The sequence below is a fragment of the Colias eurytheme genome, chromosome 17, assembly GCF_061535395.1.
Source record: "Colias eurytheme isolate Ceu_HAF_F1 chromosome 17, ilColEury1 Martin Lab GWU primary, whole genome shotgun sequence".
Lineage (NCBI taxonomy): Eukaryota > Metazoa > Arthropoda > Insecta > Lepidoptera > Pieridae > Colias > Colias eurytheme.
Genome location: NC_142996.1, coordinates 2,663,870 through 2,724,817, shown reverse-complemented (window position 1 = coordinate 2,724,817; position 60,948 = coordinate 2,663,870). Strand labels below are relative to the sequence as shown.

General features: G+C 34.1%; 1 protein-coding gene across 2 annotated transcripts; it reads right to left on the bottom strand.

Annotated features, from left to right (window-relative positions):
• Positions 1-1,251: 1,251 nt before the first annotated feature.
• On the bottom strand, positions 1,252-29,210 carry LOC149901063 (protein jim lovell-like). 2 transcript variants are annotated; one of them, XM_090111645.1, is made up of 3 exons: positions 28,293-29,210; positions 5,879-6,034; positions 1,252-4,682 (listed from the first exon to the last, which is right to left on the bottom strand). In XM_090111645.1, exons 1-3 carry the CDS (start codon positions 29,011-29,013, stop codon positions 4,018-4,020), a joined length of 1,542 nt encoding a protein of 513 aa, XP_089967771.1. In that variant the 5' UTR covers positions 29,014-29,210; the 3' UTR covers positions 1,252-4,017. The 2 variants fall into 2 exon arrangements, with proteins under 2 accessions (XP_089967771.1, XP_089967772.1); XM_090111646.1 differs by having other exon boundaries at positions 5,906-6,034.
• Positions 29,211-60,948: the final 31,738 nt, after the last annotated feature.

The following is a 60,948-nucleotide window of genomic DNA, read 5'->3' as shown; positions in this document are numbered from 1 at the left end:
CATTAGTTTGTCGGATATTTATCTCCACTGAGAAAAATAGCAAATATGAATTCTGATAATAACCAACGACGCAGTTTACAGAATGACCAACGACCATTCACTGTAAACTTTAGTATACGTAGGTACTTACTCTTGTTTCTTTCTTAGATATTAATATAATCTACAGTTAATTAAAAAGCATAGGCCGTTTTTCATATAAATTGTTTTCAAGTTATTGCGTGTCCGCTATCATCTGAAATTTTCATCGCCTATTTCACTCTAATCGTGTTTTTTTTTATTGACAAAAATAGTCCAAAATTTTGGGGAGGTTTGACCAGTATGTTAATGGGTCTAATAGCCCATGTGAAACATTTTGATGTATTTATTTATTAGTTTAACCGACAGGTAAGGTCTAAATAAAATATCTAGAAGTGAAATTTGCTATTAGTCTGTTCCAAATTATATCCAATTTGGTTTAGTGGTTTAGGCGTGAAAGTATCAGAAACACAGATCAGAAACGATTACTTTTGCATTTGTAATAGATATTAAAATTCTTAGGCACAGTATACACTATTATAAATTCTTCAGCTATATTATGGTATATATATGTACTATATAATCACGTTTGATCAGCACCCATGTATGAATGTTCATAATAGATTCATCGGCAATTCGAATGAAATTCGATCTCATCTATACCTACTAATTTTATAAAGCTGAAGAGTTTGTTTGTTTGAACGCGCTAATCTTGGGAACTACTGGTCCGATTTGAAAAATTCTTTCGGTGTTAGATAGCTCATTTATCGAGGAAGGCTATAGGGTAGGTATATATAATCACGCTACGCCCAACAGGAGTGGAGCCACGGGGGTGAAACAGCGCGGAGCAACTAATGTAGTGTAGTGTAACATATCAGTTATATAATAATATGCAAGTGCTTTAATATCCTACCTATCTCATATTTCCAAAGAAATCTCTGATTCTGTATTCTGTATTCTGATGTGTTACAACTTATAAGAAGGTATGTATATCTTATTGATTAAATTCATATATTTGCACAAATTAAAATTTACCAAAAAGTCGTAGGATAGATATAAGTAGTAGATACGATACAGATTTCTACAAATTGTAATTTGCTATAGGTAATTATGTGAACAAGTACATAGTTGGGCACAGACTATAGAGCAATTGCAATTGCAATCTTCTAACAGCATATCATGGCCTTTGTTTATTGTCGTCGTCGGGAGAAAGGCTTCCAAATAAAACATCGCAACGGTATTTCACAATTTTATTTTTACACTTTACGTCGGTGACCGTAAACGAATTTCACTACATCGCTCCATCATTTCAATTTAAATTACACGATAGAATGGTACTAGAACATAAATATTTTTTTCGTATTATTTTAAGATCAAATAGATAATCTTTTTTACATTCTAATGTAACGATATTATTTTAATTTAATTTGTAATTAATATTAGGCAAAATACAACAAAAATTAATTACATAACTTATATTTAATTATACTCTTTATCGGAGAGAACAATTAATTATTCTAGAAGCTAAAATCATCTCAATTACAATTTATAAATACTCATAACAAAATTGAAGGAACTAAATATTTTGAATTCTACTAAAATTAACACGATCACATATAATATCAACTTAAAAAATAATAAAATTCTTACAATATGTAGTATCTATTAAAATGTACGTTCATTTAATTTGGCTCCTGAAAATCGTATAGGTTATAAAATGGTGCAGATTATAAAAACTACGGAAAATTGAAATAAAACTGCAAATTTAACATTGTTAAGGAAAACAGGGAGTAACGCAGTAACAGTCATAAAAATATAAAGCTATTAGCATAATAGTATGATGGAATGTGACGTTGCCCTACACAACACAATGAGATTCAAGATTCACACTACATTATTATAATTCCTACCGCCGCCGCACGTAACAAATAACAAACTTAATTAAAACGTCTCAATTAAAACTTTAACAAAATCACTCTAATACTGCTGAATTTGTACGAATTATGTAAATCTAAAATATAACATGATCACGAGTCACAACACAAAGTAAACAAGTAAAGCAGGAATGGAAATATTGCATTCTCAAGTCCAGAAATAGCGGTGTAATTTTTGGCACATGTATTCGATACGCTATAGATAATACAGCGAATATATGAAGCCTTCAAACATAAAGACATGTCTGTAACATATTGAAAGTCCATAGAATAGCGCTTGAAAATTTTTACTAGAGATTATTGCTACCAAACGAAATGAATTCAGCTTCGCCTTCGACATGATGTGCACCACCGTTTAGTTTTTAACATAATTTTGTCTATATATTTAACTGCGTTGAATCTTAATATTGAATTAATTTAAGCGTAAAAGGAAGGTAAAGAGAAAAAGCAAGTTCATAAAACTATAAGTACATATTCAATTATTCAACTCGTTAATATATAAAATCCCTGTAATGATATATTGTTTAATGACGCGACTGTATACTATGTGATCACTGCGGCTGATTCTGTGATTAAGTGAAATATACAGACATACAAAATAGAGTCATTAATAGTGTTCAGTCTTCTGTTAAGAGATTTGCAGTTTCGAATCGACATCTAATTTCATTAGTTTAGTTTAAAATGATGTTAAATTAAATACAGTAGATACGAATAAAATACACGGGTAATTCTTTCAACATAACCGATCGTATGTTTAGGTAAATATGACGTGATACTCCACGGTACATCTAATACGAAATCATTGTATACAATTATCTAAAGCCAGAAAGGTTTGAACCTTTATTCTAAACTTTCATTATTCACTAAAATCTCGAAAGCTCCTTTTTATTTGAACATTGAGTGCAGATACATTATTTGTCTAGACCAGGCGCGCACTGTCGTGTTATTATTGATAATCGAGTCTTTGTTTTTTTAATCTGTAATCATAAAGTCGCTGACGTCACGATGCAATCAGGACCACCCGAATAGTCGCGGGCACATCTCAGCTTCGGAATCACGATTTCCGCATCGGAGCGCGTTCAAAGCGCGGTACATTTACATGACATCGCCGTACGTCGCCGACATCGCATTACTGCAGGCCCCGGGTATTACCGGGTAACTCGTCATGACATAACCTATCATTTGTGGGACTTTGAACGATTCAGAAGGGATCGTGGTAAACAGAAATGTGTGACTAGTGCGTCGCAGCCTCCCAACGAGCCCGTCACTAGACGCCTCACGCAGTTAGTTCACTGTATTCTTTCACTAACTCTACGACAATTACAAATGAACTACTTTTACCGTTTTAGACACGACGTCTCCTTATTTAATGGTTAATTTAATTTCAATATCCCATTAATTTATCGATAACTATTTACATTTAAAATTGTTTATCGAATAATAACTATTATTACGAAATATTTTACAAACTTTGGTGAAAATGTAGGAGTCGACTCGCACATTTAACGTAATATCTACATTGGGATAACACAATTTACAGGCAAGATACGTTCGAAAATAGACTTTACAGTAAAAATCATAATCTAAGTGATATGAAGTATTATCTAAAAATAATTACAGTGGAATGTTAGAATGGAATGTCAACAATAAAAGACACGGTAACGACCGCCGATAACAATCACAACGCCTTTCACACTTATTGCACACCTCGAATCAATAAATTATCGCTATCACTTATACGCGATTTAAATACATTTACAATATTAACACATCTTTAAATATAAATTTAACTAATTTTAATTCGGGCATCGAGGGATGCCCGGCGAGATCTCGACCTCTGATCGAGTGAAACTGAAATTCTAAAAGTATATCAGGGTCCACTGGGGCTCCATTATCGAATTTGAACTTTGCAATCTCTAAAATATACAAAGATAATTTCAGTTTCACTGTACATATAGATTTTCTAATTTCCACGAAATTGTCGACCTACGTACTGTCGAAAGGAAAGACACACAAGATGGAAGGTAGAAAGGATAGGTACTGGGAGGATGGCGCTAGGGGGAAGCGCCTAGTCCTGCCCGTTGTGGTGCAGCAGCGCGCGCGCGTCGGGCGGGTGCGGCGGGTGGGGGGTGTGGGGGGGGTGCGGCGCGCGGTACGAGTCGCCCTCCTCGTCCGCGGAGTTCTCCTTGGAGCGGTCGCTCTTGCAGTCCTCCTCCTTGGCCGCGCCCGACAGCGCGTCCAGCGCCATCGGCATCGCCTGGTACAGCTCGCGCGCCTTGTCGCTGGGCGGCAGCAGGTGCAGCATGTTGAGCGGCATCGGGAAGCCCGGCGGGAACTCCGGGTAGAAGCCCTGCTGGAACGGGTTGAACATCGGGTTCGACGAGATGTCCGGCTCCGAGCTCGCCGGCCGCTGGCCCGCGTTCTGGTGCTGCTCCTCCTTGTCGTGGTGTTTGCTCGACGGGTGGTTGTTGTTGTTGTTGCCCGAGTTCAAGTTGAGCACCTCGAGCGGCCCGCCTATGCAGTCTTTCCTCAGCTGCTCGAGCTTCAGACTTTTGCCGTACTTGCCTCGCACGTACATGAGTAGCGAGTTGTACGGGATGCCGAATATCCTTGACGCTTGGCTAGTTGTCATCTTCTTGTTCCACACGTGTTGGAGGGCTTCCGTAAGCTCCGCGTTGGTCCACGAGCGAGGTGGCCCGCCCCGCGGCGCGCTGTGTTGCCCCTTTGGTCGCCCTGCCAAAAAATGTTCTTATTAATAGACGTCAAAATTTTCGTGATCAAATTTAGTAAGTTTGCTAATTAGGTTGCGGAGTTTTGCAGTTATGATTTACGGGTGGAAAAATGCAGACGGTGCTGGGCGGTATTGGCGCACGACATGTGCCGTGTGCCTCCGCGACAGCATTGCCTCGCTAATGCAGCACAACTATCTAATAACCGTGTTTCGGTGGAGCCATAACCCTATGTTGGCAGCCGACACACGACCGAAATGAGCGGGTTGCGGCGACACGCCGGATTCGTCATTAATTCGATGCGAGCACGCGACTATTAAGGCGGTTCTGTCAGAAAGAAAAGCGGACGTGCATACGCCGGCGACGTCGCCTCGACCTTACGGGTTTATAATTTTGACGGATCACGTTCAATGCTGATCAGATAATTCGAAAGCCGTGATATTTTATTGCGGGAATTAGTTTTTCTTAATAGTCTCGGGGTCACGCGAGTTCATAACGGGGAATTAAAAGACGATTTGCATTCGAAATAGGAGCTTGTTAGCATTTTATGGGGAGCATCGCATGCATGTCTCGAGCGATGGCGCTAATCGATCGCCGCGCATTGTGTGTGCAGTTGACAGTGGACCATTGTGAGCATACGTTAGACTCGGCGTCTGTTCCCCTATGTCTATGAGATACGATATCAGATCGTCTTAATAAACATTCACTGGGAAACAATGGTCGTTTAACATTATGCGCGATGCGATTGCGAGACTGCGAGATGTGTGATGGGACACGGTTGCAGCCCGTATGCTATTATTAGTTCTGATGCATAGTAACTATTGTATGATCGGGCTTCGGTTTCGCAACGTCGTTTACATATTGCATGTATAACGAGTTGAAGTTGTGAATATCTATCAAATAATCGCTTTTCTAGTAACGTGCACTTTATAACTGGATTTTAATGCGGGACTTAGTTTTCTATCATGTTTATGAATAACAAATTGTGGCCAACCCTAAGTAGGTATTTCTTAAAGCTTTCGTTAAATTCGAATTTCTTAGGACAATTGCTTAACTGTTATTGATCGCGTTAAAACGTTTCGGGTTGTCATTTATAAATCTTTGACGAGTCTTCAGACAAGATGTACTGAGATATTATCACAAAAAATCTCTGTCTGTACGTAATCTGCTTCAGGTTGGCCATTATAAAAAGGGACTTACTATGAGTAGGATATAAGTGTAACCCACATTTCTTCTTGACGTTGGTGAAAAGCTGCGCGTCGAGCGGCGGCGGCCGGTGCTCCACGTCCATGAGGGGGTACATCTTGTGGTCCATGCCCGGGGGGAATAGACCCAGGGGGGAGTCCATGCCGAACACTGGAACAAGGGAAATGTTGTTGAGTAAACTTGCTATTTTACATGAGATGAGCGTGTAAACAGTTATTTGTTATTGTTATATACCTATTATAAACGAAATTATGAAATTTTAACTTGAAACTTATGGCTTTTATCTACTATAAAATATAATAATCCCTGCTTATTGGAGTAAATAACTTACAGTAATTTTTGAAATATCCTAAGTTTTACGTTTAAGTGTAAATTCTTTTCCTGATTATTTATTTACTTTTGCAATTTTATTATTGAGTGATAAAACTTAAAAAAGGTACATCACATCGTAAACGAGTATTGCCTGTTAGGGACCTATCTATATAAAATACGTTACTCTCTTATAAATCCCCTGTTCATATTAGCATTTAATAATTCGAAAACGCTAGGAGCCGATTTTTTTCATACAATTTTAAACAGTGGTTATTGAACTCGCCTTACTAATTTAACGGTCAACAAAATCACGGGCGGTCTCTATTCCGCACAAATAATCTACTTCGTCAATTGCGTTCATGTAATTAACAGACAGTACTAATAGGTTAACTTGGTATTTCTAGCTAGCACTTGTCATCGCAAATAAATCGTAGGCGGTAACTGATTGCTCGCAGATTTATTGTGTAGTATTTAAATAATCAAACTATATTGTTATAATTGTACTAACAATTTGCAAAACTCAAATATAAATTTGCTAGAACAATAAATTGTGTAAGCAATGAAATAGTTCGTATTATAGTTCCGCTACTCTCCGCTAGATGGCGCCAGTGGTTCGAAGCGAAAGAAAGTTTCATTCGACGCCGATTATTTCGCGATTACTAGTTTAGTGAAAATACACTTTAAATTGTTTCTTAATATAATTCCTCGCTAAATATGCTAAACAAATATTCCATATAATTTACACCGTAAATGGAGTTTAATTAAAATTTTATTACTCTACGCGTATAAACTTAATATAGTCATAAGAAAACATAATATACAACAATTTACGACGCAAGGCCATTACGACGCAAGTGCACGGAATATGTAAAACTTTCAGACAGATAAATAAGAGCGAGCTAAAATAATTCGAGGCGGTACATTCGAATGCGACAAATCGATAGCTTAATACTTCTTGTTCTGTATCCGATGTACTTGTCTCGGATTCAGATATTCGAGCTCAACGCTTTCACGACTATTCATTTTATACTGCGAAGTAATTATTTTACCGGAACGTCCCTTCGCTGCAGATACAGCGACGGTGGAAAATACAATGTTTTAGCAAATATTATGCCTGTACGGATATCTTAATAATGCACAAGTACGATTTCTGTTGGCAATAGTGTGTTTATGTTGAGTATTGAGTAATATTGCCCGATCATATAAATTTGCTGAGATATTTGAGTCTACAATGTGTCGTAGCTAAAACATTACGATACAGTTATTGCGACTATCACTATAACTGGGAACTTTTCTTAATAATGTTATTTAAAAATGTTTTTATCATTTAAAGTGGTAAGTGTAAAGTGTTCATGAAAGATCGTTACCAATAAAATCAATTCTATGTAATTTTATATTGCATTCATTCATGGATTAATGCCAATTTAGTCGAACCCAGTCTTGTTAAGTACAAACATCCCTATTCTATGCGCTAATGCTTAGCTCATGTAAAGTTTTTATTGCATACAGTATAAACGATAGAAGAATTCAAATCACATTTTCTATCACGGCACTTTCTACAGCCATAACATATAACGGCTTCCTTTATAGCTCGTAAATCCTTCACTATTCTATATTATTAACTAGTTAAGCGTATACCCGCGGTTAAGTTTTAACTGTAGCGTGCAATTAATGCGTATGTCGTCTGGTAATGTTAGTCATTCGTGTTTCCTGCCCCCGAGTAAATATGGGGTATGGGACGGATTATACAACTAGGATTATACAACATATGGGAGTGTGTGCTCTGTTCCGTGTTCACTTTTGTTTGAAAAAATTTGCTCAATAATTTTCCAAACAGGATTTTTCCAATCTTAGCACATTTTGATATGTACTTCATTGATAGATAATGAGGAAGTGTGTTTTTTATTGTTAAGGGAGTGAATAGATAAGCTTGATATCATATAATTTTGACGTATTTGACTTTGAAATTTTGTAGTACTTCTTGTTAAAATATGTGTCTACAACAGCCAATAAGTATGTAGACAAAACTGCTAGAAAAATACCAATAATTTTGAATTAATGAAAATAACTACACAGCATGCATTTATTAAGGGATAAAAATAGTTTTCGTAGCATGCCCGTTCATAAATTTACATGTCTATATTTAGTTCAATTTTTATCGAGTTCTAACTTCTAAGTTTATAATTCCATTCTCGATTGTATTGAATAAAGTTTTTCAGTTTTCTGCAGTTATAAACTTTAATAATAAATAAAATACATTTGGATATTGTATTATAAAAGTTAAGATCTCAATTTTAGCAAATAAATGTATTCGTTTTCGATATTTCGTTGTCTTTTCCTTATCCCTAAATATATCAACATGTGTGCTTATTTGGAAATATTTATGTTACATATGATTTCCCTACAATATTGTTTAATTAATTATAATTCGCTGAAATGTAATCCATTGACATGATGCGTCATTAAGTTTGTAACAGACGCGAGTGAGACATAATTTATTAATAGTATAGCATCTTATTGTATTTGATTTTGCGCAACTATTATTAGTGCTACCATTATTATTTAGGTTTACATTCTTCGAGAATTCGGTTATAATCATTATTATGGCAATTAATATCTACTAGGTTTCCGACCGCGGCTACGCCCGTGTTTGCAAAGAACAACCCGCATAGTTCCCGTTCCCGTAGGATTTCCGGGAAAAAAATTAAAAAATATCATTGTAATCGGTTCAGTAGTATTTTCGTGAAAGAATAACAAACATACATACATACACATACATCCATCCTCACAAACTTTTGCATTTATAATATTAGTTAAGTAGGATTGTGATACTTAATTGCATACCCGCAAAATTGAATCGAAACGCGGTAATTTATATACAGGTCAATTCAGATCTGTTATACATATTAGATATGTATAGAAACCTTCATTTTGGTATCAAATTTTCATATTTATTTACCACAAAAACGTTAATTTTTGTGTCACGATCACACGTTACCAATAAATCAATACAATTTGAAAGTAACCGTAGGATATAGGTAATGGACAATTAATTTGATGCATAATAAATGCAGTTCCGTTGTATTTTATTGCGGAATGCGCGGGAGTCGTTAAATCGTGTCAATCGTTAGCGCGCCATATTTGCATAATTACCAGCTTCGGACCAACACCGATCGGTGGAAATTGGATTGTGTATGATTGGAAGCCAATACTTATGGTTTATAAGCTTTTGGGTAACGGAGGGAGCTTTTTTGTTGCCATGGAAACGAAATTCGTGTCGATTATAGATAGACATGTAGAATAGTAGGAAGTAAGTACTGAATCTACTAATCTTATGCTTAGTGTAAGATTTGCAATTAGTAGGGATAAGGTGATACTTGTTGTTCAAGAAATTAACAACGTTTCAGATTTAAATAAGGAGCATGATTTAGTAAAACCACATTTTTGTACTTCTTTGCAGATAAAAAATTATGTTCGTTTGAAAAAAAAATGAGTTTTATGTGTGATTAAATAGTAAGAAATCTGTGTCTACATTATTTTCTAACATTTCTTTGTAATACATTTTTAACGAGTTCAATTTGTATGAGAACAGCCGTAGAACTTGCGGTCAATTAGATCGGCTCGTACTTGACGCTTTCTAATTCTAGCCATCGATACTTGAAACTAGTCGACCATAAACAATGATTTACGAAACATGGCGGCGATCGAAACATTTTAAAAACTTATCTTTTTCACAAATTTTGCAAGTATTTTTTCAATGTTATTAACTAGGTATTTCTTGGTAACATCAAAGAACGTTCCATTTATTGAAATCGTGACGAATTATGTCTAAAATTGTCGTTTTGTTAAATGGTTGCTGATGCATGATACTAACATAGTACTTTTGTAATGCTGACACTATTGTATTTGAAACAATAATTGTATCTAGATTTCGCTTTTACGTATGCAATTATGATAAAAAATCGTAAAGATTTAATATTCGTTTCAATTATTTCCCTCGATCAAACGAGTGATAACAAGACTGGCAACACATCACTTTTACAACATGCATAAACGTCACTCGAAATTGGAGTAGTAAAACAAAGTTTACGATCGATCGCCGCCGCCCCATATGCACAACGAGATCGAAAGCGGAGCAAGTTCGCAACTCAACCCTTTCGCGCCCACAACTTGTCAAACACCCTGGTTCATTCAGACAAAAGTTTGGAGCGGGCGCTCTCTGTCACACACTGAGTCACGCGTGTGTTGTTGTGAACATGCGTACCCCGCACGCCGAGGCCGGAGGAAAGCGAAAGTAGCGGGAGCGCGTAAAGGGGTGCACGGAAGCGGGTGCGATGCGTTCCGGCGCGTTCCCGCCGGGCGCTGTACGGTGACGTGTACACTGTACACTGTACGCGTATACAGACTCATTCATTCCACACACGGGCGGCGCGCGGGCGGTGTGACGTATCGAGGTTGTGTGGGAGTTGCCGCGTGTTGTCTATGGTCAGGCCGCGCGTGCTCGTTTATTTTGCAACGAGATTTACAACTATAACTGTAAATTAACTTTATCGAGCGGAGCCGAATCTAGGTCGTATGGAATCAGCATTAATTATCGCTTTAATCTCGGTGCCGATGTCGACTCCGTACAATAGATCACATGATAGATATCGCACGCCAAGGACGCGAAAGTACCTAATAATGGGTAGAATATGCCGTCAACTGGGTTAGTCTATTGTTTTAAGTGTACGTCGATGTGGGGAGTGATTAAGAGTAGGTTCTAGGCCGAAGACGCGCCTATCCTTGCATTGTTCACGTCGCGAGGATCGCGTGTCGTGCGGAGACCTCCTTACATAAATGATGAAGGGTTGATATACGCGGAGGAAACTCGTCGCTGCACCTTGAGACACGCTCGTTAGTGATTAATAAAAATTAATTGCTCTTATTGTAGGCTTCTGTTAGGGTAAAAGCCGGATAGTTGCGCCAGTGGGATACTTGCCGCAGTTTCGAATACACTATGTTACGGACATTAGTGGCAATAACGCTTTACTATAGTTTTAAGTACCCCTCCCGCAGACCTCAGTGCCACGTCAATCGTTTGTGTAGACGCACGCGTTTCATCTGTGCGAGCGAAATTGTTCCGCGGTGAAACTTCGATAGGCGTTGAAACTATATTGGTAAGTCATTTGTATTGAATATTTTTGTTACTAATTGTGATTTCAATATAGTTTATGTTTCTTTGCGTGCATTAGACTTTAAATTATACTGTTAATTACATTTTATTGCAAAATATTGTTGATTTATTTCGCAAATAAAAAGGGCAAGTATCCGTATCAAAAAGGATAGTCGCCTTAGAAACTTGTGCGGATAGTTGCTCTCGGGGCAACTATCCGCAACTACAAATTCTTTCACTAGCAAATATTAATATTATTGCGTTTTTATTGGTAATAAGGCATCTCCGTGCCGGTACAATATTCATTTCGCTAATTTTTATTTAACTTCCAGGAAAATACCCTGCCTGATTTTGAAAATGAAAAAATACTAGTGACTCATACACTAAAACTCGGAGACGCAGGATTTCCTCCTGAAAGAAATACAATTCGTCAGCTAGCTTACCAGTTTGCCGAAAATTTGGGGTTAAAGCAAAACGGCTGGGCCACAATGGTTAAAAAGCTTTCTGGAAAGAAATCCCGAAATATTTTTGAGGCAAGCTGAGGGTTTATCAATTGAAAGAGCGAGGGGTCTCAACAAGAAGACGTTGCAAAATTTTTTGATCTACTTAATTATTACCTACTGTCTTAACTGAGAATGAATTGCTGGTTAAACCAGATGGAATATTTAATATGGATGAAACTGTATTGCATGCGATGTGGAAAGATGAAATCCCTCTCTTCTGATGATTAATGCCAAAGTTGATTGCCATATTCTTCTTCTATCTTTAAGATAAATTATCAATACTTTTACTAATATGTGATAATAACTAATTTAGAGGCTATTTTTGTTATATTGTTATAGTTTTATAGCAAAAAAATGTATAATGTTGATTAGTTCTTAATTAAAAAGCAAAACAAATAATAAAGACTGATTAAGTGAATTGATATAAATTTGTTTTTATTTAAAAAAAATATTGTGAGGCATCTATCCCCTCACGAGGCAAGTATCCTCTGAAGTATTATTTACGATAGGCAACTATCCGCTAGATTAGGCAACTATCCTTTATTTGAGAGGTCAAATAAAACAGGATTTACTCAAAACCTTTAATAATTATGTTTAATAAAATAGGCTAATATGATGGTTTAAAGACCTATCTTTTGATATACATGTTTCATTATTCTTATTAAGTACATAATTTTTCATAATATAGCTTTTTTGAAAAGTGGTGCAACTATCCGGCTTTTACCCTATACCATTCGTTCAGGGTGAACATTACTTATTATAGTCTAATTGTTATGTAAGTTCTTAATAATTGTGCAATTAAGCATCTAAGTACCTGTTAGTTAGTTAAGTATTAATTGAACTTTAACCACCAATCTTAAAATATATAATGTACCTTTCAACTATTATTTATTCTATTAACATGATAATAAAGTATAATCGATGATATTAAATATGCCAATTATTTGGTTAAAATAACTTGACGACCGCTCACTTGATCGCGATATGTCATAAAAATCGACTCGCTGATCCTTAACAGAATATATAAATAGGTACTTATTAATATCTTCGATTGCAGTACAATAAAACCGAATGCAGTTTTAATTATATCAGTTATACCTTTCTTTTTGGGTGCAATCAATGTATGAGAAACTGGACCAGTTCGTTTATTACCTACTTACGTAGAGATAATTTCTTTATTAATAACAATACAAGGTTTTTGAATTAACCTCTAAATAGATGGTTAGGGTTATCATATTATTATGGCACTTAATAAGCGGCAATAATAACTCAATTCGCTTTGAAGTTGCAATAAATTATTTTTAAATATTTACGATACGTAGGTACGTCTTTGCAACGTTGATTATTCAGTTTATAATCAGGTTTAGTTTTAATTTATGATCTGATTGTGATGCAATGTAAAATAAGTTATAAATTATTGCAAATTTAGTTGACAACGTTAATTTATGATCGTCTGTTTACATTGGCGTAAGAGGCATATTTTTATATTGTTATAGGTACGTTCGTTAGTAATATTAATTAATTTATTTATAAGGTTTATATTAAAGCGTTTTGGCAACCCTGACATGAACATGTCATATATGTACTTAAAAATAACACTTGTTCTGACCCTGGGAGACGTTATACATTTAATTCGGACCAATCTCAATTGGAATGGGATTCAGGCGGAGGTTATGTGGGAAAAGCATTGTTCTTGCGCGAAAACTGTTAAATCAATGTTAATACAATCATTGTTCACTTAACGAATGGTTTTTAGATCAGTTTTTTTTTATTGTACCTACAATTCATGTTTTCAAATGTACGCGATTTCAATGAGATTTTTTTATGACTAACATTTGCGAATTGGCACGCACAAGAATGTTTTTTTTTTTATCTGCGTAAGTAAAAAAAAGTAAGTAGAATACCAGCATAACCATTTAAATAAATCGATTTGTTGCTTTGTACAAACAAATCGCAAGCATCGGTCATTCATCCGACTCACGGCACTACGTATTGTTATTCATCCTCTGACATGTTACAATTCCACTAAATTAAATTAACAGATATTTTTTACTAGCATACTCTGGCCCAATCCCGTTACGTATGTAATCATGTAGGCGCCAAAACGGTTGCGGCGAGAATCGATTTGTATTCCAATACGAATAAATAAAAATCGATTCAGCGATTACGTGTAGTTGCTTTCTCCGAGTAAACAAAATGCATTTCGATGTGTGAAATTAGACGGTGGACCGTGCATTGTGATGAAAAATTAAAGTCTTTTTAGTAAATTGCAAAAACTCGATTCGGCATAGCGGAAACGTGTTGAATAGATTTTGACATTTTATACTTATTGTTAGTACGAGTAGTGCGACCGTGGCGAAATTTCATGTAACGAGTATTAAAATGAATTAATAATTTTAAATAGACTTCACTGTTGCACTTTTGGTATTAAAATTTAGGGCGCGAGTAGATTGAGGAAACCGTCGAATATTGTATTCATTGAAAAAATAAATGATAACGTAAATAAGTCTGCATTATTGCAATTTGCTTCAAAGCCGCTGACATTTGACAACATGATTAAAATAATCTTGCGAGCGATTTTATAATTACACAAAAATACTTAAGATTCAAATCAATTAGGCTCACTCGAAGATAAATCGGTTACCGTTACATTAGTCCATTTCCACAGGCTATTTAATTAATGATTGCATCATTACCATGTGTAATAACGTAACGCATGTACACGTATTATTCTTATCTTACATTATGCAATTATAACTGATGAATTGAAAGCAGACCTAATTACAGCTGCGCCTTTGTTATGACAAATATGTAATTATTGTGTCGTTGTACATTTCGAAAACACGATCAATACGCTTGTAGAATACTGTTGTAAGAAACTCATGTGTTGAGTTTTTTTTTTATATAAGTCGGGCTAAGGCATTGTATCATAGTGTTGTCATGTGGAAATTCTTAAACAGTTTTTTTGACAATAATAAAACACAAGTCATTACTAGCCGCCTAGGTATTAAATTCATAGTCATCCTACTAGAATATTGAAATGTCTTCTGAGAACCTCGCTTGTGTACAGTGTGAATACATTGATATTGGATCACAAAAAATATATTACAGATTGATACGAAATTGCTGTTTACGTGTGTGGTTCACCACAGAACCGATTTCTTCCCTGACTCATACAGAATAATGTGATTCATACGTGCTTCTATCTGTCATTTGTAATTATACTCGGAAGGTAATGTCATTTGCCTAATTCTTGGTAGTGCTTTGAACTGTAGCATCTTTAATGACGTGTAATCCATTTCGTTATTAGGTCTGTGGTAATATTGCACTAACGTTCTGCCGCCATTTGTGACATTACACACGATTTGAAAAGAGAACTAATTAAATTGCGTTCTAAATTTAAAAATTCTCTGCTTTTCTAACTAATATAATAAAAAAATACTATATAACTTTAAATTTGATTTTAAATTAACAATAATGGAAGATAAGATTTCGAGCTTGAAGAAAGGGAAACAAAGCCAAATATAACTAATAAGTCGCGCAACAGAATGACGAAGTTAAACCATACATGGGCTGAAATGTGGTCAAAGATACATTTCCGAAGTCGTGGTTTTGTTCACTTTGACGTCCACAACTTTTGCAATAGCCACATTCTAATCTGATTTCAATGTTTGGGTGCTTTTTGTTGGCATAAAAACTTTTGTTTTCTCCGCTTAAGCTCGGTAAACTATGAGTTGTTTATGAATATTTTCGCTTCCATAATTCTGTTTGTAAAACGTAATAAGAAAGCTGGTGAATGAGAATAAAATAAACCCAACCTGGGTTCAACAATTAAGGATGAAAAAATGTTGTTTTGAATCTCGAATAAAATATAGAAAAACAAGCCCTGAATTTTATAGTTAGCGTATGGCCAAAACGTATTTAGATATCATAGAAAAAAATTAAAATATATTTTATCAACTTTTTTTTATAAATACAGAGCTATTGCGTGAAAACTGAAAACGTCTTCTAAATAATGATTGCAATGATCGTTCGTGACATAAATACAGGTATGATCATTAAAGTAAGCTTCGCATACGATGATAAGGCATTGAATGAACTAGTGGGCGATGTTGAGGAAAAGTTGTAGCACAATAAATTAATTTAACCTATCGTACGCTCGTTAATGTATTCGATAAGCTATAATGAACATATAATATACAGAGTATTATTGCCCAAGAAGGCTATTTAAAAGATATTAATCATTGACAATGTTCATTTCTAACGTCTTGTTATGCCTTTCATTTCTTATAATCTATTTATATTTTATACTCATAATATTGTTGCTTTAATTGATACTAAATAAATACGCATTTGAAATGAGACTTATTTAGTTATTAATAATAAAAACGGTCATGTAAATAAATTCAAATAAACTGTTTTCGAGAAGTTTAGCCGCATTGAAAGATTGTTGTTCTTATAAAGAAATGAGGATTACCTCCTTTTATGAATGTAATGAAAAGGTTTTTTCCTTTTGAAAGTAAACAACTTTAGTTGTTCAATGAAATCTTATACTATGTAGAAAAGGACCTAAGTTTTATTATAGTTTCAACTCGATGAATAAGATAAAAGCTAACTCATAATATGCTTATTCATGATGTAATATAGTATCCTAAATGGTGAACACTATTAACATACGTATTGACTATTGTGAAGTGTTTGAATGTCTATTTCAAAAAAGTTGAAAGCTTAAGTCTGAAAAATCTCCGTTCTCTATTCGTAAGGATATTAAAGAGGACGTACAAGTAGTGAGTCAGCTAAATGCGGGCTGCAATGGAGAGATTTTGTCAAAATTTCAATCGTTCCGTTCATTCGAAGATCAAGTGAACAAAATCAAAAAGATTCGCTCACAATGCTCGCTCGACGATTTCATGTGTCAATGGCGGCGTTTTTTCGGTGGCATTTTAGAGATTTAATTGCTTTTCGGAGGCAATTCGACGAATTCCCATGGCCGACGTGAATCGCCCAGCACACGCTGCATGACATGTAGTTTTTAGACGTTCTTTTTTATCGCTGGGAGATCGCGTTCGTGTCGGTCAGCGGTTCAGTTCACTCGTGAGCTTATTTCGTTCCATTCATTCGAATTTAACGGGTTGAATCGATTTCGGAATATGACGATACACGGCTACCGGTATCGCAACGCCATCGCCAGTGAAAGGGAACCGTTGGGAGGAATGGATTATGGATATTAATTATATCGCTCGCTCACAGCGGGGACGGCATCAATCTCGAACTGTGTCGGCACCTCTTTATCGCTTACAAAAAATCGTTTTTTCACATGCTCACGGCAGACAATGGGCGCATCTCACTTGTTATTAAATTCGTATAAAATTAAATCTAATGTGTGATTTGAGTTCCGGTTGCGTGATGGGAATATGGGCCTGAGATCTAAACAAATAAGTATGTAATTTACAATTGTACATTTGCATAAGGAGGTCGGTTTACTTTCGTTTGGAAACACTAAATTAAGAGCTGTTGAATTACAATAGTTACTCGGTAATAAATAGCGTTATACTTGTGTTGAAATTTGGTATAACAAGTATTCCTAACAGAAGTACCTCTATACAAAAGTCTCCATTATTTTTTCTTCCTTTCTATTGACTTTTTATTGAAGCCAATGTGATCTTCACCTTCTTTAGGCAGTGGTTTTTTATCATAAGGGCCAAGCGTCACCTATTTATCATTCAATTTAAGTTATTATGCAGATTGCAACAAAATCTATATTAACTACCGATGAAATAATAGTCAAGTCATACAGAATTCAACGCGTGCTACGTTCAAAGAATATAATCTTCTAAATAACATGTGAAGAAACTTCAATATTATTGACACTCCGTCATCGTAAACCATCATATAATTTACGATAGCATTAACTCAAAAGCCAAGACACATCATCCAATTAGCTCCGTACATTTGTCAGTTTTACCTGCATATGGATGGATGGACAATAATTTAAATATAATTCATGGCTCATTTTCACGTACTGTGGGTACAATGCCTAAGCGTTGTATAATGTTGGACAATAGCTGTGATTTGCGTAATTGACAGAGATATGAACATCTTCACGATTTGGCTAATGGCTATAAAGTTTGGTGACAAATTGCCGTGTTCGTGTGATTTGTATTTCTTATTATTCCCCGTTAGGTTTGACGATTAGCTTCTTGTATAGCTGGTATTGTTTACTTGGCTTTAATAGGTCTTGCATTTCTCTTTGTATCGCTTGTTCTTATTTCGTCTTTATTCTCAATGCTTGTGCACTTTCAAGTGCCTAATTAGTGTTATAACAGCTTTCAGAAGAGTGAGTATAAGGCATGGTTAAACATTTTCTTCGTGACTTTGATGCGTTCCATTTTCTTTGTAGCAACATAAAATAAAAGTAATTTATTATAGGTACGTAGATATTTTACCTATATCAAGTAGGTACCTAATAATACATATCCTTGAGTATTCAAGTACCTGAAACTCACAAAGATAACCATAAAAGCGAAACGTTTAGAAATATTCAACTCATTCTAAATATAGCTTACCTTTCACGAAAACAAGTAAAGCGACCGATAGAAATGTTCACATAAATTATTATAACACTACCGTAAAACGAAACGCCCACAAACTTATGTGGAACCAATTTGAGCTAAATAAGATTTCGATATTAAATTTTTTTTTAACATATTTCTTTTTTTTATTTATCGGATCAGGCGTCGCACTGTAGTTTCAACATTGATAGATGAATGATCACTAATTATGATGAAATTTGGAGATAAATGAAGTTGTAACTTAAAGTGTCAAAATATTGCAATTTCATATCTCAATTTCAAGTATTAAAAAATATACGCAAAAAAATTACACCTAAGTACTCCAAATTCACAATTGTAAAATTTGAAGGGTATAATAAGTTTCGTAACTTTTTTGAGTATTATAATCTATTTTTATATTTGGGTCATTGTCAAATTTTGCGCAGGTAAACGTAACTGCAGATTTCAAAAATGTGAAAAAGAAAATATTTTAAAATTGAACTTTTCTTTATGCCTGTGCCTGTTAAAACAACTGAAGTAGGGTTAATTTAAGTTGGCCGCGATGTTTAGTTAATATTTTAAGATTTATTTCAGATTTAGTGCGTCAGGGTGGTGAAAAAATACAACTCTGTTATCATTATACTTTACCTTTTTTCATAAAATTAAATAAGCCAGTCGCACATATTTTGGCTTTTATATTAATTACAGTCTTATATCTTATAATCACCATTAGAAGTACAAGCTTTTTTTTAAGTTTTACAGTAATTCATTTAAAGTTTTAGTCAACTCTGTTACTTTATGAATAATAACAAACCTTAAATTCTACACAACTCCATGAAATATCTATAAATTAACAGCTAATTACAACATATAACCGCTTCATTAACTGGCAAATTAACCTATTGTAATATAGCAGTATTATATTGAATAGCTTTTCCTAAATTTCGTAAATATGTTCTTTAATCTTCGGGACACGAAAGTAACAGAGTTGTAACACAGTAACTTAGTTGTTCTTTTTGTACTATAAGTGAATAAATTGCATACTCTTCATATTCTTTATGTTTCCACGTTCAAAAAGATTGATTTTGGTTTTTAAAACATTTTTCTTACATGTGGGCTGATTTTTTTCATATGAAACTTTGATCCACAGCAAGACATTCTTTTATAATTTGTATTTCCTGCCTAGAGAATTTAACGGCCTTCTTGTCAAATATTTTATCAATAGCATACTTTTCCTTCCGATTCTTAACTTTTTCATGGCGTTTTTTAATAGCATTTACTGGATTTACTGGATTGCCGTCCGTATTTTTAGACTTTTTTCGTTTTTCTCTGTTGCATTGTTTTTAATACGTCTCGTATCTCTTGTTAACTGTTTGTAATTGTTACTTAAATTTCATATAATCTGTAAATAACTGCGATATGTTTCTCTTAACTTGCTTGCTGCTCAGCTAGCGTGAGAAGCATTTTAAGGGCGTTAATAACGGCAGAATATCCTGTAACAATATTTTCAAGGTTACATTTAATTATATATGATTTATTTACATATAACAACTCAAAATTACTTTAGGAAACCGATTATTAAGAAAAAAAAAATATTACAAATACAAAATTTCAAACAAAAGTTAAAGAATACATGCTTACTCAACTCTGTTACCATGAGCTAAGTAACAGAATGATGATAACAGAGTTGTAAATTTTACATTCTAAAAGACATAAATCATAGAATAATGCATTTAGTTATTTTTTTATATCAAATTGAGCATAATTACCCCTTAAACAACAAATTGAACGTAAAATAATAGAAAAAAAACGGTTTTACTTACGTTAATAGGGAGGTAACAATGTTGATGCGGAATAAAAACACGCGGCACGTTCAACGCCATGCGGTCGACTGAAATTCAGTGTACCCCTCCCCCCGACCTAACGAACGACCACAATGGCTGCAGAAACCTTGCTCAAGCTAATAGAAAGTCGAAAACAGCGACACCTCTATTTTGAGTAATTATTTATATAGTAACATAGTAGAGCACACGATTCTAAACACTACGTGGGACAAAGTTAAAAATATTTTTATAAAAAAAATTTTAGCACTGATCGGTTTTAAAATCTACTCTTAGAAATATTTACAATATTCTGTTTATAGTAATATTTTAATTGATGTGGGTTGGTATATTGGAAATTGTAGTTATTTTATATTTTCTGTAACGAAGTGCTACTTGGGACAGGTCAAATTTGTATGGAAAACCCTTCTGTTACCAGAAAAAACCACAATGTTACTTTAAAAAATAAAATAAAAAATGAAAAATAGGCCTTTATTTTATTAATATATTATTAGTAATGCGATTAAGTTTGTATTTGCTGTAAGTTTTGAGTGACAGTTAACTTTTTAATGGTATAGAAGTAAAAAAGTTTTGAGGGACAAGTTTACCTGCGCAAAATTTGACAATGACCCATTTATGGAGGAAATAAGGAATTAAATATGCGGATAATTCAATGAACGTATGCTTTACTAAGTACTTACAAGAACTATAATAAGTTTAAGTGTATTTAATTAACTTTAACATATTAAACTTGCGTATACTTAAGATACCGTTTAGTTTTTATGGTCCACGTTAACATACTTCAAAGTTAATCATGAACATTTAAAATTTTAAATCTAGACTTTACTATCATTATTTCTAGATATCTACATAAATACCTAATAGTTTTTACCTATTACGTATATATTACTATTTTTGTCAATATTTACAATACATGCGCTGTTATTTTAACGGGGGGGGGGGGGGGGTAAAAAATTTATAAATTTTGTATATGGGTGGTTTGGTGGATAAATAAAATAATATTTCATTTTTATTGTATTGTATGTTATGTTGTTATTACAATTAAACGTTTATAGTTTATACATATAAATAAAATAATCGTATTTCATTGGTTGTCAAAGAATCGAACCCAGGACCTATAAGTACTTATCATTGCGATGGTAAACAAGTATAATTATAATGTCCCTTTATGTAATTAACACACGCGCAGGCGCCTACAAAAACTATAATAGTTATGTCACAATGGACTTACATGGATAATTAAATTGTAGTGACACCACTCGTTCTGATTATGATGTACTTTCATTGGTATAATTTATTTTGTTTCATTTATGAATGAATGAATGAATGAAAAATACTTTATTGTACACCTTATAGAATACATTTTACAAACTTAAAAATATAATATAGCAATGTACAGTAGGCGGCCTTATCGCTGGCAGCGATCTCTACCAGGCAACCCAGAAAAGATGAGGAAAATAGATGAGTCAATAACATGGTGGTGCAAAATAAATAAAAGTGCCAGAATGATATTTTATTATATATATACTATACTATACCTACATATATGCAGCTTACATTATCATATACATACACAAATAATAATATTATATATACACATATTAGATAATATATAAGAATACATACTTAAATATATACAAGCATACACACATACATACATATTATATACATACATACATATTTTATAAGCACATATTATAAATAAATCGACAGAGTTAATACCTAGCCTGTGACAGAGTTAAATAATAGTTTTTAACTTTCTTTTTGAAAATAAAAATCGATTGAGCTCGTTTTATTTCTTCGGGTAAAGAATTCCATGTATGTTATTTTGCAAAAGTTAATAATTTTGAATTAATGAATTGTAATTATTAATACATATTTTTAGTTATGATAACGTAGGTATCTGAATCCAACCGCACTACTTCATTACATACATGGAAATATAATTGATTTTTTTCTAATTTTTACAAATCTACTTCCGATACACACACGTAAAGTACCTAATAAAATTAAAAATAACCCAAAATATTGGCAACCTGTGAAAGAATCTATAATAAAACCAAAGATCGTGATCTCTTAGCACTTTGGACGTATGGTTACCCCATCCATACATGTGTACAGCGTTTACATGTTTGCTAGAACATGCAAACGTAATAAAATAGCGTGGTTTTATTCCCTTCCTACGCATGTAACGAGACGGGCGAGAATTATTATAATTGACGCGTTTATGTTCAAGTTTTAGATTTTAATGGTTTACGTAGGAATACTGTGCGGTTAATAGAAATTACTTTTGTAATAGATGATCATGTGTTACAGTAGATTCCAGATTCGATCATAGGTGGAAGATTATATGACTAGTTCGGAAAGAAGGCTTATCATTCAATCGAGAATATTAATTAGAGGAAGTAAGGAAAAGGAGGAGAGAGATTTTTATTATATTTATACAGGAAATTATATTATATTAAATGTTATTATGTTTACTCTTTTTAATTTATAAAATACGGTTATGATTAATGTATCATTATTTGTGTATTCTTGACTTAATTGAATAAATAGACAATGATTCAAAATGGGTCAATTAATTATTGTATTTTAATATTGTATAAATTATCCAGCATAAGTATGTTCGAGATTACTTATACCATTTTCCCTTACACGTTTAGTTTATAACTATCATCAATTCTAACACCTGTTTAGCGATAAATCCATTACGGCGTAATTTACATACAGACAGACAGATTTAATGTGCTGGACATTGTCCGTGTATGGGCATAATTTGTGCGCGACATTATTGGGGCAAGGGGCAGTTTGTAGAGGCAAGTGGGTCAGGAACAGTGGCGATTGAATGTAAATGTGCTGTGGTTAGTGTCATGATGTAGGGTGACCTTGGATTCAGGTTTTATGGGATTATTTTTTTGTTTATTTATTTAGAAGTTTTGTTTTGATTTATTTATTTATTTTAGAATTTCCGACAAAGGATACAGATTACATATGTTACATCTTATGTCAGAACATGATCTTCTGGACCTTTAAATATAGGAAATTACAGCGTTCAAAATGTTAATTACAATTACAATTCGTCAATTAATTAAAAATATTAGTTAAAAAAAATAAAGTTAATAATTGATGATATGTATTTTGTTTTCGATTAGTTTAAAGTTTAAACCGTTGGTCCGCACCGATTTTTTTTTTGTTTAGTGGAGACCGTTGGTTAGCTCCGATGATTTAAGAAACGAATAAGTCTTCGATGCCTTCAGCTTACTGTTTAATAAATAAAGATGTACCTATATACTCTTTTATACTTTGGCAATATAAAGATTGGTTATATCTTCAATGATTCACATACAATATTGCATACTACAATATTGTCTTCAAATAATTATCTTACTAGCCTAACCTCAACCCAATAAAAGTCATATACATAATAATGTCAATATTCATAAACCTATTCAAAAGCATGTGTTCGAGTCACCCTTGCGTGCGCGCAGCTCTTCGTGCCAATGTTATTTTTTACCCCGCAAGGCTGTGTGCCCGTTCTGAAGACCTTGCGTGCCCCATTGAATCTATGCTAACAATTATAGGTTTCTAGTAAACATCAATATGGTATAATGAAGGTTTTTTAATCTGTGGCAATGATTATCAATAATCGAGATGGTTACAAAAACGTGTGTTTAACAAAGTTTTCTGTTGGATATTGTGCTCTGTTAGATCTGCTATTTTTTTTCGAAATTACACTATATTATGGGATTCTTAAATGCTACGTAACCTAAGCATGAATGGTGTTCAATTCCCATTAAATCTATGATACCAATTATAGGTGCCTATTTATCACTATGGTATTATGGAGGCTTTTTTTTGTTTAAAAACATACACTTGTTGTCCAAAACACATGCTTTTTGTTTTGGACAATTAGTGCGTTAATTCAGATTTGTTAAAATTGGATGAAACAATAAAATATTCAGGTCTATCTTCAATATATATAACAATATGCTAATTAAAAAAATAGAGTGTGAGAATTTGAGTAAACAATTTTATATTTAGTCCACGATCGATTCTAATTAAATCTAATACGAGGACTTATAGATTCTAGCTAAAAGTCTTTTACGTATTATTTTTTTAATCTACTGTGATTTTGTCTCAACAATTAGTGTAATAACATTGGATACATTGACAAGAGGATGTAAAATTAGGTTGAATTTACGCTAACATAGAATTCTAGCTAAACATAAAATATGGTATTATGAAGATTTTTAATCTGTGGCACGTATAGTTGATCCATATGATTTGAAAAGAATCTAATAAGTTCTTATTAGAGGATAAACAACTGCGCCTATTAATTTTTGCAAAAATTATATTTAGAAATTCTAAATGGTTGATTCTCATTAAACATACGCTTAGGTGTTTTCTAGTGAAATAGCGGATTATAAGACGAGATACACATATCGTGAAAAGTGCGTCTTCATTTAATTTGAATGACATGACAATGAAAGAATCAGTTACTTTGCCATACGGCTTCATTTAAATCTTTTCTGTTTGAGCCCATCAAACCATTTATATTTTAATAGTTGTAGCTTTTTAAAGTGAAACTTTTATTACATCGTCTCAAACTTTTTGGTCTGTGTAGCGCATGTCGCGTGACGGTCGAACCGTACGATAATTATCGTACAAATACGATAATTTTGTGCCTAAGTTTCACTTTTACCGTGGTTTCATAAAACCAGACAACATTTTTTAATAATGAAATTATGTTAGTTGTTTATTTTAGGTAAATAATGAGAAGCTCAGATTATTTATATTTGGTGTACTTTTGGTCCTTCAAAGAATAAAACGCTTGTTTAGTTTTATAATATTTCATAGTCTACACTTTCTTTCTTTATATCCTCCTCAATCATACAATAAAAATTGAATCAAAGGATTGAGCTAACTACTCATCATCTGTCATCATTTAAATCTGTCTAGCCCCGGAACCACAGTGTCTAGGACCGATCGGGCCCATTGGGGCTCAATGGGTTGAAAAACAACATGGAAAAATCTGTATTGTGCCAATTTATAGTGTTTAACCACACACGAAGAGCAAACTGCAATTATGAGCCCTGCTGACAATAGAACATTTACGATTTAATGCCAGTAATGTTTGCCATTTATACCATCGTAAATAATAATGAAAAAACGAGCGGGAAAATCAAATTTCGTATTACAAGTGGGCACAATCAGGAAGCCGCGCGGACGCTGTGATTGCAGTAGTCAACTCAACCCCTCATTACATTTACGCCACCATTAAACATAATCAACCTCTCATCACACACGATGGAGAAAACAATAAAACGTTATAAAAATTACGTCCATCAACGGCATAAATGCGCATGCATAGCCTTTGTTTTTAGAACTGGCAACTGTATAACGATTAGTTGTAAAAATAGAACAGCGGTGGAGCTTATTTTGACATAGCTTTGCATGCATTGTTATGTTTATTTCAAGTTTAAGGTTTTTAAAAATGAAATTTGGGCGAACGTTATGATTTATTTAATTCTGAAAAATTACTTCTCATTGCATAGATATTTAATTATTTATTTATGAAATATTTTTAGAATAAGGCTATTGTATTTTCTTTAGTAGGAATTTCTTGGATTGAATTCTTAAGCATCACAAGTTTAAAGTTTAGCGTTGGAAAACTAATAGAATCCTAGTAATAAATCGCAATGTCGAATATACAAAACGCATTTTTTACGCATTTCGTGCGAATGAAAAATAAGAAAAACCTACAACCTTCCGTGATAGCATCAATTTAAAAAAAAGCTAACACACCCGCCAAATGTAAACAGCCAGAAAGTTGGCAGTTTAAGTTTTCGAATTTAGAATGAAATTGACAAGTGCGGAAACGTTCGGAAATTCCCCTCGTGTTTGGTTTCCCTACGCGTAGTGTGCGTGCAACCCTTCATTACAAGCTACGACTATTATGACGCAATCAAGCACTCAACACATACGAGAAATTGGGGAAATAATAAAATGGAATTACGTTCAAACTTTTGTATGAATGTGAGGTATATTTATAATGTCTTTTGAATTGTGACAGATATAAATTGAATATAATATGGATAATGAAAGCCGAATTTAAAATATATTTTTCGAATTACATGGATACCATTTTAAAATCTAATATTTTGTTAATCAACATACAAATAGATATTATCCATACTAATGTTATAAATGCGAAAGTAACTCTGTCTGTCTGTCCGTTACTCAATCACGCCTAAACTACTGAACCAATTTGCATGAAATTTTGTACGGAGATATTTTGATACCCGAAAAAGGACATAGGCTACTTTTTATTGCGAAATATGTACCACGGGCGAAGCCGGGGCAGACCTCTAGTTCATAATAAAATCAATCTACAGTTTCTCTTATACCAATATAGACTTCAAATATTAAATTAAATTAACTCCTAACAAACAGTTAACACATTGAAAACGCAATGCACTCCAAGAACTTGGCGGCTAACGAGGTATGAAATTTACACCGACATACGTTCAGAAACGCATGCACCGTGTAAAAATGTTATATCGATATTTAACCTGACGTTAGCGCCTGATTTACAAGCATCACCTCGTAGTTTCACATAAATTACTCTTTCGTTAATTTTATGTTTGTGGCTTTTATGGTTTTTTGTGCACATTTTATTTGACATTTGACGACTGACAATTGATGGTGGAATTCGGCTGAATAGAGAAAGACCTTTGCCTAATTCCTTTTTATGCAATCGTACTGCGTTCACCGCAATGTTTATAATAAAAAATAATCATAATAATCCCATAAAACAAAAACAAAGCATGCCATCAAAAATAACACTGTAATTAAAAAAAAAATATCGCTTTACAATAATCAAGACAATAATATGTGTCAATTTAAATGCCACAGCTTATGAACGAATTATGTCACTCAACAAGATATATTTTTCCACGCAGATCAGTGGAATAGTGAATGTTTGCGACATATGAAGGCTAGGTTAAACCTCCTTGCAGATAAGACATCGACACATGAATGGGTGATCTTAATTTATCTGTGAAAGGTTCCGGTTAACACTCGATATCGAACTAATCGAATCATTAAGCCTACATGTGATTTAATAAATCGATAAACTTATCGATATCAGAACCATTAAGTTCTCATAGCTAATCAATTTATATTAAGTCATCGTTATTACCTAGAAGATATAATTTATGAGGTGTGACTGCCAAAATAATAGCCACATTGAACAATAACATTAGAATGTTTCAAAATTAAGCAGAACTATATTTTTCTGATTAGAATCTAATTGCCTTCAAATCTAGAGTATAAAAGTTAAAGGTGACATATCAATTTGGCAAGATGCAATTTATAATATTATAGCATTGAACGTAAAGAAATGAAATTCGACAATGAGCCAACAAGGCCAGTTTTTATAATTATTTTGTTTATTATTTAAGCAATTGTTCATCCACAACGGCATTGTTGTCACGACCTCCGTTTTTTTAAACTACCTACAAATACCTACGTCGATGACAAATTATTTCAACGATTGTCATAATATTTATAAAATTTTAACATTTTACTTCTAAATTGATTTCTCGAATTTTAAGATCAACATTTTCGTCAACGTGCCATCAGAAAGTTTAAGGCTTAATATTGTTGGTATCACTAGAAAGAGTAAAATCAAACAAACAATTGTGTGTTAGATTGTTTGTTGCGTAAACAATTTTCCTTCTAGTGGAGTTGCTTGTTATTATACCATGGACCTCGGGTTTCACAAACAACCTATTAGATAGTCCGCTTCTTATCACTTAATTAATCACAAATATGCAGGCTATGCAGCCATTCCCTTTCCATCTTATAATTATTTTACTAGCAAAATATTACTCAGAACAAAATTACTGATATCCATAATCCAAATTAGTTAAATGCGTTCTATATAATTTGTTAATATTAAGACACCCATTAATATTAATCCTAAAATAAAAAAATCACCCTGGAATTATTATTATCTACTATTTTACGAACTATTTAAGTACTTACTGTGCGGTGGCGTTAGTGAAAGTGCTGAAACTGCGGGTGGTGGTACAGGCGGGAACATGTCCTGATGTGGTGGAAACATTCTGGGCGGTGGTGGTGCCTCTGTTTCTTGCTCTTCTGGTTCTTGCTTATGTGGTGACCTCCCTCGCGACAGACGTACTGCTTTCAATCCACTCGGCGATCGTCGCATTGACAAGTTCTCTGGTGTATCGGATTCTCCTGAACGACGTCGTGGTCTCGCTTGTTTCCTGCGTGGCTGCGGGCTGTGCGGACTCGCTGGCGGCGATGCAGCCGTGGGCCCGGTGGGAGGACTTCCTACGGGAGACCTCTCAGCCTCCACCATTTCTGGCGTCTCTTGGTCGGCCAAACCTCGCACTTGCAACGACTCTCCCGCACGTATCACAGTTCCGAGCTGCTCCTGCGCCACAGAAACTTCGCCACGATACATAAAATCCACCACAGCTTGCACTTCCCATCCTTGAAAATCTTTGAGCACGATCACCGGGTGCTTGCACGGGTTTTCGCTGAATATCCGACGGAACAGCGGGCTACAGGCACCGAGTAGAACTTTATGCGCGCGTACGCGACGTTCGGAGCACACTAGAGTCACATCGACGAGAGTCTCCGCGTGAAGCAGCGCTTCGAAGGAGCGAAGCAGGTGCGCTTGGTGGTTGTTCCAGCGCAGGCTGTAGTGCTCCTCACCAGCCGTCGGTTTGTCGTCCATCTCGCGTGCCGGTGTGGACGCGTGTGTGATGTCTCGGCTTATCGTGCCGGCGGGCGCAAGCGCGGTTTCGCGCCGCCCTCCGCCCGTTGCACAACCCTTTCGCTCAGATAGTGTTCCCGGCTGGCGGCGTTCGCATTACACAAACGTCAAAGCAAGCACTGCACAGCACTAGAGAGTTGACGCGGACGTGCGGCGCGGTCGGCTCGCGGGCGCGGAATGAACTAGCGGCCGGGACGAGCGCGTGGTACGAAGACGTCGGGCGAATGGTGCGGACTGCGGAGCGCTGGCGAGCCGGGCTTGGCGCTAGCAGGGGCCGCCTTCGGCCCCGCCCTGCGCACACACGAGCCCCCGGCCCCCGCCTGCCACCCGCGCGCGCCACACACCACACATATGTCACACAAATACCTACATACGTGACGCCTACTCCACATTATGTATTTTTCAGAATACCTACCGTTTCGCGGAAGCTTGGAGATAACGTATATAACGTACGGTACGTTAACATGAATAGATACATATTATAACCACGGATATAGATACTAAAGATGATATTCAACTATGCAAAAGAGCGCGTTGTTAGATATTTGAAGAATACTATGAAACATCTGGATAAACGTTAGCCGTAGAACGATAATCTCTTAAGTCTATAAAATGAGTTCATTGAATGGCCAAGAGCAATAAAATATTCCGGGAAAGAATATTGGCCAGACTTGGACGGTGGCGCTAATCCCTTGAATGTGTGGTTAGTTGATGCGATACGAAGTAGAAAGTTTATTATCCAACGATATTATCTTTATTTATGTTTATATTTTTAAGTGTAAGTCTTCTTACATACGAATATCTTTTGTTTTATACATAACAAAGTTTTTAAATATGTACTTATATTTATGAGGATGAAATTTTTTATGATTTAGATATACAGGTAGTAATATTTTTATTAGTCTAAAACTTTGATCAAGCAAAAAATATAAATCATGGTACCTAGGTAGGTATTGTAAAGGGTGAAAGTGAAAGTGAAAATATGACTTATACCTAACAATTAGTAAAGAGGACAACTTACAATATTGACCAAACTAAGAAATTAGATATGAAATTGGTTCCTAGTCACTTTTCTAATAATAATTATAACAGTAGATAGTTTGGGCAATTATAACAAAAACAAAACAGGACTAGAAAAGGGGACAAAAATTAAGAGCAATTAGATTGACGTGTCGATGAAATACGCAAAAACAATTGAATCTAGACGTCTAAATTATATACTAGAACAAGATCCGCTAAAATTCTAAAAAATGGATAAATAATTTTAGTTAAGCAATCCATAAGAAAGAAAAATATCCTTTTATTTAGTTGTGTACCTACATAAAATTGAACTATGGTAAATAAGGCTTAGACGTTCTTTCTATAGTTCTCTATGAGCCATCTAGAAAATTGTATATCTTAATCAAGATTTAGTCTGATGACTGATCAGCTTTCTTACTAAATGCTTGACTCTTGAGAATACGTTCGAGTTCATCTCTTGAGGTTTAGAGGAATTAGTGTGTCTGTCTAATCAATTTTATCATTAGCCTGTGCTTAGTTAGATTTGGATTAGATTTCCAACACCAGGCTGAAACTTTTTCACTCCTCTTAACAGTTACCAGAGAATATATCCATAGCCATTATGAGTAGGTATATCTATCTCCCCACATTATTAAATCTAATATAAGACATAGAACGTTCTTAGAGATAAAAATATATCTTCGGAAGTTGGTACAAATACAGTAATTCACTTATTAAGGTTTTAATGTTTCCTATAATAAGTTAAGTGTTTTAGGGATTACTGGATTAAGAATGATTTAGGTACGTGTGGATATAAGTAGTAATTAGTACCTATACTAAAAACACCCATATTCTTTAAGCTTAGCAGTGGCTGTGAATATTCTTGCGTTGAAATAACTTTTGTTTCCTTAATTTATCCAACGTTATAAAACCTTAGATTAATAATATTCTACTAGCTACTAGCTTCTACCTACCCGTTGGTTGGACAGGTTGATCAACGTTATTGAAACACCTATTTCATAAATCATACGCCAAAATATGCTCTCTTGAAATAATTATTTGAATACCTAGATTTAATAGACTAGACTCTAGTCACTAGAGACTAGATAGACTTCTAGAAATGTATAGAAGAAAATTTTGAATTCCATCATTAGATACTTCTTCTTGAATTGAATGTCTATACAAACATCGACCTATCAGATTCTGCAACTTTGTTCATTTAGCCTGTGGAGTGTGGTGCCTATTCTAATTTTCCTGCGTAATTTGCTATTTTTTACATCGCTAGGTACCTTGTTCCTTATTATAGGTCACATCGGGTAAAGTGTAAGCCTTCTTTGACAAAAGTTAATCGAAAAATAAAATTAGAGCGTTCAACTAAACAAAAAAGCATGAACTTTATAGGTACATATCTACTTTCTATCAATAATGTGAAGATTTGAAATTCAACCTTCAGAACATTTTCGAAACGTTTCTACCATCTCGGAGTCTTTCACTCTTAGGAACTTTTACTATTCTTCCCGGATCTATTCGAGATATAGTTAATTGAATTAAATCTGTACCAATTCTGACTGACCAATTGACTTGGTTGGTAGTGGACCTGCCTTCCAAGCCAGAGGTCGTGGGTTCGATTCCCACCCAGGGCAAATATGTGTGTGATGAACATAGATGTTTGCTCTGTGTCTGGGTGTGAATTATCTATAGGTATAAGTATTTATTTAAAAATTATATATTATATTATGTATGTTTATCAGCCATCTGGTCTCCATAACACAAGCGAAAGCTTAGTATGGGATCAGATCTTGCCGTGTGTGAAAATTGTCCAGAAATATTTATTATTAGATATTATTTAATTAAGATAGTTACGAACCAATGCAAAAAACAACCAATTTAAATCACTTTAAGTACAAAGCATTCATTGCATCTGTCCATCACAAAAAATGACCTATAATCATGTAATTACTCTCTATTATCCCAAAATATCACCAAATTACAAACATTAAGTGAGAAATTAATTCGTGCGAACAAGCCCATGCCATATCATATATAGTTAATATTAATTGGTGAATCGCGTGGACTTTATTTGTAGCCAAATGGGCATTTAGTTGCCATAAGTGGGCTATGCGTGTGGACCTGCTTAAAGTGTGCTTTGAACGTATATTAGTGCTGGCAATACGTGGTTCTTGAATTTCTTTGTCGTTATGTTAATCGGTGACTCGAGTTGGTTTAAATTTATGATGAATATGGGTATTTCTTCGTACCTATGTATTTGCTTATATTTATGGGAATGCTTATAGGTGCTGGTAATTAAGGAATATTATTTACTGATACTGATTAGTGGTCATTTTGTCTAGAGTTATCTGCTATCGGGCTTATTATGTCCTATGTCTTCTTTGGAAGACTATCTGGATGCAGAATGTTATTAATTTGTGGTGAATACATCATCCATACATAATATTTGGATAAAATTGCCTATACTTAGGTATGTTATTCCAGGATTTAATCTTGATTAAAAACTTTACAAATATATTAGAGATTTGATTAATTAGGGTCCTGAGATATTCCTGTTTCATTAAATAACTAGTGAGATTGTTGCTTAAGAAGAGTAGATACCTACATGTAAGATTCGAAATTTTCCTTCGTTAGTAATAAAACCGAAAAGACGGAAAATATTTCTTTTGTGACTGGTAAGCTGTGAACGTGACCTAATTTATGAATAAGCATACTCGGTTGCCTTATAATAATAACGGAAAACATAATACAACGCGTTTTCAATGTAGGTATACCTACGTGGAAGGGTATAAAATAAGCCAGTGTAAAAATTAATAAAGATTTTTTTATGATATAAGTGAGGTTTATTGCAGCTTTATAAACTGAATGCACATCTCGATTTAGAAGTTCACACAATTGATACTAATAATTTGAACCTTTACAATATCCAAATGTAATTCGTTTACGATCACATATCCGCTAACTAAACACGGCGCTAACCAAAACAAAAACATGGCAGCCAATAAAAAATAAATCAAACCCTTAGAATCAAACCGAATTCGAAATTCTAAACTTTAAATTCCACGCGTGGCTAATACATCAGGCAGAATTACCCTTACGTGTGTACCATTAGCCATTAATGTGTGAGCCGCCGATACGATCTGACCTCCGCAGACCGCGTGGAACAACGCTTTCCGAGTTTTCGGTAATAACGCATTTCAACTTGATTTATACCTTCGAATATGTTTATTTGCGTGGTGTATTTTGTACTGGATTTAAGTCTGTAATTTATTTACGCACTTAATTGTGAACAATTCTTTTTGTCGCTTTCGCTAGGGCGATATTTTCCTTTAAGCTCCGACACGTGTTTTAGATTTTTATTGCTCAGCCTTGTTTTCCTTTTTGCTTATCCCTCGACGGACTAGTTATAATTTTGTTTGTGTTATTCGTCTACACCTGTATTTTATATATTTTTGTTTATAGCATTATTGGTATCGAATAGAATTTAATTAAGTTTAAAATTATTAATTATAAATTTAAGTGTTGAGTTTATAGATTTAGATTTTAATTTATATCCAACTAAAGCAACAGTTACCCCTAAAACTAAAAAAATACCAACAAAAATAAATTCTATCCTACACTGGATAATATATTCCGTCGCAGCTAGTGTAAAAATGCATTATTTTTCAGTTATATTCGTGTCCTGACGTGCGAGGGCGTTGGAGCAGAGGACATGAATACTCTCCACCTAGACGCAGCACTTTTCTTGACTTGTGAACTCGCAGAGCAAGATGAAATAGAGACTCTTTTTATTTATGTTTTGATTCCCAATTGAAGAGATATCCATAATCCTATGATAATTTTCTAAATTCTATGGATCAAAAGTAATGTACGATAGGTTTCTTTTAGGAACTCGACGTACAAAATTGTGGTAATTGTCAAGGAAGATTCGGTAAAATTTTGTATTTAGGTGTTTATGACAAAGAAAAGGATAAAAAGAACGAATGTTTAAAGTTCTTCATATCTTAGGCTTTTCTGTCTACTCTAAGACAGCATTTTATGTCCAAGCTTAGCATTAAGCTTTCAATAGTAAACAACTTTACTAAACACATTACCTACTTTTTTCACTCCACTTTTTCTATTGCTACCACCTCCCAAAATTTTGCTAAAGCTAAAGCATTTACTTGGGTCCCTTCAAACACATTTCATTTAAAGTTTTTATTTACGAATCTCTATTCCCACTTACCCTGTGCAACCCCTCATGCATGTTATGTTCATATCACCGGCTGAAGTTGGAGCAAGTAAAAAAGCTCGTCTGCCAACTTGAAGCGAACCACTTAGATTAGTTTGGCACTGCACTTACTAACTTTAACAATACTTATTACTTAGATGTTTTATATTCGATGCCGTTTTTCGATTTATTCGATGTGTGCTTTTTGGTACTGAAGTAATTACCTACTAAATTATGTTATGTAAACAAATTATGATATTTTAACTAGTTAGTAAATGATCCATTGATATGAAAACAAAATCCTCAGACATAAGCTAGCGAAATAGTGTAGGTTTAAGTGATAGCTTTGAGAATCTCTCAAATCTAAAAAAAATATAATTTAATTTAAAGCTATGTATAGTATGTATTTAAAAGTTTCTTTCCACATACATACTTAAGCAGGTAAGTAAGTATATGCTTTGCCTTCAGCAACAACGGGATTGATATTAATTTAATCCTATCTTGATTCTTGCGTTTGTACGATTTGTGGTTGCATAGAGCAAGGAATGGTCAATCTAAGTCAGTTGAAAATTATATTTCCTAGAAATCCTCTTACTAATTCTATAATTCCTTTAACCATTTTTATAAAAAGTAATAAATTCTGAATACAACTATGTAAATACTTTACTGTTAAAATACGAACTTCCGGAATGTAGCGTACAATTTTTAGCTTACTCTATGGTTGGTATAAATTATCTGTAGCATAGACAATAGATGAGCATAGAGCACGGTAATGAATCAGATGTGTATCAGCGGACGTGTGAGAACATACGGCCGAAATACCCGCCGTAAATATCGGCTCGCGTGCGATTTGTGTTCCAATTTTAAATTTTTAGACATGGCATTCGAATTTTTTTAAAACAATATTTTTTGTAATTGAAATTTAATTAGAATGTGTGTTTCTGGATATTGATGCCTTTATAATTTTTTTTTGTCGTAGGTGAGAGTATCGTAATTTTTAGCTACCTGCTTATACTAATTGTTTGCATTTCTACTACGATTAAGTTGTAATATCGTCGTAGACGGAGACGGATATAATCATCAGATATTTAACACCTTCTCAATCTATTTACTCATAATAGTATGTCAGTTTGAAATATGAAACAGTACATTTAAACTAGTCTTATCCGAGAAAATTCGGCAGCACATCTGTGTTACTCTATAAAAATGTGCCAGAATGTAAAATTTATAAAACTTGCCGGGTCTATTTTTAAGCAAGTCTACAGCAGTTCGTGCACACACAAGGCTCGCCCGGGGCGGAAAATAAAAGTTAACCTGTACGCCGAAAATTTTCAATGCTTTCCACATTTCACAGTTTCGCGTTGCCTTTGGTTTATTTTAAGAGCTTGTTAATGGATAAGATAATGTTGATTTAAATAATGTAGTGTAGGTATTGTGTTGGAACATTGTCTATTTTGCTGCTGAATCGAAGTGATGTGTTTTATTGAAATACTTTAGAAGCTGTCCAGTTAACCATAAAAATGAAATGAATTTAAATTATGTTTTATTGTACTCAATGTCTATACATATATTTAAAATAGTAACAATCGAGTTAATTGCCGATTCTTCTCGAGCAGTAGCAGCGAGATTTCGAATCCGTGATAGTTAAAAAAAATTCCAATGCTTAAAAAAGTTAACGTGAAAAAAAAGTTATTGATATTGAGTTTGAATTTTACATACCTCAAATATCTTCTGTACTAGCAATCTATTCGATTGATCCGCCTCGGCTTTGCTTGACACAAAATAAACCGTCAAATGCAATTAGTAAAGGTTCTTCTCTGTAGTATGAAAGCGAGTATCTGCGTAATAGAGACCAAGTTGTTACCGCAGAAAAAGTAAATTATTTTTAATGTAAATTTCTACATTCTTAGAGAAAAGTATTATTCTGTATATCTATAATAGATTTTTCGTTCATTAATTAACAGTAATGATACCTACACTTTAAAAACATTTTGCAGTGAATTTAAGTTTCAATAAACCAATTCGTAACAGTAAATTAATAAGATTAATACAAAATTTCACTAATTATTATAGTTAGTAAAAAGATAAAACTATTGCTAGTCACATGAATCTAAAAGAAATCGAAATTAACAAGTCGTGCTTGCGAGTCATAAAAACCTTTGTTCATACACGACTCTGTACGTTAAAAATTATTTATTTCACAGAAAGCTAATACCCAAATATACCGTAAGGGCCATTAAGGTGTAAACATCACCCATGGATGCATATAAAGACAAAGGACAATGTACCTGGGTTTTGCCGTCACACGTTCGCTTTCCGAGAACAGATAACAAAAGACAATATACTTTTATGACATATGCGGATTTAGCATAGACAATTTCTTTTGACAGCCAAGCGCCAAAATTAAAAAAAAATGGTGCGTGTTGTTAATGCATTGAACTGTCATTTGAAATGGATACGTTCTAAATTTGAAATTCCTTTTTGTTTCTAATTTTAACGCGATAATCAGAAAGCGCTTGTTTTCTTGAATTTGTATCATAGATTAGTTTATTATACAGTTATGTAATGTAGTCGTAAGTCGGCAAATAACAAAACGTACCAGTTTTTGAAGGAAAATAAACAGAATCTGGCTTTGTCATGCTCCAATCCAATAAACGCACTTTACGTAACACGAATTCGGAAGTTCAGATAAGGGCATTAATGGATTGAATGACATAAATGTGACGTCACTACACATATTTCAGTCGCTCGCATGTCGGTCATCCAATTTATTTGGACCTCTGTTACGTGAAATGCGTCTCTTGTGTTTTAAATAAAAGGGGAGGTGTGTGGGTCATATTATGTTGGTCGTGAAGTTTATCAGATAGTTTCGGGGAAACTATGCGTGGTCCGGTTTGCGCCTTAAGGGTTAGATTACGATCATACATTAGCATTTTCAGTACGTGGCTTCGGTTTTGGCTTGTCTTGAGGTCATGTGTTAATGTGTCACGCGATTTTTATACCGACCTTTAATTTTATTGGCTAAATGTGTGGAACGCTTATGGCTTTTTATCTTTGAAGTTTCAAGAGTTTTTATTATAGCTTCAAGAATTTATTGCGTTATTGTGTTGTTTTTTGTTTAGTATTTTATTAACGTAATTAAATAAGCATTTTATTTAATTTGTTAGATTTTGTACATTATTTCATTGAACACGCAGAAGAAATTAAGACTTTTTACATTAACCACGGATAAAAAACGCATTAATCGTCAGTTAACTACAAATAAGTTTCCATAAACAAAACAAATTAATAACGGGCTATTAAATGAAGTGGTAACACTTAACCATCAATGTGAGGTTACCGTCTAAACTACAGTTAAAACAGCTAATGTTCGAAGCAATTGTCGGTGGGCCAAGATTAATAGACGGGGCGTTACAGGCGAAATTTTGTGAACCACAGTTTAATGTTGATATTAATAGTGTGAGCGTTATTGTTGATAGAATTTGCATAATTCGAACGTGGACGTTTTAAGAATTAACTAAAATATAGCGTATTAAAAATTTAATTACCCGACTACGGCAAAGCAAAAGGAGGGTTATGATTTTGACAGGCTATGTATGTATGTATGTATGTATGTATGTATGTATGTATGTATGTATGTATGTTCATCTGTTCCCTCGTAACTTCTAAATTACTTATCAGAATTCGACAAATGACATATCATTAGAAGCGTCTTAATTGTCCGCTGGTTATAGGCTATATGAGGTTTCACAAAATTTAATGTGGCGCCCTCTAGCGGACAAAACATACAGAGTAAAAAAATAAAGTTAAGATAAATATGCCGTGTTTGGTATCATTTGAAAGCTTTTTATTTGCACATTTTGAATATATATATATTACTAGCATTTGCTTGTGACTTTACTTGTATTCATGGGCTGATTGCATATAATTCACATCTTTTCGTTCATAGTTTCTTTATTAGTTCATCAATTTAACTTTTGTTAATATTATGCGCCACAAATACACTTTAACACCAAAATAGTACAAATAATAAAAAGTAAAAAAACTAAAACCCAACTACGACAAAAAACGACGCTGAAAAAGTATAAAACAAGATTTTCAGAATTCCACTATGTAGAGATAAATTTTCATGTTTGGAAAGGCGTAGTCACACGTTGTCAAAGTGCTACGGTAGATATATATGTAACGTGTGACTACGCCTTTCCAAACATGAAAATTTATCTCTACATAGTGGAATTCTGAAAATCTTGTTTTATACTTTTTCAGCGTCGTTTTTTGTCGTAGTTGGGTTTTAGTTTTTTTACTTTTTATTATACGCTTTTATAAGCTACATCCTATATTCCTATGTTTGAATGATTCGATTGTACTTACCTAAAAAGACCGATTTGATTGAAGCTACACTTATTGAGGATCGATGACAATACCATAATTTTATACGTTATTCTTATTTGTATTGTTTTTTGAAAACTTAAAATTATTCTTAATAATTAGTACCTAGGTAGGTTACTCTGAAATTACTGAGAATCTGTCTATTTAAATGTATGTCAAAATGTGTTAAACAGGCAATCAAGCAATCACACTCTAATCATTGGAACTCAGCTTGCAAATTCAGCACTAAACGATAACTTAATACAGTACAGTTACAATGCTCAATGCTCTTTCTCCGAAAACAAATGTGGCCCTCAATAAAAACATAGCATGCAGGTACATGACAATATAATAGAAAAGGATATACGTAATAAATGTTTTGTCCGTCGGTCTGTTTGTTTCGAAGATACAAAAAACCTGGTTCGAACATTATGCGTGTATGTGCATGAGATACTAACAGGTATAATTTAAGTTTTTGTTAAACTCGTAAAGAAAACTAGTAGATGGCTGTGGATTTGTTTGTGGTACAAGGATAGTAAGTAATGGAAGTCTGTGTCCGAATTTATGGATACCTAATCGAAAACAACTTAATCGGTTCAGTAACTTTGACATGACAACAACAATATTTCTCATCAATTAAAACTCCACAAATCGTCTGATTACTAAATGTGCCAAAACTGAGATATGAAAATCAGGCATCGAAAACAACCGTTTCTAATTAAACTACCGACAGTATAAAAAGTTTAAAAATATCGATCCAAAGTATATTAATAGGGGTTACAACATTTTGGGGTTGTGATTCATTAAGCACGATACATCGCACTCGTGCACTACCAAAACATTTTACTCATAGATTAAAAAACAGATGTGACATTGTTTTTACTATAGTATCTATTATTTATCTACTTATGTTACCTTTACATGATGATACGATATTCTGAAGAGAACTACAGCTTCGTGTAAAAGCACTGATGCATGAAAATTTCGAGCTTTCATTATATACCTAAGCAATTAATAAATTAAAATGTTCATAAATGATACCTTTTTGTTTACCTTTTCGAAGAAGTAGTTAGTCACGATGTCCAGCGTATCATATTATTTACTGTCTTCTTTGAAGATCTTCTGTTTTCATACCCGGGTAAAACTAAAAAATAAGAAATATTATTTATTGTTTATATCTTCAGTTATAAAATATACGTTATGGTTGGCAAAAAATATAGAAGAAAGCGGTATGAGAGTCTCGTATCTGCGTATATAATCAAATCCAGCGTATATTTTGGTAATACACCGCTAACACGCGAGCAAACACACGTGCCCTCGCTAATGCAAATTAATAACCTCTAATAACTGATTACAGGTTGATTTGTATAGGAAAAAAGGAATATTTTAGATAAAGGGTATTTAATTATGTTTAATAAGGTATGGAATGTTTTCAAACTGTGGTATTCCCTATGGTCAATATGCTAATTCGCGATGATTAATGAAAGTATACAAACTGACATTTTACGAATGAATCTAATTGCAAACTAAAAGAGAAAATAGCGTACCTTGTTATTTTAATCTATGTCCCTTTCCAGACTACAAACCATGTCTTGCAATTTCCAGAAATTAGGAACAGTGTCTAACTTTTTAATGAGAGAAAAAAAACATGCCGTACACACGATATGAGCTGATTCGGGCCGTACCAGGCCGCGCCGACCGTGTATAATTGCTCTGTCTTCTACGTGTGTGCACTTATAACTTTTCACAAACATTTGAACAGCGAATTTGGGCGTTCTTTTTTAATTTTTTTTCTTTTTGTATATTGCCAGTTTTTTATGGCAGTTTTATGTTTAAAGCAATGAGGTTTCATATTTTGATGCCTATTAAAATAGTATTTTAATTTTGTGTACTAGCAAATTTTGTGTTGAATAAAATCTCATTACAGGTGAGTTCACATAGCGTCACCGTATAACAAATTTCGATATTTTTCGATTCTCATGATATAAAAATGATGTCACGTCTGATGGTCTGTAATAAAATAAATTATAATATTCCCACAAAAAATCTGTAACTAATAGGTCTAACTTAGTAACAATTTTGTCTAGATTAAATATTGCCTCAGACGTTTTTGTGTGGGATTAAAATTGCAATTTATATCCGTGGTATAACAGTTTAAAATTTTGTAGAACAACCGAAAAACTCATGTTCCGCAATAGAAAAGGCGTGCTATTTTGACACTGTGTAGAAACAGTATGAAAAATCACTTGAAAACGATTTAACGGTTGATTAACTTCCGAATCAAGTGGGTCGATGCCGTGTTGACACGGAGGCGTATTGTGACACAATTGAACATGTTTCGAATTATTTGAAAAAAGAATCCACAGATACAAAATCGTATAGGGTGAAACTGTAAAGGTAACAATTCAAGTCGGAAAAAATAATAGACAGATAAAAAATGTCGCAAAGAAAACTGTAAATCATGAATAGATTTTTTGTATGCTCTAACATAATAACACTCACGGAATAGGTATTTGATGTAAGATTTAATAATATTCAACTTTATTATTGAACTGAATTTTCTTTCGCTTGTAGGTATTTCGTTTTTCTGTCCTAACTCATGCGCTGTGATGTGGATATACCTAGATATAGATAGCAAATATCGGTATAATTTTCAAAAAATAAGTTGAAAGTAATGTTTGAAGTACCTAAGTAATAAATAAAAGGCTTAATGATTTTTTTGATCAAATAATAAAATATATAATTAATTTAATTTCTGTAAAGTTAGTCGACCTACTAAAAAGTGTGATGATATTGATATTTGATAGTTACTTACCTATATACATTTTTTGCACATATAAATGTAATACAGCTGATATGTTCATAAATTGATTTGTTTTTTCTGGGAAATATTTAAAAAAATCAACGAAATCCTACTTATTAATATTTTTATCAAAACATTAATTTATGCGAGTCTGGCTGTATAGTTATGAATTCTTTCAGTTGAACAAGCGATTACGAATAGATTATATTATGATCACTTTGAGCGTGGGACAGCTGCGTAAACGGAACGCAACTGTGACGAATCGATTAGAAAACGATTTTTCAATATAACGGTAGCCGAGCGATTTACATCTAGATTGTTACGTGGCAATTTAACGTGATCGAAAATTTCCTTTGCGGGTTTGCGCATTGGAGCTTCAATTGTCATTTCATAAGCCACGACACACCGGGGCTGGCCAGTTTCGATTGACCCCCGTCCGGTGGAGGAATGCGGCCGGTTTGTGAAGTGGTGTCGATATCGGGGCGGGGCGGGAGGGCTCTCATTACAACGGTCAGTTGACACATTGTCACAGCACGATTTCACTGTCCGGCGAGACGTGACGAGTTACGCGTGGTTTTTATTTCTGCCAATGACGGCTGAGGCGTGGTGTCAGCGCGGATCTATTGTGGCCGGGTGACCCTTATTGCGACGGAGTAGAGGCCATTCGTGAGTCACACACGAGATAAGGCGACCGGTAATGGGAGTATGTTTTTTTCCACACACGCCCATATTGCGTCAACTGTTTTAGAATTCAGTCGCGGTTGCAGATTGTAATGTTGAGCAATTTGTCGTGATTGATGGATTGTTTGGGAAATATTGTGTTGGAACGTTTAACATTTATTGTATTTAAGATGAACCTATTATTATCTACTGTTACCGTATCCTATAAGGATTTTATTCATTTATTACCTACTACCTAGATACCTAATTGATGTAAAACTCATAAGTGTAACTGTTAGTGTTTGTGAATATGTTTTCCTATTTTAAACACATAAAACAGAAAAATATTATACTTAAACACATTTCATAAACATTACAAACATTATAAATAACTCCCGACAAATCACAAAGCACCTCGAAAACCCGACCGTAACTTATAGTAACATTAATATCTGACAATTTGTACTGTTTATGCTGACATTAGATGCTTCAAGATGAAATTTAATGTAAGGTAATAATAGTATAAGCGTAATCCGTAAGATATCTGAGATTTGATTTGCTTTGTTCGATGTGACTGGCACATCGCTCCAGCACGCGCCGTGCCGCCAAAACGAAGGGCAGTGACCTCTTATCTGTCAAATTTGAAATTTATTGCGCAGTGCTGCCAACATAATTAAAAAGCGATATGCAGTTGTGCCAAATTATTATAATCTGTGAAATATTGATGCAATCGAAAATTTTTTTTTAATACGTTAGTGTAACTTTAATTTTTGTTTCTAATTATTTTTACGGTATTAAAATAATACAGTATTTGTTGAATATTAGAGCAAACATATACAGGGTGTACCAAAAAGTAGTGATGAACGGAAGCTGAGAGGTAGAGGACCTAAAGGGCTATCCGAATCACCCCCATGTATGTGATGCGATTTTTCGTATTTTCGGAGTTATGACGTTTTTTTCAATTTTTCACCTATCGCCGAGTACGATGATATTTTCACTCATGCTGACGTCAATGATTGCGGAAGATGCTTGATTTTTTTTGTGTGCTAAGCTGAAAGATAGGCCAATTCAGTATGGTAACATTTACTATCGTTAGATCTTTGAATGGAATAAAAAAAAGAATTAAATGGCAAGAAAGATAAAATTACCCAATATGTTCACCACTTCAAGGGCCCGTAAAAAAATAAAATCACATAAAAAAAGTTTTCCGTTTGACTTTTAAAAACTTGCTCTATCTATCAGATAGCTACCCTGAAAATTTCATTTAATTATTCAGAAAGCTTCAATCGAAAAATTTAAATCAAAATGTGGTAAGTGCAAAAATTGAATTAACTTGATGATCATTAAAACCAATAAATAGGTGTTTAATTACCAGAAATTTTTAAAATAACCCCGCTGTTGCTCAATGCAAGTGCGACATCACCGTAAAAAGTTGTCTTTTAAATGTCTGAATGCCCTTTTATCATTTTTAATGGTTTCTTCTGCTACAATGAATTTCCGGGTTATTTCGTCCAAATTGTGGCAGTCTCTCGTCTTTGTAGTATCCCCAAGGAAAAAAATCAATAGGGTTTATGTCCGGGGACCGTGCAGGCCAGGCTAAAGGGCAAAGATACCCTGAAAGATGGATTGGTCGTTGCAGCCTGCGCATGCGCCGGTGATGCCTGCCTTAAAGCCTGGCCTCCACGGTCCCTCGACCTAAACCCCATTGATTTGTTTCAATGGGAATACTAAAAAGACCTCGGCTACTTGAGAAAATGCCACAATTTGGACGAAATAACCCGGAAATTCATAGTAGCAGAAGAAACCATTAAAAATGATAAAAGGGCATTCAGACATTTAAAAGACAACTTTTTACGGTGATGTCGCACTTGCATTGAGCAACAGCGGGGTTATTTTAAAAATTTCTGGTAATTAAACACCTATTTATTGGTTTTAATGATCATCAAGTTAATTCAATTTTTGCACTTACCACATTTAGATTTAAATTTTTCGATTGAAGCCTTCTGAATAATTAAATGAAATTTTCAGGGTAGCTATCTGATAGATAGAGCAAGTTTTTAAAAGTCAAACGGAAAACTTTTTTTATGTGATTTTATTTTTTTACGGGCCCTTGAAGTGGTGAACATATTGGGTAATTTTATCTTTCTTGCCATTTAATTCTTTTTTTTATTCCATTCAAAGATCTAACGATAGTAAATGTTACCATACTGAATTGGCCTATCTTTCAGCTTAGCACACAAAAAAAATCAAGCATCTTCCGCAATCATTGACGTCAGCATGAGTGAAAATATCATCGTACTCGGCGATAGGTGAAAAATTGAAAAAAACCTCATAACTCCGAAAATACGAAAAATCGCATAACATACATGGGGGTGCTTCGGATAGCCCTTTAGGTCCTCTACCTCTCAGCTTCCGTTCATCACTACTTTTTGGTACACCCTGTATAACATTGCTTGAGAATTCATTTATTTAAATAATTTAAACGAAAAATAATTAAAACCCAAAGAAGTTATTATTATGTATAGTTAAGTTATAAAAACAAATTAATTTCTATACACGTATTATTGGACATGAACAGTGTTATAATTTGTATTTTTTACAACAAAGGCCACGATTAAATCGGTTCTCAAGACGATTCGGACCGCGCACGTAATGGCCGAGTTATCGACATCGACATATCTCGATACTATCGATAACATTCACACGTAGCACACGCTCTAGTCGTCTGTCGATAGAGATGCGCTGGCGGGTGCTTTGTTGCCATTATCGAATATCGATATCGATAGTATGGCGGTCCTGTCACTCAAACTTTTTGAGGTTTTTATGCGTGATATACTTATTACTCATTGTTATGTTACGGGTAGTTTAAAGTAATTTATTTCTATTTTTGATAGTTTTCTATACATCTATACAAATATTATAAAGAGGAAAGGTTTGATTTTTTGTTTGTTTGTTTGTTTGTATGAATTGAATAGGCTCCGAAACTACTTGGCAGATTTGAAAAATTCTTTCACTGTTGGAAAGCTACATCATTTCTGAGTGACATAGGCTAGGTTTTATCCCGGAAATCCCACGGGAACGGGAACTATGCGGGTTTTTTTTTGAAAACGCGGGCGAAGCCGCAGGCGGAAAGCTAGTAAGTTATAATTTCTGATTAATAATAATAAGTGTATGGTGTACAAGTAAGTGGGTATAAACTTTAAATGTTATAGAAAACTACCTGCTCCGCGCGGTTTCACCCCCGTGGCTCCATTCCTGTTGGTCGTAGCGTGATGATATACCTATAGCCTATAACTTTCCTCGATAAATGGGCTATCTAACACCGAAAGAATTTTTCAAATCGGACCAGTAGTTCCCGAGATTAGCGCGTTCAAACAAACAAACTCTTCAGCTTTATAATATTAGTTAGATTCGTCGATTCTGAAAATTGGCTCACCACTCATCAGCATAAATATCTATTTTTTTACAAATTTTTATGCAGCAGTTTATTTTTTTTAATGACCAAAAAACTGAACCGTCACAACGTGGGTGTTGCGTATTATCTCCTATTTGGAAGTGTTTCTTGATGCTTTGACAAATTCTATAATAAAAGCGTAGGTACACGTTTTGCTTCGAATTAAGTTTTAAAAGCAGACATGAATTTTTATACAATTAAATCCCCATATTATTTTTTATTTAGTATCTTTGTGTTTGGTTGATATAAATTTAATTATAATTTCGTTTTCCTAGGTTTCAAATGAGATGTCATTTTTAAAATATACTTAACCTATCTCATAATTAGTAGATTTTATTTTAGTTATTGTTATTTCCTGGCTCCTGCACTCTACAAAATTTCAATCGAACTGGACATTATTTGTTTTGTCCATTCATGTTACTGTAACATAATTACTTGGATAATTTTAAGCCGTTTAAGATTCAGTATCTGGTAAAAGACTTGTCAGTGGCGTATTGACGGATGGAATGATTTTGTTATCTGTATTTGAAATATTTCTTTATATTGTTTGCATGGACGTATAAAAAAAGACGGACGCCGTATTACGAACAAACAACGTGAAGCCACCATAGTAAGCTAGCGATCGTGTAAAGACAATAAACACGCACACACTCTCACCATAGTAAGCTAGTCGGCCGCCATTAGGTCGTGAACTACCGACTGATTAACTGCGTCACTGTTTCACAAAAAATATTTAAAATGCCGTCTTGCGTGGTTAAATGGTGTCGCAACAGTACAATTTTAAATAACAAAACACAAGGGATTACATTCCACAGGGAAGCAAGTTATTTCTTTTATGTTTTAATGACAAGATTATTACGGCAAAATTTATAGAAAAAAATACAGCCGCCATTGTCATCAGGACAGCTGTTGCCATGGCAACATGGCACACACACATGGATGTTTCGCCGCCATTACTAGGCTTCACTCAATGTTTAGGCGATATACCGTCCGTCTTTTTTTATACGTCCATGATTGTTTGATTTTAAATCACTTAAATAGAATCGTCGAAACATCATTATAAACATAAAAAGCTTCTGTATTTATATAAATAAAAAACAAAAATAACATCCAATTAAAAAAACAACTCCAACCTGTTATGTCAAGAAAAAAAAAACACAATCCAAGCAAATATCACACATTCTATTTTCAAAAACGTGTCCTGCAGGGACGGAAAAAACAACAAAACAGATCTGAATAATTTGTCAAAATGACACATTCTATTTTCAAAAAGGTGTCCAGGAAGGCGTACTCGGCCGCAAAATTAAAAAAAATTCTAAACCGTTTAGCGGTCAGTTCATTGACCGTGGCATTAAAAAGTTACGCACAATGGGGAGTGGGCAAATTTAAGAATACAGTGTCAATAGCCGGCGGCCAGCCGAACCTGCCCTACGCGCCCTTGGCTTGGGATAAAAATGGGCCAAATGACCCCTCCCAGTTCCCACCCTGACCGCTGTTAGCTGCAACTTTTAAATTGTTCCGAGAGTTATGATATTTTATAAGCGACGCAGAATAATGGTATTATAAGAAAATATGAAATTGAATTCCAATTAGGTAAGCTTCATTTATGTGCAATTACTGAACTGAATGGGATCAATAGTATTGATAAAGTTTTATGTTTATTTGATAGACTAAATGGACTAATTGGTATGTTCAGTCGAATGGGTATGAAAGTTTAACATATATTTTAAGGAATTCTAATTAGAAATTCGTGTAAAAAATTGGATTTAGAGCAAACATAAGGGACACAATGAATAATTAAACTACCTATTATCAACTAGGATTATAAAAAATTAATTCAGAGAAAATAAAATAATAATTCTCATCGACGAGCAAAAAATAAACTTTAAAATGTACCTCAAGTTTCAACTCACATTTTCGCTGACCCCAAAAATTTCACAAAAAATCACAACAAAAAAGTTTTTACTTCCGCATCCTTAGCCGTGGCCAGGAGAATATTAAAAAAAAAGTTTAACAAGATATTTTTAGCGTCGGCGGGAATCAGCTGATCGTAAAACTGTCCCCTCGCGGGCGGCGACCTTGAGCCCGCGACCCCACTATTGAAATTAAAAGAACTCCCGAGGTTACTGGCACTTTGCACTTTTAAAATGGAATCGACCACGTGGCTAAGGAAAACGGTTTGAATTGGCGGGAAGATAGGTCCATCCATGTCATGTCACATACATGATACAATAAATTAAAAGTTTATTTTTAATTTATTATCTGTAGGTACATCATTAAGCTATAATCCATGGGTTGTTTGTAAACTGAAAGAAGCAAAATAAACAAGTTATAAAAAAAAAAAAACATTGGTTAGTCATCTTTGCATTAAATCTTATATATAAAATTCTCGTGTCACAATGTTAGTCTGCATACTCCTCCGAAACGGGTGGACCGATTCTCATGAAATTTTCTGTGCATATCGGGTAAGTCTGAGAATCGGCCAACATCTATTTTTCATATGTACCACGGGCGAAGCCGGGGCGGACCGCTAGTATTGTTATATAATATAATATACAAGGCTGTAATCTCAATACTGCTGGCTTTTTAAGAGGTAATTCAAAACGTTTACAAAACAAAGAAATCCCGACAAAAACAAAGTTACTTCATACAGGAAAACGGGTTCTTTATTCCATACAAGTGGAACAAAAAGTTCTGGGAATGAAAAATATTCAAATATGTTGATCATTGCGTAACTCATGAAACAATCGGAGGCCAACGTCCACCGCGTCCATTGATTCGGCTTTCTTTAAGAAATCACGTCGTACGCCGGAAGACGATTCGACGCGCACCGACCAGAACGAACATCTGACCATATTATTTTATACAAATATCAACTTTATTACGTGTACATAGAGTTTAAATTAATACAGCAGAATAAGTTAAGATTAGTATGGATACGTCGATTGATTTTGAGTTTTATTTTTCAGATATAAGGTTTTATTTTGTCTGTTGTATATAGAAGACAATTTTGAATAGTTTCGTTCACGGGCCAGTGATAAGGGGTGTAAACGCAAGTCACCGACAGATGAGTTCCGCCCTGATAGGTGTGATTCTTTATCAATCGGTTTTTTGTTCAAATACTTGGATGTGATTTTGTTGGACGTGTTACACCCGGGATAGCGTGAAGTGATATGCTTGATTAGCGGACATTTTTGTGGCCACTGTTTTTTAAACGACGCTCTCAAATCTCAATGCAAGATTTCTTTGGGTTTCTTGGTAATCTCGTGTTATAACGAAAATAGAGATGTAAATTGTAATTCTGTTAGGTTTTTGTAGGAACCTTATCTAAGGTTTCTTATAATCTTATAGGAATTGTAAGTTGTTTAATAAGAACCTACTGGCACAGTATTACAATATTATTTTATTGTAATACTGTGCTACTGGTTTAAATGTTAAGCTAAAAACATGGCTTAATTTACTAAATAAGCCATATTTTTTAGCGAGAGGAATAAACAAGATTGGGAAGTTTCTTATTAGAATAATTATCTGCGACTATTTGTCAGAGGAGTTCTATTATTTTTGCTTATCACAACGGACTGCACCGTATTATCAAATACGTATTCTCATAAGTAAACCCAACCTTAACAAATCCCAGTCATAGCTAGAAAACACAGCGAAGTAATAAACACGAGGTATCAATCAAAACATTCATTTATACTCATCACAAAACACATAGTAAAGTCCCAGAGTCCCGCTACACGTCAAAAAGGAACACCAATCGCGCTTTCATTAGTCCAACAATCAATATCCATATCCCATGCGAAATCTTCATAACGGCTCGCAAAAAACACAAATAAAAGCAGTGATAGATGATCCAGCTCGCATTCGTAGAACGAAATTAAAAAGAACAAGCCATATCACTTAGCGCACACAAGCGCGGTTTTATTAAAAAATTCTACATATCTCGCGCGTCTTCCGAACCTCTTAACCCCCTCCCCCTACAACAGAGATGGCAAATAAAAATACGGCCGAAAGAAAGGGACGCCCGCGAAAATTATAATTGCCAACTGTACGTAAATTAACACCGTTGTGCTGTGTCTCACTCGTGTAGTAGCGCGTGAGACAGAGACGGGTTGTGTTTGTGAGATTTTCATACATGTACCAACGTAAAAGTTGGAAAACCGATAGGTTTTTCGATTTATTCGTCGCAATCCGGCGGATGCATTATGGAGAGAGCGGGCACCAATCAGTGCGGGCGACGGTTATTACTGCATAAATAAAAATCATTTGCAACTGCACGCCACTTGAAAAATGCGACCAAATTATTAACGAATGTGAGAGAAATAAAATGTATTTCGGAAAACTATGGAAAACTTTTCGTATTTTTAACATACATAAATAATGATGAAATGTTTTATAACGAACGAAATGTTTCTTAGTAAAGTTACTTCATTAAGATCAGAATTAAATTAATACTGAGAATTTCTTTGGAGCAATACCTACTGTACTTTTGCTATTTTAGACACATTTCGTGAAATAGTTCCTTCAGTTTCCCACGCAATAGGTACTAACTACTACGTTATAGTAAGAACCTAGATAGGTCTAAGTTTAAAAATACTATTATTAGGAAAGGTCAAGTTCGATATTTTTATAAACACGGGAGCAATGTCCTGAAAGAAATTTCTTAAAACAATTCCATGTAAAGTTATGATATTTCAAGACTTTTTTTCATACCTTACCTAACCTAACCTAACACCTTGTTTGTGTGGAAATTATTCGAAGTAACAAAAGAGTTCTCGTAAAGCTTGCCAAAGTGAAACCTTCGTGGAAGAAAGCATAATTTACGCCTATGTGTGCGTTATAATTTACGCAATGATCGCTTATAAAACCTGAGTAATGTTGTGATTGCCATATTTTTGTGCTATTTCTTTTATTTTTAAATGATATGCAATTTGCGAGTAAAGATTTCAACTAGCTACTAAAATAACAATCCCCACAACGAACACAATTATAAAAAATGAATAAAACTCGACATTAATTAAATAATTGCGAACGCGGGGCTTAAAATTCGGGAAAACATTCGTAACCGGCGAGGCGTTTTAAGAAAACCCTTTATGTATTCTCTTATATAAGGTTTATGTATTAGACTTTAGAGGAAGCGTACGCACAAAACAATGGGGCTGCGACGGTTGACCTCGCGGCCTCCCTATGTCTTGCCGCCCGTGGTAGCGCCGCGTGCAATTAATATGCCGAGTCGGCCGCGAGTAGCGCGATCACCTGTTCTTGATACTTTGTTTTATAAATGAAAATCGTGATTTTTGTGACGTGAATAAATAGTTACATAAATTAATAGTTGTCTAGGAATAAGCTTCTTCTGAGCTTCGATATTTGCAGCTACATGGTAGGTACATAACAATGTTAAGCTACTATTAAATTTTGATACTTGCAACTACTTATTACATAGAATGTAGATAATATTGAAAAATAGTTTGGAAAATCCAAAAGTGCACGCCTCATAATTTTTTTTTAATAATTATTTATTAATTATTATTTTTGTTTATTTAATAACAATTAAACCACATCGAATCAGACCCTGAAAAATGAAAGGGTTCTATTCCTGAGCATACTCAAGCGTAAGAGAAAAAAAAAGACTCGATTAGTAAAGTATTTCGGTCGCTATCGTGTTAACAAGAAAAAGGATCCGCACATACAGACACACGGACGTCCAAGACAGAACTTTTTTAAACTGTTTTTTAACTAGTTTAAATAACAAAAATGACATCAAAAATATCATGAACGTTAAAAATAGTGTTTTTTCTTAATATGTGTGTGTATGTATTATCTTACAAGTGCAATGTATGATACATAAATACATTTTAAGTTTGAAAAATCAGATGTTTTGCGCGAAGCGACAGTAGTACCCACCTCAACGCTTCGCTTATGAGGCGTGCAAAATAGGACTTAAAGACATAAAAAAACTGAGATTAGCAAAATTATAGTTTACAGTTCCATTTCAATAGAATAAATAAAAGGAGAACATTATTAATTAGGTGCTAATGTTTGGTTCTATTTTTATCGTTTTGGCTACCGAAATATTTTTTAAATTAGCAAAATTGTTCATCTTTTAACAAGGAATATTGACGTAAAATACTGTTCCATAGTTAAATCACAGTTAAATTTCGTCACAAAAAATAAAATAATATATTATCTAATTACAACGATCAAGCTACAGCGGGTGACACATAACCCGTCCAAGTTTTCTTTTGCGAAAGAAGAGAGAGAATTTTTGATCAATAATTGTCACTGGGCGGGCCACCCCTCCCGCGGGGGTGTGGGGGGGGAGGACAGTGGGACGGGGGGAGGGGGGGTAATTACGAGTGCGTTTTGTTACCGACATGATAGGCGCGAAAAATGGCTTGCGCGTGCCTCTACGTGTCTCCTCTAGTTTTGAATATTCAGGCCTCCTTGATGAAATATTGAATAGACAGTGTAATTTATTCCCAGAGACGCGTTTTCGAACGGTCCGCGCTCCGGCCGGATATTGAAATTAGGCTTTGCTTAAGAAAGCGTTTGTTTGGTAAGTGCTCTGTACCGATAGCAGACTCCGTCTTTTGCGCTTATGGTGACCTCCTTCTGAGATTATGCGATTCAACTTGATTATATGAATATATATTGACTAGCTGGATGATGCTCTGCTGTGGTGTATTATGTATCTATCTATTAATTATGGGTGCTAAACGATTGGTAACTTGACGTTTCAAACCAAGAAAAATTTCACAAATTTTTGAGTTTTCTTATTCGTTATAGTAATATTGTTATTGTACGTTTTCATTTTATGTCATTTACTAATTGACTAGTAAAATAACTAATTGCAACTATCCACTTAACCAGCGTTTGTAACGTTATGCTTGAATGGATGAGAAATGAGGAAAAGTGGATAAATCTTTATGATTTGTTGGCTTATTGTTGCAAAATTTGAGTTTAATCGATGCAGAACTATTTGAGTTCAACCAATAACTTGATAATAGGTCTTAATCCAGGTTTAACATTAATTCGTAATATGTAGAATTTTGTTATGTCTCAACTCTCATCTCGTTATTGTATTTTAGTATGAGTAAACGTTTCATTCGCGGCTCGGTAAACGTAGCGTAGGACGCTCTGCTACACGGTGGAGTGACGACATCCGCAGGGTTGCTACTTGCTGGTCAAAACTGGCAACAGCGAGCAAACGACCGGGCTCAGTGGCGTGCCATGACTGAGGCCTATGTCCAGCAGTGGACAAGTGTAGGCTGACAATGATGATGATGATACGTTTCATTAAGAAGTGTGATTGATAACTTTTAAGTAAGTTTTTAATCACTCCAACTAAATTGATTTTATTGTTTTAGCATAAATTTTTTTATGCCTGCATATGCTTAGAAAATTTTGTATTTAATGAAATAGGGAGGACACTATTGGATCTCAGTTCACACACTTTCTAAATAGAAAATATAATCGCTCTTATCAAAGTGAACATTATTACAAATTTTAATGTATATACTTAGGTACATTTTAATGAAAAATCTTGATCAGATGTTCATCTTTCGTCGCAGCTAAGTTAATAGTTAGAATGCCTGAAAATGATATCATTACCTAACTCTTTATTTGGATAACACGTACAAATCACTACATAGTATAAAACAAAGTCGCTTTCTCATGTCCCTATGTCTAAATCTTTAAAACTACGCAACGGATTTTGATGCGATTTTTTTTAATAGATAGAGTGATTCAACAGGAAGGTTTTAGTATATAATTTATTAGGTTTTAGCCAAAGCGGGCGAAGCCGCGGGCGGTAAGCTATAGTATACCAATATAAGTCTTGTCCTTATTATAATGTAGAGCTAAATAAACATTACATACATGTGATAATCTTGGCAGTTGCTTCATATTAAAATGTTTCGCACCATTCAATTCCCTTTCAAAGACTCAAGTAAAGTATACAATAAACATTCGACTCTCGATTTTAACAAAAACACTGTTAATTGTGAATTTAGAAGAGAAGTGGGCTAAGTGGAAGAATGTTAGAGTGCGTACAGACAAGCTATTGCACTTAGCGAGGTAGCAGATATGCAAATTCATGCCTTACTCGAATGGCGAGTGTGCTGCCGTATGCATAGGGACAGAGAAAGCTGTGGAGTGGGTGTTGGTTTAAATTTTTTTAAGAGCAATGGGAACAATCGATTTGTGGATAACAGTGGTTAAGATGGAATTGTTACTTTTGCAATAAAATGTAGTTAGTAATATTTTGAGAAACTTGATACTAATAATAAGTATTTAGAGTTAAACTACTTATCTAGTTTTGCTTATTAATTTTAATAACAAATTACTTACTAGTTAAAATTCATAGTTATTAAATAAGTACATAGTTAGCTTCTTCTTAAATTAATCATTTCTGATATTATAATCCTATCCGTAAGATGCAGCGCAAAGATAAATATGAACAGAAATAAGTATGAACAATAATTCTCCATACCTTTCACTGTGACAAGAATGGGATCGTAAGAAGAGGGTGGTTAATGAATAAAAAAATTCTCGTTTTTTTCATAGCACAGTGATTAGTTACCCCTATAATGAGTTGTGTGTGTGTGCGTTCATTTTGGGGTGCGTAAATTTCATATGACAGTTGATAAGGGATGCTCTATCGATTTTCGCGTTTTTAAAACGGTTAAGACGTTCTGTGTTTTAAATTTTGATTGGATTTTTTTGAAAATTGTTCTGCCTACAAAAACGTCTATGAGGCATTTTATAGCGTAGGTAGGTGTTATTAAAATTTAAAATAAACAAAGCGAGCAATAGATATTAACGTTTATATGTATGAAATGTTTCCCCATTTTAATCTTCTTCTTCTTATATATAAAAATGAATCGCAAAATGTGTTGGTAAGCGCATAACTCGAGAACGGCTGAACCGATTTCGATAATTATTTTTTTATTATATTCCTTGAAGTACGAGGATGGTTTTTATGTAGGGAAAACGTAAATATGTACCACGGGCGAAGCCGGGGCGGACCGCTAGTATATATATAAAAATGAATCGCAAAATATGTTGGTAAGCGCATAACTCGAGAACGGCTGAACCGATTTCGATAATTATTTTTTTATTATATTCCTTGAAGTACGAGGATGGTTCTTATGTAGAGAAAACGTAAACATGTACCACGGGCGAAGCCGGGGCGGACCGCTAGTACTAAATAAATACTGCTATATTTTAGGTATTTAATTAACTAACGCATTTGTCCTAAAATAATTCTAATACTCCTAGTAGACAAGTTATTATTTATCGAGGCCTGAATAACCTAATCAAAATATTATTACTGTTTAATCATTGACTCCATTATTACTAGAAACAAACAAAAACTTTAATAACTATTAATGTTTTTAATAAGGCCATTATACATTTCAGTGTCACTTTAATATAATAATAATTAAGATAAAAAGTCTGTACAAAATGATAACAAATAAATAAAATAAACAAGAATGTATTTCCCAAATAAACATTTAGACCGACGTCTTCAAATAAGCAAAAAGTATTCCATCAAAATATTAAAGATCCGAATGAATGCGAAAGTACGTGAAAGTTAATTAGTCTCGGAATGAGCTTCATATGAAAAATCGTAAAAAACCCACCCCCATTTTCCGCAATTTTGTAACATAGCCGCAAACGACGTGTCAAGGTGAACCCCAACGGAATCAAGTATCACATACATATAAAAAAAATAAGTGTACTGCCTGAAGAAACGCGTCTTACCTCCCTTATCACGCGTCCAGTTTAGCTTGACCCGTTTAATCGCGTATCGAAGCGTCCATCGTATGCAGCTTCTTGAAGGAGAGGGGAGTCGAGCGGGTCAACCTTATCTGGTCTAACAAGAAGGGACGTAAGAGCGACTCAAGTTAAGGGGGCGCATAAAGCAAAATAACCAATCTTCTATTAGATGATACGTGTAATATGCAAGACCAAATCTAAAAAATAAAATATATATCAAACTAGATGATATGTTCAACGATTCTGTTTAATCAAAAACATAAAATATTAAAATTTACTCGATAAAAAAAAATCACCAAGTTAGCTCTAATTTTCACACTTTTACGTTTTCTACTTGACATGGTAATACTTATTATGATTTTTTTTTCATAAACAATTATATTAAAACATTTGCAAGATATTTGTCAGAGCATTTTGTGTAATTACTTTTAGTTTTGGTTTTATCTGCGATAAACCACTTTTGGCGCTCTTTTTTTCTCGAGATAAACGTTTGATTTTGTCACGATAAAAGTGGTTTATCGCAGATAAAACCAAAACTAAAAGTAATTACACAAAATGCTCTGACAAATATCTTGCAAATGTTTTAATATAATTGTTTATGAAAAAAAAATCATAATAAGTATTACCATGTCAAGTAGAAAACGTAAAAGTGTGAAAATTAGAGCTAACTTGGTGATTTTTTTTTATCGAGTAAATTTTAATATTTTATGTTTTTGATTAAACAGAATCGTTGAACATATCATCTAGTTTGATATATATTTTATTTTTTAGATTTGGTCTTGCATATTACACGTATCATCTAATAGAAGATTGGTTATTTTGCTTTATGCGCCCCCTTAAATTAAGAATGTGGAGCTCGTATTTTTTACTTTTTTCACTTTGTTTGTTGACGGGGACTTCATCTGACATTGTGGACTTTGTGTACGCGTCCTTAATTCTTGAGGCGTTCGTGTATAACCACCCTTACCTACGTATATGCTGTTTTCTACGGTATTAAGGGATTTCGAAAGGTGTGTTCTATGGATTACGTCTTTGAAGTTTGTGATTAAGGATGCGTTTTGTTTGCTTTGTGAGGGTCGTTTCAGGCACAAAAATTGCCGAGGATTTTGTAAGCGCCTAGTGTTGTTGGAGGATTTTATAATGCTATGTAATATACAAGATATGGGAACACAGCAAGATGTACGGAAAATTCACGGTATAATTAAACAAGAGCGTACATATTCTCTTAAAAAATAAATTATTATCAGACAAAACAATTTATTCCGCTCTAGTGCCCAATACACATTCAATATAAAAAATTGTAATCACTTATATTATGTCCTACCGCGAGAAGTGATAACTTATAACTAAGAATATTACTAAAATTTGAAATTTCATAGCATGTCGATGATGCGAATCCATAAGATTTTTACTTGCAAAAACTACTCAGCACGGCAATAAAAGTTTTCACTACAAAAAACTATTATAGCTTCTATATTATATAGTATTTATACCACATTTATACGCACCAATAAGTTTCTAATTACGAATATTTGCGTGATGTTCGACAAATGGACGAACGTTCCATAAAAAATTGTCGATACCAACGTGCTGTACTTAATGCGATGTCACAGCGGACAATCACTCTTAGAAACAAATCGTATTGGACTAGAAAAACGTCAAATTAATTAAAAAAGTACCGCTTATTCTCCCTGCTGAATAAATGTAGACTCTATTATAATGTAATATGGTTTGTTTTTATTTGATTTGTGGCTATTTGAGGTTTTGTAGAGCGTAGCATAAACGGTTTTTGTAAAAAATGTGTGTGTCGCAGAAACCACGTACGGATTGAATGAAATCGTTTCTTGTTGTCACTTGGACATGATAGTTTGAGAAATACAGAATTTAGAAAAAGTTATCGCTTTTTCTCTTAATCTGAGGTAGACATTTCCACTATAAACTCACTTTAAACTGTAGGTTTAAATTTGCAACTTTAGTTTTTTTAGATTCTAAAGCGATAAAATTTTTAATAAATAAAATTAACGGAACTGATTATTTTTTAAACAGCCAAAATTTATTAAAGTACCTATCAGCTATCTATACCTAGATATATATTTAATCTTCTTTTTGCTCAGAAATAGGAACAGGAGCTAGACTTAGAAAATTAAACGATGTTATTTAACTAATTCTTTGTTATTTTGAACAATTTATGAAAAATATACAAACAGTCGCTTTTAAATCAACAAAATAATATTTTTATTTCAGCAGAAATATTATTATTTTATTAGCTACAAGCACTTTTTGAAACATTAAATTCGTGCATGCAAAGTAAGACATATTTTTACAAACCAACATCGAATAAAGGAAAGGACAAAGCTAGTCGTCCGCTAAACGGATGAATAAAATAAATTAGTCGTCCGATTACCGGATGAATAAAATAATTTAATCGTCCGATAACATCTATTTATCTATATAGTTAGGTTATCGGTTTGAAGAAGAACTGCCGCACGTATTATAGGTTTTTTGTGGGGGGAGGAGGGGGGAGGAGGGCACACGTTGGTATTTGATTTTTTTTTTGCGCGTCGACGGAGCCCCGCTTCGCGGGGCTCCTATTTCTGTTTAGTTTTTTTTTTAAGAAATCTAACCTAACCTAACCTAACGGCTAACCTAACCTAAACTTGATTATTTTTTTGCGCGTCGACGGAGCCCCGCTTCGCGGGTCTCCTATTTCTGTGTAGTTTTTTTTTTAAGAAACCTAACCTAACCTAACCTAAAGGCTAACCTAACCTAAACCTAACCTAACGAATTAAGGGCGAATATCTCGGCCATTTTTGATTTTAGAGAAAAGTTGTTCATATAAAACATGTTCCTAACAAACAACAAACAACACACAACCATTATATTAGCGTAATCTTTACGATAAAACAATAATAAATAGGTGTTATAATGACACCAACTCCATCAAAAATTTTCTAAGTCCTGCGCCCCCTTTGCTTTAGTCCAACCCAACTAGCTTTAGTGTTAAAAGGTTATCTATTAATCCGAATAATCGGACGATTAAATTATTTTATTCATCCGGTAATCGGACGATTAAATTATTTTATTCATCCGGTAATCGGACGACTAATTTATTTTATTCATCCGTTTAGCGGACGACTAGACACTTCGTAAAGGAAATTGCGAAATGGGTAAGAAAAGTAAAAAAACCTATGCTTAGAGTTTGTTGTGAAAATGTAAAAATTTGTACGAAATGCGGCCAAATGACGGAAGTGTCATATCCGTGTGATAAGTTAGTTTGGGATTCTTGCGGGAGTTAAAAATACAGAAATATAAGGTCTTTGTTGGATATTTTGTAGTAATAAAACATTTATAAACACGTTAGTGTAGTTATTAAAATAGTGGTAGAGAAATTTTCTGAGACAAAATTTTCAATTTTGCCTGTTGTGAAAAATGTCCTGAAATAAGTATTTATTTATTTTATATTTACCTATGTATAAAAATTGGAAAAAAATGTCAGAGGATTATATTTTACAGACACATTAAAAATGTGAGAATTTTCTTTAGGTTACTGAATTTTCAAATTCACACTTCTCGAATGCTCTAGAACGTTCCAGAACGTTCCAACTCTAGAGATTACGACGACGAAGAAACAATACGTATAACGGCCAAGTGTACTCACACAGGTGCGTGTGTAGATTTTAGCGTGGTGCCTGCAATCAGGTTCATTAACTTATGAGTTAGAAATTCACGAATGTTCTAGAACATTCTAGAGGGTCTTACCATACGTATTTAAGGCCAAGTGTAGCCACAATAATGGCACAGGTGTGTGGATTGGAGCGTGGTGCCTGCAATCAGGCGGAAGCGCAGGAAATTTGCGGTCGCGCCGTCACATCAGCTAATCAGCTGCTGGAAAATTGATTTATCTTATTCAGTATTGGTGTTATTGCTACGTGTGGTTACTAGTTACAAGAGGCGTTTTTTATAGTTGATTATAAATTTATAAGACGGTATAACATGTAGGTTTTATTTATATTGCTAGTGTGAAATTATGACTCTTATTGTTATAGAGAAGTTGTGTGTACTTGTGTAAATAGAAATAAAATTAGCCTTCCTATAAAAAAATGCTGAAAGTATTTCGTTTACGCAAATATCATTCTCTATAATTTTTATTATATTATTAAAGTTTGACGCCCAGCTCAAGTTACCTTTGTAATAAAATAAAAGACTAGTGGCCTTGAGAAGAACTGTTTTCAAAATACGTTAGTGATGTTAGTTTAGTTTGTTATTTCTTCGGGCACAGAATAATAACTAGTATCTAGCTAGGTACTTCGGGGTAGAAATGGGTATGTGTAAACCGTATTGATGTATTTGTCCACAACATTGGTATAACTTGTAGGCTCTAATCATTACTATTACGTTATTGATAATTAGATTTAAAAAGAAAGCAGGGCTCTAGGCATAAAGAGCGCTTTCCAATAAAGCAAAAAAATCATATAAACTACCAGTATATAAACGAATAAAAATACATAAAATAAAGTACATAATGTCGGCTATTGTATCACATAAGCCAGACAGATGCGATGTGGTCAAGTTATTCTGAGGAACACACGCGCAACCGCAAATACACAGGATCATTTTAAACTTGATAATTTTACCATTTTAACATGCTTTATTATATATGTTTCCTGCTTTTGATTGTTTTTAAGGTAACGATCATATTATGTCTGGTATGGATTGCTTCTTTATATTTGAAAGACTATCGCACTAAGTTCTTTCAATTCTTTGGATATTTATTATTTAGATACATAAGAATGCGAATGTCTACATCAATATTATGCGTTTATTTAAAGGCGTTCTCGTAAACCCATTCGATGGATTTCTTACACGCCCGGCTTTTTTAAATTTACAAATAATTTTAAATACTATTATACTTATATTTAGTTTGTATGTTTCTTGGATCTATATCATTGAAAGTTTTTCCTTCACTTGTCACTTTTACATTTTTTTACAAAGAACACAGCCACTACTTATGTACATCTACATAGTACATACTACACGTACACATATACTCAGGATTCCAGGATAAACATAAGTGTCCTTAAACGTATTAGTCCAGGAGCAACTTCTGTTCGAGCCTATTCAAAGAGTTGCCAGAGAGATAAGCCATATCTTATCAGTCCAATTAATCCTAAGTACGTGTGGACTATTAGTACATTTTACTGTCATGGCTCTGTTAATTGGCTCTCAAAATAACCTGGTCCAATACGTGACTAAATTCGCTGAATATACTAATAGAATATGTTCCTTCATTTGTTATTATCGGGTTGTCAGCTGATGGCTTTAGGTGGTGCTCATGATGTTTCAGATTCTGCAAATTTTTATGAAAACTTGGAAAATAAATCTGGTATTGAAATAATTAGGTACCTTTATAACGTGCATTTCTTCTATGTAGTACACCTTTTATACTTTTCATCTCATCTGTATAACAATAAAGTTTATGTACCTACTGTAATGTCAAATGGTGAGGCACAATAAATTACCAGGACCCATTATTGAATATAAATATTCTAAATATATCTATAACTTTATTATCTATCTGTTTAGCGATAAAAAGATCGCGTGTAATAAAAC

What these genes read in the sequence shown, in the direction of transcription:
- LOC149901063 (XM_090111645.1), bottom strand. Translation starts at nt 29,013, where the DNA reads ATGGACGACAAACCGACGGCTGGTGAGGAGCACTACAGCCTGCGCTGG. An exon ending in TTCACTAACGCCACCGCACA is followed by an intron (nt 6,035 to 28,292) that starts GTAAGTACTTAA and finishes CCCTTGTTCCAG; the next exon opens with TGTTCGGCATGGACTCCCCC. An exon ending in ACACTTATATCCTACTCATA is followed by an intron (nt 4,683 to 5,878) that starts GTAAGTCCCTTT and finishes ATTTTTTGGCAG; the next exon opens with GGCGACCAAAGGGGCAACAC.